Here is a 72089-nt window from a genome sequence, read left to right as displayed (position 1 = left end):
TTTATCCCATTTGTCTGTGTGTCTATTTTTATGCTAGTATTATACTGTTTTGATTACTATAGCTTCATAATACAGTCTGAACTCAGGAGTGTAATGCCTCTGGTTCTGTTATTTCTCAAGATTTTTGTGCCCATTCAGGGTCTTCAGTGTTCCATATGAATTTTAGAATTTTTTTTTCAATTTCTGTGAAATATGTCAGTAGAATTTTGAGAGCAGAGTTCTCATCATGGCTCAGTGGAAATGAATCTGACTAGCATCCATGAGGACACAGGTCCAATCCCTAGCCTCGCTCAGTGGGTTAAGGATCTGGCATTGCTCTGAGCTGTGGTGTAGGTCACAGATGTGGCTCAGATCTGGCATACTATGGCTGTGGCATAGGCTGGTGGCTACAGCTTTGATTTGATCCCTAGCCTGGGAACATCCATATGCTGCTAGTGCGGCCCTAAAAAGACAAAAAAAAAAAAAAAAGATTTTGATAGGGATTTTACTGAATCTATAAATTGTTTTGGTATGGACATTTTAACAGTTTTAATTCTCTGATCCATAGCATGGGATATCTTTCTATTATTTGTGTCCTCTTTGATTTCTTGCATTACTGTCTTACAGTTTTCAGTGTATAGATCTTTCAGGTCCTTGGTTCCATTTATTCCTAAGTATTTTACTGTTTTATTGATGCTTTTATTAATAGGATAATTTTATTTTTTTGAAGAGTGACATTAGTTCTTTTATTTTTTAATAATGATTTTTGCTTTTTTCCATTATAGCTGGTTTACAGCGTTCTGTCAATTTTCTACTGTACAGCATGGTGACCCAGTTACACATACATGTATATATTCTTTTTTCTCACATTATCATGCTCCATCATAAATGACCAGACATAATTCCCAGTGCTACACAGCAGGATCTCATTACTTATCCATTCCAAAGGCAATAGTCTGCATCTATTAACCCCTTCACTCTTATACTGAGTGAAGTCAGTCAGAATTTTTCCATTTATATTCATCAGGGATATGTTCCTGTAGTTTTCATTTTTTCTTTCTTCTTTTTAAAAATTAGAGCAGTAAGCCTTAGAGTAAGCATTCTTCCTAAAGTGTCTTTTTTTTTAATTTGTAAAATTTTTTTGGCTTTTTTTAGGGCCACATCCATGACATATGGAGCTTCCCAGGCTGGGGGTTGAATTGGAGCAGTAGCTGCTGGCCTATGTGTGATCTGAGCTGTGTCTGCGACCTACACCACAGCTCATGGCAACACCGGATTCTTAACACACTGAGTGAGGCCAGGGGTTGAACCCATGTCCACTAGTTGGGTTTGTTAACCACTGCGCAATGATGGGAACTCCTAATTTGTAATTTTTAGTTTTTTATACAATTTTAAAAGCTTTCCTTTAATTTACAGTTATTACAAAATATTGACTACATTCCCTGTGTTGTACAATACTTCTTTGAGGCTATCTTACATCCAATACTTTGTACTTTCACTGTCCCATCCATACATTGCCCCATTGCCTCCACTGGGAACCACTAGTTTGTTTTCTATGAGTCTGCTTTTTTTTTTTTTTCCATTTCTTATAGTGTCCTTGACTGGCTTTAGTATCAGGGTAATGCTACCCTCTTAAAATGAGGTTAACATTAAAATGAGGTTTTCTTTCTTTCTTTTTTTGGAAGAGTTCTAGAAGAACTGACATTATTTATTCCTTAAATATTTGGTAGAATTCATAAGCGAAACAATCTGGTCCTGGAATTTCCTTTGTTGGCAGGTTTTTGATTACTGATTCAAACTCCTTATTCATTATTGGTCTATTAATTTCTGTTTATTCATGATTCAGTCTTGGTAGGTTGTATGTTTCTAGGAACACAACCTCTTTTTTTCTTCCCCTAGGGTATTGAATTTGTTGACATAATTTTTTATAGTACTCTAAACATTTAAAACAGATTTTATTTTTTGGCTGTGCCCATAGCATGTGGAAGTTCCTGGGCCAGGGGCTGAACCCCCTTCATGGAAGCACCCTGAGACACTGCGGTGACAACACTGGATCCTTAACCTGCTGCACCACCAGGGCAAAGCCCCATAGTACTTGTAAATAAATTTTTTTTTTGGTATTTCTGTGGTTATCAGTTGTAATGTCTCAACTTTCATTAGTGATTTTATTTACTTACTCCTCTTTTTTTCTTACTCTTGATAAAAGTTTGTTTTTTTCTTTTTTAAAAACTCAACTCTTAGTTTTATTGATCTTTTCTATTGTTTTTCTGGTCTCTATTTTATTTATTTCTGTTATGGTCTTTGTTATTTCCTTCCTTCTGCTAATTTTGGGCTTTGCTTATTCTTTTACTAATAATTGAGGTGTGAAGTTAAATTGTTTATTTGAAATATTTTTTCTTAATTGAGGTGTTTATCACTCTAAACTTCCCTCTTAGAACTGTTTTTATGGTACCCCATGAGTTTTAGTCTCTTGTGTTTTCACTTTTGTTTGATATTTTCTGTTACCCTTTTAATTTCTTTTGGAAAATGAAGGTTTTTCAGGATTGTGTTTAATTTTCACTTTCTTGTGAGTTTTCCAGTTTTCTTCTTGTTATTGATTTCTAGTTTGATACCATTGTGGTCTGAAATTGAAGATTTCTATCTTCTTAAATTTGCTAAGACATATTTTTTATCTAACATATAGTCTATTCTGGAGAAGGTGTGATAGAGGAAAATGTTTATTTGCTGCTGTTGGATAAAATGTGCTGTACATATCTGGTAGTTTCACTTGGCCTGTAGTGTTTTTCATGTCCACAGTTTCTTAATTGATTTTCTGACTGGATGATTTATCCATTGTTGGAAGTAAGATATTAAAGTTCCTACCATTATTATATTGTTGTCTATTTCTCCCTTCAAACCAGTTATTATTTGCTTAATCTATTTAGATGCTCCAGGGTTGAGAGAATATGTATTTACAATTGTTATATCCTCTTGATAAATTAATCTCTTTATCATAAAATAATGATATTCTTTGTCTCTTGTTACAGTTTATGATTTAAAGTGTATTTTGTCTGATAAAAGTACAGCTATCCCCATTCTCTTTTAGTTCTATTTACACAAAATATCTTTTCCCATCCCCTCAAACCTGGAGTGAGTGTCTTTAAAGCTGAGGTGAGCCTTTTATAGGCAGCATATAGGTAGCTCTTGGTTTTTTATTCATCCATTCATTCTAAGCCTTTTGATTAGAGAATTTAATCCAAATACATTTAAAGTAATTATTTATAGGTCAGGATGTTCTAATGACATCTTAACAGTTGTTTTCTGGCTGTAGATACCTTCTTCCTTTCTTCCTCTCTTATTATCTTCCTTCATGAATTGATAATATTTTATAGCTGTATGCTTTGATCCCCTTCTCTTGGCCTTTTGTGTATATACTGTAGGTGTTTGATATGTGGTTATATCTAAAACATCTTTAGATAATAGCAGTCTGTATTGCACTGATGACATGTTAACATCAATTGCATATGAAAACTCTATCCTTGACTTCTCTCAGACTTACGTTTGATGTCATGCTTTACCTTTTAAAATTTTGCATTGACTAGCATTATTATATAGTATAGTTTTTAAAAATACTTTTGTCTTTTAACCTATATTCTAGGGTCAAGTGGTTAACACACCACCATAACACATTAGTAATCTTAATTTGACTCTATATTTTTACCATTGTGTTTTATATTTTCATGTTACTAATTTGTGTTCTTTCAACTAGAAGAAATCCTTTTTATCATTTCTTATAAGGCATATAAAATGGTGATGAACTCCCTCAGCTTTTGTTTGTTTGGGAAAGTCTTTATCTGTCTTTAATTTCTGAAGGACAGCTTTGCTGGGTGAAATACTCTTTATAGGCAGGTTTCTTTCTTTCTTTCAGCACTTTAAATATATCATCCTACTCTCTCCTGGCCTGAAACTTTCTACTGAGAAATTCACTGATAAGCTTATTATGGTTCTCTTGTATGTGGGGAATTTTTTTTCTCTTGCTGCCTTTAAAGTTCTCTCTTTGCTTTTAATTTTATTATAGTGTGTTGTGGAGATACTTGTTTTATTTGAAAATTTGACCCATTGGCTTCTGAACTTAGAATCTCTCTTCAGAGTTGGGAATTTCTTAGACATTATTTTAAAATAAGCTTTCTGCCCCTTCTCCCTCACTTCTCTCTCTAGGACCTCAATAACATATAGATTATCTTTTTTAATGGTATTCCATAGTTCACACATTATTTCTTCACTCATTTTGATTATTTGTTTTTCTTCTTGGCAGTGGAGGTGGAAAGAGAGTTTTTTCTTTATTGTTGTTTCCCCAAAACAATTTTTTTCCACTGTACAGCATGGGGACCCAGTTACACATACATGTATACATACTTTTTTCTCCCATTATCATGCTCTGTCATAAGTAACTAGATGTAGTTCTTAGTGCTACATAGCAGGATCTCATTGTTAATCCATTCCAAAAGCAATAGTTGGCATCCATTAACCTCAAACTCCCAATCCATCCCACTCCCTCCCTCCCCCAAGGCAACCACAAATCTATTCTCCAAGTCCATGATTTTCTTTTGTGTGGAAAGGTTCATTTGTGCTGTGTATTAGATAGCAGATATAAGTGATATCATATGGTATTTGTCTTTCTCTTTCTGATTTACTTCACTCAGTATGAGAGTCTCTAGTTCCATCCATGTTGCTGCAAATGGCATTATTTTGTTCTTTTTTATGGATTAGTAGTAGTCCATTGTATATATATACCACATCTTCCTAATCCAGTGAGTCTTTAATCCTTATTCTCCTATGAATGAATAATTTCAAAGGATCTGTTTTCTACTTAAAAGGTACTTTCTTCTGCTTGATCTAGGTTGAGATACTAATACTCGCTATTGTATTTTTCATTTAATTCACTGTATTCTTTAGCTTTAGAATTTCTATTTAGTTCTTTTTATGCTTTTTATCTCTCCATTAAATTTTCAATTTGTTTGTGTCATTTGTTTTCTTGATATTTTTTGGAATTGTCTTTCTATGTTTCCTTCTAGCACTTTAAGCTTCCTTAAATCAACTATTGCAATCTTTACTGGGAAAATTGAGGCTACTTGAAAATTATAATGTTTCTTTAGCGGTAATGTTTTCTTGATTTTTCATGTTGTTTGAGTCTTGTTTTGCTGCTTTAACATTTGATGAACTAGTAATCTCCTCCAGTCTTTAATGACTGGCTTCAAGAGGGAAGTATGTTCTATTAGCCCTCTTAGGGGTTCTGAAGCTTTCTCAGACTTTTTCTTTTTTTTTCTTTTTGTCTTAGGGCTGCACCCACAGCATATGGAGGTCCCCAGGCTAGGGGTCCAAACAAAGGTGTAGCTACCAGCCTATGCCACAGCCACAGCAATGCATGATATGAGCCATGTTTGCAACCTACACCACAGCTTATGGCAACACCAAATCCTTAACCCACTGAGTGAGACCAGGGATCGAACCCACATCCTCATGGATGCTATTCGGGTTCATTAACCACTGAGCCACAACAGGAACTCCAGACTTTTTCTATGAATACATCTGCTGGTCATTTTTTTGTTGTTGTTCCATTTTGTGGCAGAATTATTAAGCTTGTATACCATCTCTTGATCTTGAAAAGCTAGGCCAGATGCTGACAGCCTCCCTTTTGCTTTCTCTTGGGTGATCCTATATATTCCAGTTTGTGTGTTTTCTTCCCTGTCTTCAGGGTTGCTGCTTTCTGTGCATGCTAACTAGCTATCTGACAAACCTTACTTTTCCCATTCTTGGAAGAGTGCACAGATCTCTGGTAACAGGAGTAGGGGTTGTGTGGGTTTGGTGCTTGGGGTATTGGGGGCTGCTCATGAGCTAGATGGGAGAATTTGCAGGTAAGGTATCCTCAGTGATTTGTGGGTAAGCTTCCTGATGGTGTCTGTGAAACATTTAGTAGGATCCACCTACTTTTTTTTTTTTTTGTTATTTCTCAAGAATGAGATTATTTATTTATTTATTTATTTTTCTTTTTTATTACTCAAATGAATTTATCACATCTGTAGTTGTATAATGATCATAACAATCTGATTTCACAGGATTTCCATCCCAAAGCCCAAGCACATCCCCCCACCCCACAAACTGTCTCCTCTGGAGACCGTAAGTTTTTCAATGTCTGTGAGTCAGCATCTGTTCTGCAAAGAAGTTCAGTCTGTCCTTTTTTCAGATTCCACATGTCAGTGAAAGCATTTGATGTTGGTGTCTCATTGTACGGCTGACTTCACTTAGCATGATAATTTCTAGGTCCATCCATGTTGCAAAAAATGCTGGTATTTCGTTCTTTTTAATGGCTGAGTGATATTCCATTGTGTATATGTACCACATCTTCTGGACCCACTCCTCTGTCTATGGACATTTAGGTTGTTTCCATGTCTTGGCTGTTGAAAATTGTGCTGCAATGAACATTGGAGTACATGTGTCTTTGCGAGTCATGGTGTTCTCTGGAGAGATGCCCAGGAGTGGGATTGCTAGATCAAATGGTAGTTCTATTTGTAGTTTTCTGAGGCATCTCCATACTGCTTTCCACAGTGGTTGCACCAATTTACAATCCCACCAACAGTGTCATAGGGTTCCTTTTTCTCCATACCCTCTTCAGCGCTTCTTGTTTGTAGATTTTTTGATGATGGGCCATTCTGGCTGGTGTAAGATGGTACCTCAGAGTGGTTTTGATTTGCATTTCTCTAATAATGATTGATGTTGAACATCTTTTCATGTGTTTCTTGGCCATCTGGATGTCTTCTTTGGAGAACTGTCTGTTTATATCTTCTGCCCATTTTTTGATAGGCTTGTTTGTTTTTTTGGTATGGAGTTGCAGAAGGTGTTTATAAATTTTGGAGATTAATCCCTTGTCAGTCAATTCACTTGCAAAGATTTTCTCTCATTCTGTGGGTTATCTTTTTGTGTTGTTTAGGATTTCCTTTGCTGTGCAGAAACATTGAAGTTTAATTAGGTCCCATTTGTTTATTTTTGTTTTTGCTGTCAATACTCTGATAGGTGGATCTGAGAAGATGTTGCAGTCGTTTATGTCAGAGAGTGTTTGGCCTATGTTTTCCTCTAGGAGTTTGATAGTGTCTGGCCTTATATGTAGGTCTTTAATCCATTTTGAGTTTCTTTTTGTGTATGGTGTTAGGGAGTGTTCTAATTTCATTCTTTTCCATGTGGCTGTCCAGTTTTCTCAGCACCACTTATTGAAGGGGCTGTCTTTTCTCCATTGTATATTCTTGCCTCCTTTGTCATAGATGAGTTGGCTGTAGGTGCGTGGGTTTAATTCTGGCTTTCTATCCTGTTCCACTGATATATACTTCTGTCTTTGTCCCAGTACCATGTGGTTTTGATGACTGTTGCTTTGTAATATAGTCTGAAGTCCGGGAGCCTGATTCCTACAGCTCCATTTTTCTTTTTCAGGATGTATTTGACTATTCTGTTCTTTTGTGCTTCCAAACAAACTTTAAAATATTTTGTTTGAGTTCTGTGAAAAATGTCCTTGGTAATTTGATAGGGATTGCATTGAATCATTGAAGATTGCCTTGGGTAGTATAGTCATTTTGATAATATTAACTCTTCCAATCTATGAGCATGGTATATCTTTCCATCTATTTGTGTCCTCTTTGATTTCTTTCATCAGTGTCTTATAGTTTTCAGAGTACAGGTCTTTTGTCTCTTTAGGTAGGTTTACTCCTAAGTATTTTATTCTTTTGGATATGATGGTAAATGGGATTGCTTCCCTAATTTCCTTTTCTGCTCTTTCATTGTTAGTATATAGAAATGCCGTCGATTTCTGTGTACTGATTTTGTATCCTGTGACTTTGCCAAATTCGTGGATGAGCTCTAACAGTTTTCTGGTCAAGTCTTTAGGGTTCTCTAGGTATAGTATCATGTCATCTGCAAATAGTGATAGTTTTACTTCTTCCTTTCCAATCTGGATTCCTTTTATTTCTTTTGCTTCTCTGATTGCTGTGGCTAGGACTTTCAGAACTATGTTGAAGAATAGTGGTGAGGGCAGACATCCTTCTCTTGTTCCTGATCTCAGAGGGAATTCCTTCAGCTTTTAACCATTGAGAATGATGTTTGCTGTGGGTTTGTCGCATATGGCCTTTATCATGCTGAGGTAGGTTCCCTCTATGCCCACGCTATGAAGGGGTTTCATCAAAAATGGGTGTTGGATTTTGTCAAAGGCTTTTCCTGTGTCTATAGAGAAGATAATATGGTTTTTATTCTTCAGTTTGTTAATGTGGTGTATCACACTGATGGATTTGCGGATATTGAAGAACCCTTGCATCCCTGGGATAAATCCCACTTGACCATGATGTACAATCCTTGTAATGTATTATTAGATGCAGTTTGCTAGTATTTTGTTGAGGATTTTTGCATCAATGTTCATCAGTGAAATTGGCCTGTAGTTTTCATTTTTTGTGGTATCTTTGTCTGGTTTTGGTACCAGGGTGATGGTGGCCTCGTAGAATGAGTTTGGGAGTATCCCTTCTTCTGCAATTTTTTGAAATAGTTTCAGAAGGATTGGTGTTAGCTCTTCTCTAAGTGTTTGATAGAATTTTCCTGTGAAGCCATCTGGTCCTGGACTTTTGTTTGTTGGAAGTTTTTAATCACAGTTTCAATTTCAATTCTTGTGATGGGTCCATTCATCTTTTCTATTTCATCTTGGTTTAGTCTTGGAAGATTGTACTTTTCTAAGAATTTGTCCATTTCTTCTAGGTTTTCCATTTTATTGGCATCTAGTAGTCTCTTATGATCCTTTGTGTTTCTGTGATGTCTATTGTTACTTCTCCTTTTTAATTTCTAATTTATTGATTTGAGTCCTCTCTCTTTTTTGCTTGATAAGTCTGTCTAGGAGTTTATCAATTTTGTTGATCTTTTCAAAGCTCCAGCTTTTCATTTCATTGATCTTTTCTATGGTTTTTTTTGTTTCTATTTCATTGATTTCTGCTCTGATCTTTATGATTTCTTTCCTTGTACTAACTTTAGGTCTTATCTGTTCGTCTCTCTCAAGCTACTTTAGATGTAAAGTTAGCTTATTTATTTGAGCTTTTTCTTGTTTCCTGAGTTAGGCTTGTTACGCCATAAACTCTCCTCTTAGATCAGCTTTTGCTGCATCCCATATGTTTTGGAGTGTCGTATCTTCATTGTCACTTGCTGCCAGGTATTTTTTAATTTCTTCTTTGATTTCTTCAGTGATCCATTGGTTGTATAGTAGCTTGTTGTTTAGTCTCCACGTGTTTGTTTTTTTTTTGCAGTTTTTTCCTTGTTGTTGATTTCCAGTCATATAGCATTGTAGTTGGAAAAGATGCTTGATATGATTTCAATTTTCTTAAAGTTACCAAGGTTGGATTTGTAGCCCAGGATGTGATCAATCTTAGAGAATGTTCCATGTGCACTTGAGAAGAATGTGTATTCTGTTTCTTTTGGATGAAATGTCTATAAATATCTATTAAGTCCATCTGGTTTAATGCTTCATTCAGGGCTTGTGTTTCCTTATTGATTTTCTCTCTGGACGATCTGTCCTTTGGTGTAAGTGGGGTGTTAAAGTCCCCCACTATGATTGTGTTATTGTCAATTTCTCCTTTTAAGGTTGTTAGCAGTTGCCTTATATATTGTGGTGAACATGTGTTTGGTGCGTAGATATTTATAATTTTTATATTATCTTCTTGGATTGAGCCTTTGATCATTACATAATGACCTTCCTTGTCTCTTAAAATATTCTTCATTTTAAGGTCTATTTTGTCTGATATGAGTATTGCTACTCCAGCTTTCTTTTGATCCCCGTTTGCATGAAATATTTTCTTCCATCCTCTCAGGTTCAGTTTGTATGTGTCCCTAGAAGTGAAGTGGGTCCCTTGAAGACAGCATATATACGGGTCTTGTTTTTGTATCCATTCAGCCAGTCTATGTCTTTTGGTTGGGGCGTTTAGTCCATTCACATTTAAGGTAATTATTGATATACATGTTCTTATTGCAATTTTATTAGTTGCTTTGGATTTGTTTTTGTTGCTCTTTTTTCTTTCCTTCTTCTCTTATTCTTTTCTGCCTAGAGAAGTTCCTTTAGTATTTGATGTAAGGCTGGTTTAGTGGTGCTGAATTCTCTCAGGTTTGCTTATCTGTGAAGGTTTTGATTTCTCCTTCAAATCTGAACGAGAGCCTTGCTGGGTAAAGTAATCTTGGTTGGAGGTTTTTTCATTTCATCACCTTAAGTATATCATTCCACTCCCTTCTGGCCTGCAGAGTTTCTGCTGAAAAATCTGCTGATATCCTTATTGGGGTTCCCTTGTATGTTATTTATTTCTTTTCCCTAGCTGCTTTCAAGATTTTCTCTTTGTCTTTAATTTTGGTCAGTTTCATTAGTATGTGTCTCAGGGTGTTCCTCCTTGGGTTTATTTTATATGGTACTCGTTGTGCTTCCTGGATTTCAGTGAGTGATTCCTTCCCCATGCTAGGGAAGTTTTCATCTATTATCTCTTGGGATATTTTTTCTGTCTCCTTCCCTCTCTCTTCTCCTTCTGACACCCCTATAATATGGATGTTGGTGCGTATAATGTTGTCCCAGAGTTCTCTGAGACTCTCTGCATTTGTTTTCAATCTTTTTTTCTCTTTTCTGTTCTGCATCCGTAATTTCCACTAATCTGTCCTCCACCTCGCTTATTCATTCTTCTGCCTCCTGTATTCTGCTGTTAGCTGCTTCTAGTGAATTTTTTATTTCAGTTATTGTATTTTATATCTCTTCTTGTTTAAGTTTTATATCTTGTATCTCTTAGCTCAGTGTTTCCTGTAAGTTATCCATCTTTGCCTCCAGTTTATTTCCAATGTCTTGCATCATCTTCAGCATCAACAGTCTAAAATCTTTTTCCTAGAGGCTGAGAATCTCCTGATCACTTAGCTGTTTTTCTGGGGTTTTTCCTTTCTCCCTCATCTGAGTTATAGTTCTCTGTCTTTTCATTTTTATAGGTTTTTGGTGTGGTGACCTTTTTACAGATAATAGAGTTGTAGCCTCTCTTTCTTCTGGTGTCTTCCCCCCCCTGTGGCTGAAGTCAGTATGGGGGATTGCTGTAGGCTTCCTGATTAGAGGGGCTGATGCCTGCCCCCTGGTACATGGAGCATATTCTAATCCCTCTGACGGGTGGGGCTTAGTCTCTGGATGGGATTAGAGGCAGCTGTGTGCCTGGGGGTTCTTTAGGTAGCCTGTTTACTGAGGGGCGGGGCTATGATCCCACTTTGGTTGTTCTTTGCCCTGGGGCTTCTCAGCAGCTGGCTGACTGGTGGGGCCATATTTTCCCAAAATGGCCACCTCCAGAGAAAGTCACTGCTGCTGAATATTCCCGAGAGCTTTGCTTTCAATGTCCTTCCTTCACAACAAGCCATGTTCACCCCTGTTTTCCCAGGATGTCCTCCAATACCTGAAGTCAGGTTTGACCCAGATTCCCTTGGAGTCGTTGCTTTGCCCTGGGACTCAGGGCATGCGAAAGTCTGTGTGTGCCCTTTAAGAATGGGGTCTCCATTTCACCCAGTCCTGTGGAGCTCCTGTGCACAAGCCCCACTGGCCTTCAATGCCAGATGCTCTGGGGCTCTTTCTCCCTGTGCCAGATCCTCACACAGTGAGAGTTTGAATTGTGGCTCAGAATTCTCACTCCTGTAGGTGAGTCTCTGTGAACCAGTTAGTTTCTATTCTGTGGAGCTTCCCACCCAGGAGGTATGGAGTTGTTTATATCGCGAAATCATCTCTCCTACCTCTTGATGTGGCCTCCTCTTTTTCTTCTGGAGTAGTGTATCTTTTTTAAGGTTTCTGGTCCATTTGGGTGAAGAGTGCTCAGTCTTTAGTTGTGAATTTTGTTGTTTTTTAGGAGAGATGTTGAGCTCCAGTCCTTCTATTCTGCCATCTTAATCCCATCTTTGGATCCACCTACTTTTAAGACATTCCATTCCTGGCTGCTGTTCTCCCAGCTACTTTCTGTCCACTAGTCCTGTTGTTCACAACTCAGGGTTCTGGATGGGGTGAGAAAGAAGTTAGTCTCTCTGACAATGTTTTGCAAACTGGGAAAGCTGGGTGCTCACTCAGGCAGTCTCACTTTCTCCCATGGGAGAAATATGGCCAAGAAAGTCTCTCTTTGCCATATTTAGTAGTAGGGGTGATACAGGTCAGGTGAAACTGTTCCTCTTATGCTCTTCAGTACTTCCAATCTTAGATTTTTGTTATCTCCATTGGTGTGCTAGAACTTCTCCATTCAACTCCTGGACTTAAACATAGGCTCTCTTGTCCATGGGTGGTTGTCTAAATTTGTGTTCTTTGGGGGCAAGACAGTAGAACACTCTTATTTTGCCATGATGAGGACATACTTCTTAATTTATTTTCCATCACTCCTTAATTTAAATGCAACTTCTAGCTAACTTTATGCTAAGGAATGAGGAACATTATAATTTTATTAATTAACAAAGCCATTTTTATTCAAATGGAAAGTGAAATGGAGCCTTGACGTTAAACTCCAATTTAGTTTTTGTTCCCATTAATAGAGAGTGATATGAAATTACATGAAGTGAAAGAGTCATGAATTTGTGGGATTCAGATTCAGTTTGGCAAAATTGCATAAGGACTGAGGATATTCCTTTTTAGATTGAAAATTGTTAAAAAATATCTTTGAACTATGGAAGTAGCCCCAACTAACCTTAGCCATAAGAAGTTATCAGCTCTTAAGGAAAAACTCATTATAATGTAAAGGCTGTTCTGGACTAGCAACTTGAGATCTCCACTAGATTCTTGGGGGTTAAGGAGGAGCAATAACATGAAACAAAGAATGTGAAGATTTTTTTCTTACCAATCCATCTTACTGTGAGCATACCCTGAGAAAACTGGCAGTACATACTTTCAATGAAAATTTATAAAGTGCAAGAAAGCAATGGCCTCTTTCTGAAATCTGAGGAAACTTGCTACCTTGACAGAGTTTCGATCATCAGCAGCAGGTAGTAATGACTAGGATAAGAATCTCAGCTCCAGTTGCAAATCTTCATCTCTCTAGGTTTTGTCAAGTGAATATTCTAGAGCAATTGTAATTAGCAGGGAAAAAGGGAGGTAACAGTTTCTGACTACCCACATTTTGGCTGTCTCTAATTTTCTGAGTGGTAGGAACAGCATCTGACAGAATGTTCTATACCTTTAGACATCCAGTGCTCCTCTGGATGTCACTGCACACTGAAGGCCAGTCTTCATTTTGTATGTGAATTTTCTGAGGACCTTGTTAAAGTGTAGGTTTTAATTCACTGGATGTGAGGTGAATCCTGAGATTTTGCATTTATCACAAGTTCCTGGGTGATGTTAATGCTATTGGACTCAAGACCACACTTTGTGTAGCAGAGAGTAATAGAAAGATTTATGGCCTCCAAGAAGATTCTATGTCCCAATCCCCAGGACTATTAGTGAGTTACCTTACATGGCAAAAGAGACTTTGCAGAGGTAGTTAAATTTACTAATCCACTGGCCTTCGAAAGAGGAAGATTATTCTGGATTGTCTTGGTGGGTCCAGTACGATTACATGAGCCCTTAATAGCAGAGAACAGAGGAGAGGAGGATGTCAAAGTGATTCTATGTGTGAGAAGGACTTGGCATATAATTGCTGGCTTGAAGATGGAATGGCCATATGGAAAGTATGAGAAGGAGCTGAATTTTGCCAACATCCTGAGTGTACTTGAGCGTGTTCTTTTCCAGAGCATCCAGAAAAGCATGGAGCCCTGCCAATCCCTTTCTTGTGGTCCTGTGAAACCCTAATAAGAGAGTCAGGTTGGGTTATTCTGTGCCCAGAATTGTGAGCTACTGAAACTATAAGGTAATAAGTGGATATTGGTTTAATTGCTTAATTTGAGATAATTTGTTATGATATCAAGAGAAAACTAATACACAAAGTAATCTAGAACACCTAGAATCTAGGGGAGCATGAAAGTATCCTGCACTAACTGGGTGAATCTGAGTTCCAGATCAAGGAAGGATGTGAGAATAATAATTGGCTTTTGCACTGGCTAGGTGAAACCCCTAGATTTCTCAGAATTATTAAAGAAGGCAGAGCCTGACCAAATATACTCCCACAATAGAGAAGTAGGGCCTTGGAGTCATATTAAAATAGAATAATTAGAGAGATAGGAGGGTCTCCAGGCTGGCAAAATGGGACTTATAAACTATTTGTAGAAAAAAATAATATCTATGTATTGGGAGACATACATAGGGTCTCTTGTATTTCTGCATTCTTGCAAGCAAAATCATGGATATCTTTTCTTGCAGACAATACTTTCAAGGATGATTGTATAGGGAACAGCCCTGGAATATAGAGATATTGATGTCTTCCTTTGGAGCAGGGACAAATTTATTTACTGACCAGCATAACAGAGGCAAAACTTGCTTCTGGAGCAAAGGTAGGGCAAATTTGCTTGATGCCTATTATAAAAGATTGGGTTTCCTTTAGCTTGGTATTCTTTCACTGTGATGAAACCCCACTGTGTGTACAACACCTATGTGAGATGCTCAACATTACCCCGTGGGACTTGGGGAGCAGGGAGAACCAGTGAAAATGTGAAGCTCATGCTTGCTGTGCTCTAATTATGTCCTTTGTCTCTGATGTAGAAGTCTCTGATCTTCTTTCATTGGCCATGAATCAGTGGAAGACTAGTTTGTTAGCCTGAAAATAGGTTAAAACCTCAGAGTGTCACAGTTCTTAACAATGTATGAATAAATATGTGTTTGTGATTGTGTATGTGCGTGTGTGTGTGTGCATATAAATTCCAAATTTCAGTTTTTTAAAAAATCTGTTAAAAAGTAAGTTGAAGATTTACCTATTATGGAATAGTCTGAAGTTTTCCAGTACCATAGGTTTTTGACTCTTAAACCATGCAGTGTATATTGAATCTGTCATCAAAGCAATAGTACATTCAGTCAGTAAGAACTCCACAAGTTTTATTGAAATAAACAGCTGTGTTAACTTTTTTGATATTTGTTTTATTACCGTGGTTAGTTCTGTTAAGTAACATATGTCTTTCCCAAATATTACATTATTTGGAAATTTTGCATTCTTCCTATTAGTTGCTTTTTTTTTGGTTGTTGTTACTGCTGCTGTTGGAAATATCTTTGCTTCATTTAAATAATAATGATATTATAATGATGATGAGCTTGGTTCTTGATTAAGAAGTTTTCTTAAATAGTACCTTCTAAATTTGGGGACTTGAGCCTTGGTAAACATTATAAGAAGTAATTATTATTTTTCATAATCTTCGGGAAGATTTAATTTTGTGGGATGGTCTCAGTATAGTAGTACCTCACTGGAAAAAAAATGAAAATTTAGCATATATTTTTTTTTAGGCTAACTGGGAAATTCTCAGAACTGTAAGAGCCACACTTTCATCTTTTAGGTTTGTCAAGGAGGAATATAAGTTTAAGTGTTTTTAAGAACAATCAATGTGTTTCATTTTCCAAAAATGTATTTGGGGAGTCCAGAAATTTTCAGATGTTCAAAATCTGGCATGTTTGGTATCAGATGCTACATGGTTTTTTTTCTTTGTCAGGGCTGTCATTTTCTTGATTCTTTCTATTGAGTATTCATTGTGTCTACCAAGACAGATTAAATATTTGCATGCAGAATTGTTCCAATTTTATGAAATGACTAGAAACGATTATGTGTATTGTTTTTGTTTTTAACTTCTGCTATTTCTCCATCTGCTCTTTATAGGTTTCTGCCAAGCAGAAAAATGTGACAAAGAATCTAGACCCAGTGCTACTATTTTTTGAAATTTTCTGTTTGTTTATAGAGGAAATGCAATAACAAGGAATTGTATAATAAGGCACTGCTCCTGTTTCCTGAGTGGAAGATGATTGCTGCCAGACCTGGTTGCAATTAGGGCAGGATGGTGAGGGAGATGATGGAAGAGAATAATTCCATCTAAAAAAAAAGCTGTCCTCATTGCATAGACTGGGTGACCTGATTAATTAGCTTTTTAATTTAAAATTTTCGCAGTTAAAAATGAGTTATTTTATTAAATATTGTTTTGAGCGACTTCTATATACAAAGCACTTTCAGCTGAGTGGTGTAATTCTTTTATCTTAAAGACTTAGCAAGTCTTGCCAAGCTCTTGCGCTATTCAACAAAGGAAGAAAGAAATTCCAAGCTTTCTTTGCTGCAGTGGTACAAATTGGTTTTCAGTATGTTGAATCTAGCCCTGGAATAAGATAAATTTTCTTTTCCAACGAATCATCGTCAAAATGCAGTGTGTTTTGGCTCTTACATAATATCTTCCTGGAGAAGTATTCATGCACTATTTCCTGTTTAGTAAAGATCAATTTAGGAGATTCATAAAAGGTTACCAAAATGACCTGAAAGTGGAGAAAAATAATCTCTAAAAAGAAAGATAGTTTCTGTTTTGACAAAATGTTAGAACCATTGACTTTCTTCAATTGTCTATCTCCCTCTTTGATCCTCACTGGGCTAATAAAGTGCTGTGATGTCAAGCTGGACATTTTTTCAACTGGTAATGGGGCTTCATTTTTTTAATTTTATGAATCCTGTTTGCCCTTTTTCTTTGTTGTGATGGTGATGCTTGATTTGCTTTTTCCAAACTATTTCAAAATATTGGGAGTATAAATCTAACTCACATTAATGAAAATAAACTGTGATTTTGCCATTAGTTTGATAGCCACTAGAATTTGACAGGGATACTTGTATTCTGTAAATTATAAAGGTTGTGTAATAGTCATAGAAATGATAAGCCTTAGAAGAGCATGAAAATGAGCCTTCTATAATCAGAGGCATGGAGTTCTGTGCCTTTGATTGGCTCTGGTGTCTCTTATTGGCCCAAACTAATGGAAACCAGGGTGTCTTATTTGTATTGCCTTTTCCACACAAAATATAATTGTCAAACCAGTAAAAGCACTTTTTCATGTTGAGGAGAATGTTCTCTTATGATTGTTTGTAGAAGGATAGTAGGTGGAAAATCCAAAGCACCTGTTTTTTTCAATAATGGAATGAAATGGGAGCTGGTAATGTTAAACTTCCTCTCCTCAAAAGGGAAAATAACATTTCCTTTCCAAGTGTTCCATGATTTGTTTTTCACATATCTTATCCACCCCCAACCCCAGATGTTTTCGTTATTTTTTAGTTTAAGGGAAGTAGTTTCTTTTGCAAATTCTTTGATTAATGTGGGGAATATATAGGTAGATTTCAAAATGCTCTGCAGATTCTCGTCTCTGCACTGGCTCATGTGTATCCTTCCCCTGTAATTCAATCTAACACTTCACCACACCAGATAGTACAGTCAGCTCAAGTGATAGGTCTTCTGGACCCCCTACCTCTTATCTGACTTGGTCCACGTTGAAGTTCCCCTTCCTGTTGTGTTAACTCTCATCTACCTTGAAAGAAGCTATTCACTTAGCTTTTTCTCTTTGCTTAGCTTTTTCTCTTGTTCTTTCATGTTTATGTTTTTTGATTTTCTGACTGCTGCGTAAACTTGGTGGGAGTAGGTAACATGTTTTATAAGTCCAATGCAACCCTGTGATTCTGTGAACACAGTAGCTACTCAGAATATGATCTTTATTGATTGGAAGTGATCACTGGGACCCTAGTATAAGCAGTGGTGTTGGCTCCCATGTACCTTTTGCTTCTGTTTTATTCACCTTGGTGACTGCAAGAAAAATATGACAGATTGAGTGACTTGTAAACAATAGAAATTTGTTTCTAACAATTTTGAAGGCTGAGAAGTCCAAGATCAAGATGCTGGCATATTTTATATGTGGTGAGGACCTGCTTCCTGGTTCATAGATTCATCTTTTTGCCATCTCCTCACATGGTGGAAAGGGTCCTCTGAGGACTCTTTTATAAAGGCACTAATCCCATTCATGAGAGCTCCACCCTTATGACCTAATCACCTCTTAAAGGGCTCACCTTCAAATATCATCACATTGGGGATTAGGTTCCAGCATATGAATTTTAAGGGGATACAAACATTCAGTCTCTGGTACCTTCCTTCCTGAAAATATATTGAATAAATGAATGCGATAATGAATGGGATGTAATTGGTCTTTGTTCACCTGGTTGGTTGTTGAATTAGGTGAAAAAAATCTCTTAAAGCCACAGAAAGGGCATTAAACCTACCTGAAGTGGGGTGAGGCTTACAGATGGGCATGCCTAGTATGGTGGCAACCACTTGCATAGGGCACTGGAAACTGGGAAAAACCTCGAGGTAGTAACAAATTCGTGCTTGAAGGGATGGAATAACTTGCTTGTACCCATGCCTGATGGGAGATAAAAACTGATGAAGAGTCTCAATTTCCTAGTCCTTTACCTGAAGCCTGACCGCTAAATTTTTTTTTTTTAAATAAGAATCTGATCTTTTTGAGAAAAAAGCAAACCTTGATAACTACTTTTGGAGAAAGCAACAGGGAAAAACTAAACAAGTGAACCTAAAGCTGCTGATTGAGCAGCAGATTCCACTAGGTTGGTTGTGAGGGAGAAGAATAGCTATCTTTGAAATACAGACACAAGGAACATGTCTGTGTGAGCTTTCAGAGTGTGTTTCTTGCCAGGTGAGCTGTGTTGCCTGCTTGGAGCATGTTTTTCTTTTTCTTTTTTTTTTCTTTTTTTTTTTTTTTTTGTCTTTTTGCCATTTCTTGGGCCGCTCCTGCAGCATATGGAGGTTCCCAGGCTAGGGGTCCAATTGGAGCTGTAGCTGCCAGCCTACGCCAGAGCCACAGCAACAGGATCCGAGCTGCGTCTGCGAACTACACCACAGCTCACGGCAACGCCGGATAGGTAACCCACTGAGCAAGGGCAGGGATCGAACCCGCAACCTCATGGTTCCTAGTCAGATTCGTTAACCACTGCGTCACTAAGGGAACTCCGAGGAGCATGTTTTTCTATAAGGCCATCTTGCCCTCAAAATCTGTCAGTCTCTGAGGGTTGACTCTACAAGTGGGGTGGCGAGTGCAGGGTCAGGGTCAGGGGTGCACCCTCCCACTGGTGTTCTTTGAGGTGGTATCTCTGTAAAAGTTTCTCAATATTCTTTCATTTCTGCAGCATATTGCTTGTTATCTCAACACCACTAACTTCAGTAGGGATGGCATTTTCTAGTAAACTTGGGTGGATTTTGCTTTGTGAAAAATACATGTAAGGGAAAGTAGCTGAGGCACTATGGCCTAGAGATCAAGATGCAGAGACTCTGGTTTTGACTGGCCTAACAGGGATTTGTTATGGGCTCTGTTAGCAGAACATGAATTCGTTCAAAAAAAAGGAAAAAAAAAACTTGGTATTTTTCTTTTGTGGAAAGAAGTACCTGGGACTATTCAGACCCTTTCCTGACTTGGAAAAAATCTGATCCCCTAAAAAAATTCCCAAGAGCTAGTAGCTATTGTTAAAATTATCCTGAGAAATTTTGGAGAAAGATAACATGGGAGAACTACATAAACATAATGTCTTAAAATAGAGGGTTCCTGTGTGGCTCAGCAGGTTAAGGATCTGGCATTGTCACTGCATGATGGCTCGGGTAGGATTCCTGGTCTTGGAACTTTCAAATGCTGCAGGCACAGCCAAAAAAAAAAAAAGAGAAAAAAATTAAGTCTCTAACCTTGTAAAAGGATACATTTTTCCTTTTTCCATCTGTACATTAATCTTTTAACAAATTAATATCTATGTATTAATTTTATGCATTTTCTTCTTGGAGAAAAAAAAATCTTTCCTCCTTTTCAAAGATAGTCCCTTCATTTTTTGTCAATGAGCTCATTTAGTTGGACTGTTTTCAGGCTAGTAAAATAAATTTCTCTCCCTTTATTCATTTGCACATTTAATCCCTCTGTCTCCAGTGGCTCCTTTGCCATTTATTGACAATAAATTAAGATTTTTTTCATCATTCTAGAATCCCCTTCTTCTAACCTTGCCTTACCTTTGGTATACTGTTCTATTTTTACTCTCACCATCAAAATTGTAGTATTCAATTTGCCTTTACAAATTAGACACCGTGTTAGGCACTGTGGATGCAGGGGTAAATTAACAGTATTTTCAAGTAGCTGATGGTCTTCTAGTGGAAGGTTCTGACAAAGCAGCCAACATGGTAGATTGTGACGGGTACAAAGCTAAGTTCAGGGTAGGAAAGTAGAAGGACAGGGAGCATGGGGCCATGTGAGTCTATCTAAATGACCAGGAATCTTTCTCAAAGCAGATGCACCTTTAGTGGACTCATGAAATGACCAGTGGAGAAGGTAAAAAAACCTCCATGGACAGATGCATAGAAGCATGAAATAATAAATACTTGATTTGGCTGAAGATAGGAACTTTGGAAGATATATCCACAGATAGTGATTCCATTAACTGAGATAGAAAATAAGGAAGGATGTACCAGAAGATTTGAGATGAAAAAAGATTTTACTTCAATTTTAGCTCTGCTGAGTGTGTATGGAGCGGCCTGGTACCAACTGTGGGTAGGGCCCAGTTTGTGAATGGTTTCCCATGCCATACAAAGGAGTGTTCATTTCCTATTATTTTGTAACAAATTACCACAGAATTAGTGGCTTGAAGCAACACAAATTTATTAACCAACAGTCAGATGTCCACAGTGGGTCTTAAGAGACTGAAATGAAGATTTTGGAAGGACTGTGTTCCTTCTGAAGGCAGGGGAGAATTCACACCTGACCTTTTTCAGCTTCTGAGATATGCCTGCATTCCATGGCTCAAGGCTGCATCCCAAGTTCTGCAATTAGGATTAGGACATCTTTAGAGGGTCATTATTTTGTTTACCACATTAATTGAATTGAATTCATCCTGAAGAGGAGGAGAAGCTATTGACACATACTTATTCAAAGAATACAGTGGTGCTTTTGAGATTTATACTCCACAGGATCACTTTATTGGAAATGTAGATATTTGAGGTAAGGTGATAAAGGATATTGCAATTTTCTATGCAAGAACCATGGGATCCTAAAACATGGCAGGTAGCTGTGTGGTTGGAAGGGGAGAGAGAAGACTTAGAAAATGGTTGTGGGCACTGACTGAGGTACTTACATGAGTCATTCTGGATGACTCTAAAGCTCCAGACTTAGGAAGGCTAGGTAGATGGCCATTAGTCAGGATAGACAATACAGAAGGAAGTGCCAGCTTATTTGGGGAGACAAAAGACTTGATTTCAGTTTTAGTTGTGTTGAGTTTGAGCTGAGAGGCATGGTACCCAGGTGAAAAATCTGGAGCCCAGGAGAGAGGACTGTATTTGGAACCATCAGACAAGAATTACATGGGAATGGGAGAGGTGGCTTAAGGATAGTGTATAAAATGAGAAGACTTGAGGCTACTTCTGTGAGTAACTTCCAAGGCTATATTGATGATGGGTTTTACAAAGCTCTTGATATACTTTTACAAGTGCTGTTGGACATTGACCCATGCATGTTCTGAATTTTGTTCACCCATGCATGTTCTGAATTTTGTTCAAACTCATGATAAATAAGAGTGGAGGTTCTTTGAAAATGGGGCTCAACCTTTAGCTATCTGAATCTCCTCTTGGGTTCTCCATTAACTGAATGAATAGCTATCCACACCGAAGCATACATCTAGTTTGGAGTTACATTGTACTGCTTTGTGTTAATGTACAAATCTCCAATCACTAAAATCAATTATTTGTCTTTGATTTATTGACACTTTTTAAAATGTTACTTACAAGAGAATTATTTGGTGTTTCTCCATTAGAGAATTGTTTTTCAAAGTTAAAATAATTATCCCTGTTACAATTAGGTTAAATAGAGATTTCTCCTGGGGCAATATTTGATATGCATGTATTGTCAACGCTGAAAACTTAAATAAAAATGTCTTTTCTTGGGGAATTCCCTGGTGGTCTTGTGGTTAGGATTCAGCACTTTAACCACTGTGGGTTCAATCGCTGGTCTGTGAACTGAGATCCCACATCAAACTGCTGCATGCCGTGGCAAAAAAAAAAAAAAAAAAAAAAAGACAAACTTTATAATATTAAAAAGAAAACACACCAAAGTATCTTTTCTTTACCTTAAATTGATGGATAGAGTTTTTATCACAAAGTTTTATGCCAATTCCACAAACTTTATGATCCTGTTAGTGTTAGAAAAAAAGCTTTGAAAGGCAGTCCAAAAGTTCCTTGAACGGCTACCTTTCCCAGGATTTATTTTTTTAGTTGATAACATCACCACTGTGTCTTTTTTTTTTTTTTTTTTTTCTTTTTTCCTGACTGGAGAACTTTAGGATCATCTTTGGCCTCACTTTCCTTCCCTTTTGTTCAGTTGGCCACCATGATTTGCTAGGTCCCCTTTGGAAATGACTCATCATTTTCTACTCTTATATTTCCTGAAGTCTTAAGTAACTATTAAATGTCTTCCTGTGTTCAGCTTATCTCAAGCTCTAGTTTATTTTGAACATTATCACTAAGCAGTTTTTCTGAAGCAAGTGACCATATCCCATATAAACCCTTCAGTTCTAAATTGCCTGTAAAATAAAGCCCCAAAATTCGGACATCCAAGCCCAGCCTGTCCTCCTCCACACATTTCCCACTAGGGACCTCCCACTCTGTGCTTTGTCATTTTTCTTCTACTGTTCCAATTAGAAAAGCCTTTCTTGATATACCTTCCTGGCCTCTGCATTGGCTTGGTAAATACTGACTCGTTTTCTTTTTTTCTTTTTCGGGCCGCACTTGCAGCATATGGAAGTTCCTAGGCTAGGGGTTGAATCAGAACTATACCTGCCAGCCTATGACACCACCACAGCAACATGGGATCTGAGCCATCATGGATACTAGTTGGGTTCATGGGGAGCTCCTGTTGTGGCTCAGTGGAAACAAATCTGAATAGCACCCATGAGGATGCAGTTTCAATCCCTGGCCTTGCTCAGGGGGTTAAGGATCTGGAGTTGCCATGAGCTATGGTGTAGGTGGCAGACATGGCTTGGATCTTGCATTGCTGTGGCTGTGGTGTAGGCCAGCAGCTACAGCTCCGATTTGACCCCTAGCCTGGGAACTTTTGGCTCTAAAAATACAAAATAAAAAAACAACCCCAAACAAAACCAATCTAGTTGGGTTCATTACCACGACAGGAACTCCCTTTTCTTCTTTTCGTATAAATTGAAGTATAATTGATTTACAATGTTGTGTTAGTTTCAGGTGTATAGCAAAGTGCTTCATTTTCATGTATATATATCCTCATTGTTTATTTTATATATAGCAGTGTATATCGGTTAATCCCAAACTAATTTATCTTTCTCCTCCCCTCTTTAGTAAGCAGAAGTTTGTTTTTTATGTCTGTGAGTCTGTTTCTGCTTTGTAAATAAGTTCATTTGTATCATTTTTTAAGATTCCACATATAAGAGATATTATATGATATTTGTTCTTCTCTGACTCACTTCACTTAATGTGATAATCTCTAGGTCCATGTTACTGCAAATGGCATTATTTCACCCTTTTTATGGTTGAGTAATATTTCATTGCATATATATATATATATCACATCTTATTTATTTTATGATTTTTGCCATATAGTTGATTTACCATGTTCTGTCAATTTCTACTGTACAGCAAATTGACCTAGGCATATATATATTCTTTTTCTGACATTATCCTCCATCATGTTCCATCACAAGTGAGTAGATACAGTTCCCTGTGCTGTATAGCAGGATCTTTTTTTTAATTTTTTTTTATTTTTTAAAATTTTTCCACTGTACAGCAAGGGGATCCAGTTATCCTTACATGTATACATTACAATTACATTTTTCCCCCACCCTTTCTTCTGTTGCAACATGAGTATCTAGACAAAGTTCTCAATGCCACTCAGCAGGATCTCCTTGTAAATCTATTCTAAATTGTGTCTGATAAGCCCAAGCTCCCGATCCCTCCCACTCCCTCCCCCTCCCATCAGGCAGCCACAAGTCTCTTCTCCAAGTCCATGATTTTCTTTTCTGAGGAGATGTTCATTTGTGCTGGATATTAGATTCCAGTTATAAGTGATATCATATGGTATTTGTCATTGTCTTTCTGGCTCATTTCACTCAGTATGAGATTCTCTAGTTCCATCCATGTTGCTGCAAATGGCATGATGTCATTCTTTTTTATGGCTGAGTAGTATTCCATTGTGAATATATACCACCTCTTCCGAATCCAATCATCTGTTGATGGACATTTGGATTGTTTCCATGTCCTGGCTATTGTGAATAGTGCTGCAATGAACATGCCGGGTGCATGTGTCTCTTTTAAGTAGAGTTTTGTCTGGATAGATGCCCAAGAGTGGGATTGCGGGGTCATATGGAAGTTCTATGTATAGATTTCTAAGGTATCTCCAAACTGTTCTCCATAGTGGCTGTACCAGTTTACATTCCCACCAACAGTGCAGGAGGGTTCCCTTTTCTCCACAGCCCCTCCAGCACTTGTTATTTGTGGACTTCTTAATGATGGCCATTCTGACTGGTGTGAGGTGGTATCTCATGGTAGTTTTGATTTGCATTTCTCTAATAATCAGGGATGTTGAGCATTTTTTCACGTGTTTCCTGGCCATCTGTATATCTTCTTCGGAGAACAGTCTATTCAGGTCTTTTGCCCATTTTTCCATTGCTTGATTGGCTTTTTTGCTGTTGGGTTGTATAAGTTGCTTGTATACTCTAGAGCTTAAGCCCTTGTCAGTTGCATCATTTGATAGTATTTTCTCCCATTCTGAAAGTTGTCTTTTTGTTTTCTTTTTGGTTTCCTTTGCTGTGCAAAAGCTTTTCAGTTTGATGAGGTCCCATGGGTTTATTTTTGCTCTAATTTCTATTGCTTTGGGAGACTGACCTGAGAAAATATTCATGATGTTGATGTCAGAGAGTGTTTTGCCTATGTTTTCTTCTAGGAGTTTGATGATGTCCTGTCATATATTTAAGTCTTTCAGCTATTTTGAGTTTATTTTTGCTCGTGGTGTGAAGGTGTGTTCTAGTTTCATTGCTTTGCATGCAGCTGTCCAGGTTTCCCAGCAATGCTTGCTGAATAGACTTTCTTTTTCCCATTTGATGTTCTTGCCTCCCTTGTCAAAGATTAATTGACCATAGGTGTCAGGGTTTATTTCCGGATTCTCTATTCTGTTCCATTGGTCTGTCTGTCTGTTTTGGTACCAGTACCACACTGTTTTGATGACTGTGGCTTTGTAGTATTTCTTGAAGTCTGGGAGAGTGATGCCTCCTGCTTGGTTTTTGTTTCTCAGGATTGGTATAGCAGGATCTTATTGCTTATCCACTTCAAATGCAATAGTTTGCATCTCTTAACCCTAGACTCCCAGTCCATCCCACTCCTTCCCCCTTCCCCTTCCCCTTGGCAACCACGAGTCTGTTCTGCAAGTCCGTGAGTTTCTTTTCTATACCACATCTCCTGCTCAGTTCATCTGTCAATGGACACTTAGGTTGATTCCATGTTTTAGCTATTGTGAATAGTGCATGTATTTTTTCTGAACTATAGTTTTGTCTGAATATATGCCTGGGAGTGGGATTGCTGGATAGTATGGTAGTTCTAATTTTAGTTTTTTAAGGAACCCCCATACTGTTCTCCATAGTGGTTGCACCAGCTTACATTCCCACCAACAGTGTAGGAGGGCTCCTTTTTCTCAACCCTCTCTCCAGTATTTATTATTTGCAGACTTTTTGTTGATGGTCATTCTAACTGGTATGAAGTGATACCTCATTGTGGTTTTGATTTGCATTTCTCTAATAATTGGCGATATTGTTGGCCATCTGCATAACACTGACTTATTTTCAAAAGTCCAGCTCAAAGGGCATCTCCTTTGCTTTGTGTGCTTTTGACTTACCTATTGCTAGTTACCATACTAACTCTACTTTAACTCTTGGGGAGTTCATATCCCTACTCCTTACCCTGCCTCACTGCTCTTTGTATCCTTAGCATATGATTAGTATTTAATAATAATTGAGGGGTTTGGTGGAAGATCTGATGAGCATCTAGTTTCAGTCCCATCCTTGAAGGTCGATACATCTCTGGGCCTCTTTTCTTTGCCTATAAAATGAGAGGAAATTCAAGTACTGGCATAGTAGATCAGTTCATGATATCCTGATATCTCTACTACATGTGTTCTTTATTAACATCATGAGGTTTTAAGATGAAGAATGTGTAGGCTACTCGAGTTTCAGAAGACATTCTTGTTTTTTTTTTTTTTTTCCTTACAATTCTATAGGACTCTCTATATTAACCTTATCCAGGTCTCTGGGTTTCCCAGGAGACTTGCTCTTTTAGGTACCACAAATACTGTCAATCATGGTTAAAGAGCAGTTGGGACTGCAAGTAATCCTTGTTAGTAATGCCTGGCTTCAGTTGAGGAACATGAAAACTGTAAACTGTCCCAAGCTTTGATATGCCATGGTTATCCAGCATTTTTTAAACCATTGATTCTTAAATCCCTTCTAGTTCCTAGACACTCTGGACTTCTGGTTGAGTTATAGGAAGGTACTCAGACAACTGCAGAATAATTTGCTTTTATCTTCTCAAGATTTGAGGAACTGTGCTTACGTTTTATGAAAAGTCAAGAGGTAGATACCATCTCATGGAAAGGTATAATTAGAAGTGGTGTATTAGTTTAGTATGGCTGTCATAACCAAATACCACAGACTCAGTGGCTTAAACAACATGAACTTATTGTCTCAAAATTCTGGAGGCTCAAAGTCTGATCAAGGTTTCAGTGGTGTTGGTTCCTTCTGAGGGCTGTGCCTCCCTCCTATATTCTGGGAATTTCTTGGCAGTCTTTGGAATTCCTTGACCTGTAGATGCATCATATCCATCTCTGCTTTCATCTTCACATGCGTTCTCCCTGTGTATCTGTTTCAATGTCCAAATTTCCTCTTTTTTATGAAGACACCAGTCTTATTGGATTAGGGGCTGCCATTATGACCTCATTGTAACCTGTTTATTTCTGGAAAGACCCTTTTTTCAAATTAGACCACACTTTGAGGTCCTGGGGGTGAGGGCTTCAGCATATCATTTTGGGGGGATCTCAATTCAACCTATAACAAGTGGTGTGGGGTGGTATGCACACTGGCTGCAGCTCTGGAGTTGGGTCCTGGCGGTTCCTGGTTGAGCTTGTGTTAGGTCTGAGCTTTTTGATGCTGGACAGTGCGGGGGGGGGTGGTCTCTGGGTGGGTAGAGCAGTGACTGGGGACATGTGTGAGGCAGAGTCTATTTACTAATTGGTAGGGAAGTATTTTTACTATTTTAATATCTTTTCTAGCTAATTATCATCTTTGAGTTGAGAGGTTGATTTACTCTGTAGTATATTTTAGGGGTGCTGGGAAGATCATTGCCTATTAAAATGCTGTTTGTTGGTTGATAGCTGATATTCTTTTCTTTCTTTCTTTCTTTCTTTCTTTCTTTCTTTCTTTCTTTCTTTCTTTCTTTCTTTCTTTCTTTCTTTCTTTCTTTCTTTCTTTCTTTCTTTCTCCTTTCTTCCTTTCCTTTCCTTTCCTTTCCTTTCCTTTCCTTTGCTTGCTTTTGCTTTTGCTTTTGCTTTTGCTTTTGCTTTTGCTTTTGCTTTTGCTTTTTAGGGCCACACCTGTGGCTCATTGTAGTTCCCAGGCTAGGGGTCTAATTGGAGCTATAGCTGCCAGCCTGTGCCACAGCCATGGCAATGTCAGGTCCGAGCCGCATCTGTAACCTACACCACAGCTCAGGACAATGCCAGATCCTTAGCCCACTGAGCGAGGCCAGGGATCAAACTCGAAAACTCATTGTTCCTAGTTGGATTCCTTTCCGCTGCACCACAAATGGGAACTCCTGAATTTATATTTTCAATCACTCATCACACTAACTTAAAATGTTTGAGCACTGCTAAAATGTGAATTCCTCAGTTGTTTTAATCAGAGTCTAATTATCAAGTCTCTGCTTACTTGTTTGAAAGTCCAATGCTTATTTTCATTCCATTGTTTGCAATTATGTTGCAAAAACCAAAAGTGGCCAGTAGTTTGACTGATTACTGTCCAGTTTTCTTGCATTTCAATTAAAAAGGTTGTCATTTACTAAATGTTCATGTTGTGCAGTATAATATTCCTCTTCATGACAACTCTAGCAGGAAGGTGTTTTACTGTCTCCTAAGAGATGAGAAAACAGAGCCACAGAGCAGTTAAGCAACTTGTTGACAGCCATGACTAGTAAGCCTTCAAGTCTGTGTTGCTAACCAGTGTACTGTTGTGCTTCTGTATAAATAGCCTATGTATTAATAACAAGAAGAAGAGACTATTTTGCTGTACTTGAGAGGGCCTTGTGATGTATTTTAAAATGATTTTGGGGAGTTCTCTGGTGGCTTGGTGGGCTAAGGATCTTGCATTGTCACTACGGTGATGTGGGTTTGATCCCTGCCCCCCCCCAACATCCATGTACTGTGGGTGTGGCAAAAAAATTTAAAAATTAAAAAAAGGACACAATCTATTTTAGATTTGCTTGGTACTGATGTGGAGTATAACAGAAAATAGATATTTCCCTCTTCCCTTTTCCCAGTGGAGGTCTCAATGTTTGGCCCCAGGTGAGGTCTCGTTGATGAGGGAAAGGTGTTGTGTAATCTGATGGATGCCCCTGGCCTCAGCTTTTGATAATATCTGAAAATTTAACCCTGGAGATTCATTGTATTTATCAAAGCTGCCAGGTAAAAAGTTGTTGATTGATGTATCTACCCTGGAATATTGAAATTTGAGTGCATCCCTCTCTTCCCACCTCCCCCCTGATTGTGAGCATTTTAATGGAATCTAAGCTGACTTTCTGGATGTTCTGTGTTTAGATGTGATAAGGGCCATGTTTCATTGGTGTTGTGGAACTTGGTTGATGGTGGCTAAGAAATCCAGGAATATAAACTACCTATTAATCAATATGTTCATGTTACAAATATTTATTGACACCTCTTCTGGGCCTGACATTGTGCTGTGCTGGGATGAAGCCAGTGCCTACTGTGGATAAAATGACAGGCTGAAAGGAGTGTGTAGGGCTCTGAAAAGAAACCCATTACCTTGGGAGTTTTGCCTCAGGCTAGCTTGGTCTTCTCCAATACAATATTTATCACCAGTGGATAAAGTTCAAGACAAGATTTTTCCAGAGAGAGATGACAGGTGGTGATCTGCAGAATCTTGTAGCTTTGCTGCCCTTCTTTTGTCTGACTTTCACTTCTGATACAGCCTCTGAGACTAGAAAGGAAGGAGGCAAGGGAAGATGAGAACTCCCATCTCATCTGGAAAAGATGTTTGTTCATCAGTGTTTAGTTTGCAACCTTGGCTACAATAAAGTCTTAGAATTAGCTCTGATGTGAGTTTTCTGTGTTCTCATGTATTATGTTTCCTATTAACACAATGTGTGACACATGGTAAGCATTAGTTAAATGCGAACTGATTTTAAATATAATTTCTCCTGTAGGGGCAGACAATGATTGCTTTTGCTTTCAAGCATCCCTGAGATTTTCAGTTCCACAGACAAAGAAACTTGAAGACCTGCAATAATTAGAGAAGTTAAAAAAAACAAACACGCAAATGAAAAGAAAGGCACATCCCTATTTTAACAGTCATAGAGTGGGTGGGTTAAGGATAGGCCTAGGAGGGTAACAACTTACTGGTCTAAGGCTGTCATACAAGACTCTTCTAAAAGACTGATTTCAGAATGGGAAAGCAATAGTATCAAAGTTTGGTTCTTTTTTGCTAGTACCTTTATGATTTACCTTCTCAAAGTTTCTTATCATAGTTAACCAATTTTCTCACTTAAAACATTTTAACTAAGAGAACCAGGGAGGCACACTCTGCTTGAACACTTGGGAACAGAGTAGATGTCAAACCTGAATGATGACTTTGACTTCTTCTGCATTGCTGAGTTGATGAATGAGAACTGCTGATAAATCTATACAAATGAGAATTTTCTGGAAGTTGGGGCAGTGGTGTAAAGACAGCTGTCCCCCCCACCCCAAGTGGTTCCAAGTTGTCTTGTTTTACTATTTACTCTTGGCTCTGTTTGGTGTATACACATCTCTTTCTGTGCTATTAATGGTCGATTTTTTGGGGGGAGTGCTGGTTTCTAAAAGGATGTTCCAGGCGGGAATTTGGGCATTAAGAAATTGTTGCTCAGAGCTAGTCCTAATATTTTAGTTCACTTGCTGCTTACTTACCCTTATATGATGCTTTAAAAATAGTCCTCCAATGTACATATTTAGTGAGTAGATGACTATACCAATTTAAAGAGAAACTTTTATCTGCTGTTCTGATTATAGAATAGTTATTGCTTTAACAATTAACTCTATTAATAATATGCATTAATAGAAATTTTGGTTTTTGGCTTTTACTTTTACCAGGAATCTCTGGTTTTCTTACTTTATGAATATTTGAAATGCAATTATAGAAAATGCTTTATTCCTCTTTTTTGAGAGAACTGGTTTTCATTTCTCCTTGTCTCCTATTTTTATGGCATTTTACAGTGCTAAGCTGCCTCTTAGGGCTATCTTATTACCAACCCTTAAGCTCATTAATTATTCAAGCTCCATCTGTGTGGATTGGTAGCTATAATTAGCCATTACTATTTTCAAGAAAAGATAATTTGTGAGTTTTATTTCACAGAACAAACTACTTAAGGAATACCAGCATTTAAAAATAATTTTATTTGAACTGTGTTTTAGTCTTCAGATTGACTCTTTGATATATTTCCATTTTATTTTAGGCTTGAAAACTTATGTATAAAAATTTTTAAAAGAGCATATCTTTGTACTTGAAGTGTTTACAGGATTTTGGGAATACTTTTGCTTTTCCTTTTCCTGATAATGCATTTCCATTGCTGTATCAAATCTGAAGTGTTTAGATTTACATATATCTTTTGATGGACTGTAAATTTATGAGACGTGTAAAGAGATGCTTATGTTTTTTGTCTAATATGTTATAAGCTTTTGTACTTAGTCTAAAGACAATTAAGTATCTTTTAAAGACTTGAAACGATTACTTTCCACCATCGTATTTTGACATTAGTTAACTCTGAGGGTACTAGACTTTGAATCAGGCAAAGTTGGCCAAAGAGACCAAGGCAGCCTATCTATCACTATGGAAGCAGATTTACAGGTACTCTGAGAAGCTTCTGTACATGTTGACTTTATGTGAGAAAGCTGTCCCATTATCCTAAAAGCAATCATAAAAAAATTTTTGAAATGGAGTAACTTTTACTTCAATTTGAACGCTTCAGAATTCATAGCAAATGGGGAAAGCAAGGATGTAGAAGTATCTAATACCACTATCTGCCAAATGTTGGGGCTTTGAACTGTTGGGCCTGGCCGGTATTCCTCTAAGCTAGCGTTTTTTTTTTTTTTTTTTTAAGAGGTGATGAAATGATTTTATGAAGCAAAAGTTCTGCAATTAACCATAGTGCTAAAGAAAACCTTTAGAATGGAGAAATAGAGAAAACTGTGCCATGTTTGAATTGAATTTGTGTGGATGACTCAATTCTTTATTTCATCTGAACAAATGTCTCTAGAAAAACTTGAGAAAACCCAAGGACCCATTCAACAGACATATATTTTTTAAAATGGTTTTTATTTTTTCCATCATAGCTGGTTTATAGTGTTCTATCAGTTTTCTACTGTACAGCAAGGTGACACAGTCACACATACATATGTACATTCTTTTTCTCACATTATCATGCTCCATCATAAGTGATTAGATATAGTTCCCAATATTATACAGTCTAAATGTCCATCGACAGATGAATGGATTAGGAAGATGTATATATACGCAATGGAATACTACTCAGCCATAAAAAGGACAAAATAATGCCATTTGCAGCAACATGGATGGAACTAGAGACTCTCATACTAAGTGAAGTAAGTCAGAAAGAGAAAGACAAATACCATATGATATTGCTTATATCTGGAATCTAATATATGGCACAAATGAACATTTTTACAGAAAAGAAAATCTTGGACTTGGGGAGTAGACTTGTATAGTTTCCAAGGGGGATGGGGAGGGAGTGGGATGTACTAGGAATTTGGGGTTAATAGATGCAAACTATTGCTTTTGGAATGAATAAGCAGTGAGATCCTGATCAACAGATATATTTTTATCTGCTTCTAGAATGACAGTATTTAAGTCAGTCTAGGAAAATATTCCAGCTGAGGCAAATTTTTAGAAATTTAGAGATTTACAAATATTTAATTTCTTGTGAACTATTATTTTTAGGCTGAATACATCTTGGAAAGATGTTTGCAACCTTTTGTGATGTTTACAGCTACTTTATCAAATAATCTCTCTTCTACTTTGATTTTTGCAGTATGTAGAATTCTGTACTTTATCAGTTCTGAGCTGCTTTTTTTGCTCTATTTTGATTGTTTATAATAAAAAATTTCACTATTAAGCAAATAGTTTTATTTTTTTGATTTATTAATCATCTAATTTCAAGTTAGATGTGTCTGGTTTAGCACCATGACATTGTGTGTGGATTAAGGACTGTGTTAAATAGCTTATTTTGTATCCATAAAGTACGTTGACCATACCAGGAAGAGTTATTCCTTTATCTGACTTCATTTCTGCCTCTGCTCTAAATAACCTTTAAGTCATCTGAGATCCTGGTTTGGTTTTGGTTACTTGCTAATTGGCCTTGGAATTATAATTTCATAAATTATAAACAGAGGATTAGTTCTTAGGGTATAAAGCCCATTTTTTTCCCTTATGCAAAAATTAATTTATTTCTGTGAAAAAGGTGATGTTACTTTTCATACCAATTTTTGTTTCTTGGGATAAATAAAACTGGAGGAAGTACTCTTTCCTCATTATGCTGTAATACCCCTGTTCAAAAATTGTGGCCACATTACATTTTACATTCCTTTTGCCGCTTTGCCTTGTTAAGGTTTCTGTGAAATGATTTCAAGAGCTAATTGCATTTCAGAGCATGTTTTAAATGGAACTACGTGTCCTCAAGGGAATTTGTGTTATCTTGGAGGTACTTTAGAAGAGGGGAGAGAAGCAAAGATACAAGTGAGGAGAAAGTGTTAAAGGACTCATATTTTGGTGTGTGTAGGGAAAGCCATATGCATGGATAGAGATTTGTCTTATGGGGAATCCAAATGGTAACTGTCAAACTATCATTTTGCATTTTTACCTTCTATGTCAGTCAGAAATGTTTTGGTTGGAAGTGACAGAAAATCCAACCCCAAAACTGTCTTGGCTTGTTTAAAAGACTGAGTTTATTGGCCCATAGGAGTGAGATGTGATAATGTCATGTGTGCCTTGATTCATGGCTCAAACTATGTTGTCCAGAGCTGAGTTCCTTTTACCCAGGGTTGGCTTTATTTGGGGAGTTCACATAGTTATTAAGTGTCTGTCATTGACTTAGATGTAGATCCAGGGTGATAAAGGAAGGGTCCTTTTCTGAGTGTTCCTGAGAGTCCCACCAGGACTAGGCTGGATTATGTCACCTGCCTCCCCTACACTGGTCACTGTGTGCTGCGGGGGAAAGTCTGACTCAGAGTGAAGGCACTTCATGCCCAGAACCACAGAGGGGGCCTGTCCAGATCACAGTATTTGAGAGTGGGAGAAATGAATCCTCAAACAGAAAGTGAGGCAGTTGCCATCAGGGGAGAAGGAGTTTGGGGGAGGCAAAGAGCAATGTCTGCTTCACATGTTTTACTTCCTCCAGTTTTATTTGCATGTGGATCCCTACTTGGACTGGACTCTTTTTTTGGCCGCTCCCACAGCATGTGGAATTTCCCGGGCCGGGGATCTAACCTGTGCCATAGCAGTGACAATGCTGGTTCTTTAACCTGATGAGCCACCAGGAAACTCTGGGACTGGACTTAATGTAGGCATTATGTTGTATTTTCATTCCCAGGACTCAATAAAACTCCAAAACCTGAATACCATCTGAAGTACAATCATTCAGTAAGAGGAGTGTTTATTACTTACTTTCAAGAGCAAAGATTAATCCTAGTTACAACTTTTAACCTTGAATTTTTTTACTGAATACCAAGTAAAAAAGTGAATATTTCCAACATTCAACTATTTGATATTAACTATGCATATAACACTTGATGCTTTAAGTTTATATAAAACTGTAGTGTATAAATAACCTTTTACAATCTGATAGAAGCGGTCAACTCTCTCTTCAGAAAAAAGCACATGGGCATGTGTGCACAAAATATAACATATAATTTGGAGGTTTAACAGTTCCAACCTAAAACTGGTAAAACCCCACTACTTAACCCAAGTTGGAATACCTTCTGTGATACCCTGGCAAAAATTATCCAGTTTAAACTTGAAATATCCAGGGCCTTGCTTGTCACATATGGGACATAAGTCACAATGTGAAAAGAGTCCTTTTACTTGTTTTCTCCTCACTTGTGTATTTGCTTTTCTCTCTTCCTTCAAAGTACCTCCAAGATAACACAAATTCCCTTGAGGACCCATATTTCTGTAGGTCCTGGCCCAACTCTGGCCTCTGAAAACCTCAGTGAAATGGCTCTCTCAGTCTCAGGCTGCTCGCTACCCCAGGAGCTTCCTCAAGGCTTCTTTTTTCCTTCTTCACTTAAATCTAGGTTTTTGCTTCCTTTTAGCTCTCTGCTGTCTGTTACTGGACATTCCCTGATGGCCGCTAGGGGGAGCCAACACTATCGTTAGGCTGCTTTATTAGGTCCTGCTTATATTGAACCACAGCTGTCCTTTTGTAGCCTCTGCCCTGTTGGGCTGTCCTGCCTCTGTAAGTCACACGGAGTAAGTTCCAGACCACAGACCACATCTTTGCTTATGTTCTTCTGGTAGCTTCACTTCCAGAACTGATCAAGGCCCCACCCAAATCACACCTGAGAGTTCTCCCACCCAGTGTTCATTCTGATGAACATACTCAAGCCTTTGTTATAGGAGAAACATTACCTTTTTAGCTGTTGAATCTGTGGCTCCCTTTTCTGTCTATTCAAACTGATGCTTCTGGAACAGATGCTCCCTTTGAAGGGAGTCTCTGAATTACTAGTAATCTACCTGCAAATTGTATTTGTAGGTGTAGGAATCTGGTCCTATAATCTTATGGGGTCAGTGCTCTGTCTCTGCTTGACATAAAGATGTTGTGTTTTCACTTTATAGGGTGGATCAACTAGAGTCTCCAGCATACATTCGTCTCTTTTAAGCCCTCATTTATTCTTCAATCAGTAGATAAGTGAAGGGCCACAGGTACTTCCAGCATTACTACAGCCTCTTGCTCTTTGTTTCCTAGAAAGATTTTCTCCCTGCCAGTGGAATGGCTTTCTTTTTGAGAATCTAAAATGTGGAGCTGCATAGGCACATGGGTGGTCAGGGAAGCCAGTGGTAGTAGCTTTTCAAATAGTCCTCTAAACTAGCAGGAGAAGAGCGCCCAGAGGCAGCTAATGCTAGAGACTGACTTGGACACCTTTCTGTCAGTGGTAAACACAGGATGTCAGCTTCGAACTGGAACTAACTCGCTGTAGGAATTCTTTGAGCACAGAGGCAGGATTGACATGGTGCAAATGTGGCAGCTCAGAGGCTTGTTGTGCCTAGTAAGCGAGTCCAGTCGGCATTTCTAAAATCCCTGCTGGGAGCTGGGGGTGGGGTGCCAACATCACAGTGGAAGAGGTGTGAGCTTGGGAGCAACTCTAGGGCAGTTGGAGGTGAAGTCAGACGAGGCTGGCTCGAGGCAGACTCCCTGGGAAATCAGGGAAGAGGCAAGGTCATACTGCAGGGAGAAAATCTAAGTCAGGCATGAGACACTGGATAATAATGAGGTGATGGACAAATGCAGAAAAAGTTAATGCTGAACAGATGAATGGGGAAAAGCAACACAACCCTAACATGACCAAGTACTTTGTAGTAACAGCATTTGAACAGACATAATTGTGATCAGTTTTAGGCCAATTGCAAGGCAGGAATGTTTTCTTAGATCCCACCTACTCTGATTTTGCTTCAAGTAAAAGTAGGACAAAGGCTAGAAGAAATCCAGTCAGGGAGATTCTGGCTAACATAGGGCTGCCTCAAAAGTGGCCAGGCAAGTGGGTTCCTGGGGAAGGTAGAGTGGACTTGTTGGCAGCCCTCCTCATAACCAGCTCTTCACCTGCTCTTAGCAAGCACTGGGCTGGCTGAATCTACTCTGGTCCCCAAGTCAATCAATCAAATGAGTTGGCAACACCTTCTTTCCTTCCTGCTGCTGCCTGCCCTTTCTTTATTCATTCCTTCTGTCATCTGCAAGTAATTACTTATCACCACTAGGGGTCCAAAATTGTATTTGGTGTTAGGGATTCAGAGGAGAAAATCAAGATACCGCTGCTGCCCTCATAGAGCGTGCAGCTGAATAAAAGTGAGAGAATCAGATAATCCCATAAGTTCATGTATAATTATAAAACTGGATAAGCACCATGAAGGGAAGGTACAAGATGCTGAATATCTACCAACAGAGCCTTGGTTTTTGGACCTTGGGGGAGGTTTCCATCAGGATGTACCATTGGAGCTGAGAACTGAAGGATGGATAGGAGTTGCTAGTTGGTTGGGCTTGGGAAGGAACACTTGGGGTAGATTCCTTGTGCCTGTAAAGGTCTTATGAAGTGAAGAAGCATGGAATGTTTGGAGAACTGTTGATGAAGACTGTAAGTAGTTGGAACCCACAAATAGAAGGAGGATAATTTGATGCAGGTCTGGAGAGAGATAAGTAGGCAGAGTCAGTCCACATGAGGCCAGGCTATGGTTTTTGTCTCTGTCTTATTAACTAGTGTGTTTTGAGAATCAGAGAAGGGGCCATGGTGCTGGGATGTCATCAGTTTTACATGCCTAAAAGAATACCCTGGCTGCAGTAGACAGAGTGGAAGCAGTTGGGTGAGGCTCTTGTTGATGTAGGGGGAGGAGGTGAGGAGCTGCTGAGATTGTCTGAGGGAGGTGATGGTGCCTGCATTACAGCAGTAGACATGGAGAGAAGTACATTGCTTCCACAGATACTTAGAGGGTAAAATTGTCAGGATTTGATGATAGGGTGCCTATGATATGTAACTCTGTGTGTCTTGGGGGCAGGTGTCATGGAAAGTTCCAGAATGACTTCTACATACGTGGCTGGTAGAAATAGGTGGGTGTTAGTACTCCCCACTGAGAAAAGGAGTTGTTGGGAGTGAAAAGTTGTGAGTTGTTCTTGGCCATGTTGAATTTAAGGAATACTTGCAATATTTTTTCCTCCTTTAAGATGGAATTTGAAATTAATTCACAGCACAGATGAGAATCTTTGACTCAGGCACAGTATTCAGATACCGTTGAATCTCTGCTCTGAGTGTTCAGCCTCTATTCAGATCTGAGAGGTGATATTTCAGGGCTTTGGGGACAACCAGACCTAATTTCCAAGGCTGTCTACGACATGGACAATTTACATTTAAACCTTGGTTTCCTCTCCAGTATAGTGAAAGACTCATCAAAATAAAAGATGTATGAATTCCTACAGATGGAATCCTGCCCCCATCTCTGAAGGCAGGACAGTTTGGATGCTTGGCTTAGAAGTTTTGGGCATGTTTATAAGCCTACTTGCAGGGTTGCTAATGAAAAACCTGACTGTGGACTGTTCGCTATCCTCTTCCAAAGTAACCCAGGATATAGGACTTCACATTGCTCAGGAATGAAATTCTATGCCAGGATGTAGCAGAACCTGTCAACCAGCTCATCCAACACCTTCTCTAAGAGATAAGCATGGAGTCCCAATAGGACTCTTCTCTGCCTTACTTTGCTTCCATTTATTTCTTTTTCCCAAAGCTGCCAAGCAAAAACATACACTTTGGTTCTTCCATTCACTTTACCCTCATTTTATTTTGTCAATTCCAATACTTACCTTTCCTAATAATGACCGACAGTGTAGGAATCACACAGTATAATGCCTGGCTTGTAGAAGCTACTCCACAGTCACCATTTCTTTTGCAGCAGAAGCCCAACATCCTGCATTTACAATGACTTTCTTTAAGTCCCTAAGTGCTCGCATCCAAACAGTAGTTAAGTCACCCAAGGGGAGCAAAACTTTCCTCTCATGTTTGGTTTTATGGTTCCTCTGAGACACTTTATAAATGGTAGAAGATCTTGAACCATGACGAGGTTTTTCTTAGAAGTTGGGGTCCCTCAGCCAGACTCCTGCTTAGCTACAGAGATATTACCGAATTTCAAGGCTTCCAGGGATCCAGCAGGCTCAGAGGGAATTTGAATATATTGCTCCTGGAAGCTGGCTTGGGCCATTCTGTATGGAGGATGGGCTTCAGTCCAGTCTTTTGCTCTAGGAAATTTCTCCTAAGTCCTTATATAGCTTTAATACTGAATGTTGAACTCATCTTTGTTCACTCAGTAAATGCTGCTGATGCCACAGTAAAATCCTATTCTTGTCAAATTTAGTTATGTTCTTTACATATATTCTTAGTCCTGGGAAATCTGACATGGGTGTATCTTATCTTAGCTTATGCTTATTAATGGGAGGGTGCTTGGTTATAAATTTTCATTTAAATATTGATAACTGGTTAGCTTGCACATAGCATTTTCATGGTCTCTCAGGTATTAGGCATGGGACTTTGTTCTTGATTTTGGAGAATGAGGGTCCACAGGGAAATAGAAAAGAGCTAATTCAAACATGTTTGGCCAATGATTCATTGAAGATTTATTCCTTGACACTGCTCGGGCCTTTTTCATGAATGATAGAAGAGATATTATTCCATAGGAGATTCTGAGGTAACACTTGTCACCCAGCCTCTAAGCAAACAGGAAATTTGCTTGTGGATTTGTGTTCCTCATTAAAAATATTTTTTAACTAGACAGCTTTTCTAAAATCAGAGTTTGGCCTTTTTAATCTTGTGTGATTTGTAGGAAGAGACCTTGCTTGGTGTTTCCTGAAATACTTTCCCAGAGGTGTATACTTGCCCACCTCCAATTTGCCAGTATGTTTCTGAGTGAGGCTTTACCAAAAAGGGGCTGCAAAAGTTTTCTTAGTTTCTCCATTTAAACATCAGGTTCTACTAAATGCAAATGGGATGCCCATGATTGGAATGATACCATTTTTATTAAAACTCTTCTCATAACCCGACTCTAAAAGGCCTTCTGTTTCTATTATAGCTGGGTTATTGATGCTAAATAGTTCAGCAAATTGGGTTGTTGAAGCACATCTTCCATGCATTATTCATTAAGCACATCTTTCACAAATCAGCGCTGTCTGTGGCCTAATCCTGGAGTCCCAGTAGCATCCATTTCCTGGGGGTGCTCTTCCTTTGTGAGCCAAGAAATGGAATCACAGGCACAGCCATCAGGCCAATACTTGGTTACACTCTTGTTCTCGAAGTGTGGCACATAAGGAGGAAAAGTTTTAATTAATGTGCTACAGTAATGCGTCTGTTTATAAAGAAATAATGTACTATAAAATTAAGCAACGTATAGTGAATGTACCGCCTAATGGCGAGGCTGGCATTTTAAGTGATCAGTAAATCACTTGAGTATTAAGACTTTCTCGAACAAGGGTAATAAAAGCAGACATTTGGAAATGGTAGATACCGGTACGTACAATTATCCACTAAATAAAACATTTTTATTGTGATCCCAGTTTTAATCACAATGAGGAACAGCCCGATCAGGAAATGTGAGAAATGGTATCTGAAAATGTACCTTCCTGACATGGATTAACCTCTGCCTTTGAATGTCAGTCCCAAATATTTAAACCCCTCTTTCCTCAGAGGATAGGCGTGCTTTAGTTTCTTGAGGCTGGGAGATGATTTGCAAAACTGCTAACGCTGCCGCTTCCCCTAGTTAAACTCTTCTTTATTGGGATCGAGGTACCTAGGTTCATGACTGCTCCCAGCTTCCTCCCTCTGGGCTGGCTGTCTTTCCAGCTCTGGGGTCAGAACTCCATTTTCAGGTCTTTCTCACTCCCCTTTCAGTAAAGAGGACTCTTCCACTTCTGGCATCTGCGGGCATGTTCAGCCTATGTGGTAGGACGATGCCCTTTTGCTTCTAAGGAAGAAGTCTGAGGGCTGCCCCTTAAGGCTTGATGTTGCCCAGCCATCCCCTGGATCTACTGAATACCCACTCCATGACCAGGCTCCTTTGATCATGGAGGTTGCTTCTATCCAAGGAAACCATGTGGACTGGGCAGCTCTACTATTTTCCTCCAGGGGTTCAGGCTTTTTCCACTAAACTCCTCCTTTCTGGCGTAATGCAATCTGATCATCAAAATCTTCTCCTTCAATTCGTACTAAACAACATGCTCCCAAACGGTCATGTGTATTTCCCTCCCTCATTAAATTTTTTTAAAAAATTGAAAAATAAAGAACGTTAACAAATGGTTACATTGAGTAGTTAAAAACAAACAAGAACCTGGACTCTCCAGCCTTTGCATGTTACATACAATTAAGTGTATTCTGCAAAACAAAGTGTCTGTCTGTAAAGTGTTAAACCAATAATAAGATATTCAAAATGCTTTAGAAAAATATCTATTTGTATTTAATCTTTTACTTGGCTCCTATCTGGGAGCTAGATTATCTTGAGAGGGTTTTGTAAAACAAAATGATCAATTCCAAGATGTTGTGCTTAATGGGTTGTGGTGCCTGAATCCCAGATCTCTACTGATGAAAATTTGGCAGGTTGGGGAGTGAGATGAGGGTTTAATGAACACAATCTAATCTGAGAGATGGAAAGGCTGTTCCTCTTAAATACAGAGAAATTAATGGGCTGGAAAAGGCACAAACAATTTCCGCAGCAGCACAGTGATTTCCATAATGGAGAGAATGGAGGCTGGCTGGTTGGGGTGTGTATTAGTTAACCGCTGCTGGTGGCTGAACCTGGCCAGCGGGAATTATGAAGCCTTTGTCATTCTCATGCCAGATCCCTTTCTTGAGTTCACACTGGTGTTCATCCTGGTGTTCCAGGGCTTTGCAAGGAGCTGCTTTTGATTGGTTTAAGGGCCAATGGATGTTTGTTTAGCTCAATACATGTAATCGGGGCTTTCTTACTGTGACTGAGTAATTAGGACATAACCACTGTTAGAAGAAGGGGATTTAGAGGTTTTAATCAATGAGAAAGGTTTTTCTTACTCTAGTTGATTTTCTGCTCTAAATTCTGATCAGATTTCTCTCCTAGTATAAGTTAACAACTCTCTAAGAAATAATTCTGGTTGGGATTTAGTTGTGAGCCAATGCCAGTTGCTAGGGGCAACCAGGGCAGAGGGAGTTAATTAATTAACCTCTATCATTGTGTTCAGATTAAGCCACTGAGTCCCAGCTTGAAACCAGATGGGCTGGGTGGGAGAGCTTTTCTGGGTTTGGGGAGTGGTGAAGAATTGTTTGGCTTCACTTTGGTTTGGCTCTTGTCTACCTCCGCTGCCCAACAGGAAGTTAGTAGCTTTTGTCCACGAGTCAGTAAGGGAAGAGGATGAAGAGGCAGGGCATGACTCAGGGTACTTATGGAGGAAAGATCCCCAAAGGGAATAAAACAAAGACTGCCACAAGCTATTGGTTGGTGCCTAGCAGGAGGCAACAGTGCCCTATTAACTATGTGGGTATAGGGGTAGGGTGGATGAGAGCCATGAAATTTCTCCATAGTTGGGTGTGGTCCAGCTCTGGTAGTAAAGAGCTCATAGTGCTCTGGGGTCCAGGATGGCTGGATTCACGCAGTACCAGAGAATCACAAACACTCTGGAGAGCTAGTGACACAGACACAGGTATCTGCTGCTGTCCTCCTTAAGGTGGCACATTTGGGTGGAGAGTGGTAGGTGGTGGGTGGCCCAGTGCCTGCAGTGCTAATTGTCTCCAGAACATCAGAGGATGGCAGGTGAATTTGCTCCTGAGAGGAACAAAGTAGAAACATTGGGGCTTTGAAGTATCAACCTAAACCAAGGAATAAGCCAGAGCAGAGAGTAATGGCTTGCTTCCAAGTCGAAATTTGGAATGAATTAATAAGAATTTTAAATAAGATGATGACCAGCAGTCCTGGGAGCTGTTGGAAATCATCTGTATCAGATTTACTTTTTAAAATGTTACTCCAGAGAAAAGTTATTTTTATATTTGAAGAATTTTTAAAATTTTTCATAACTTTTTTTACTTTTAAAAATTGAAGTATGGTCAATTTACAATATTGTGTTAAAGTGTACCGCAAAGTGATTCAGTTATACACACACACATTTATCAATCTCTATCTATCTATCCCTATCTATTCTTTTTTTTTTCTTTTCTTTTTATGGTTATATCTGCAGCATATGGAAGATATCAAGCTAGGAGTCAAATTGGAGCTGCAGTTGCCAGCTTATGCCATAGCCACAGCAACACCAGATCTGAGCTATATTTGAGAACTATGCCACAGCTTGTGGCAATGCCGGATCCTTAACCCACTGAGAAAGGCCAGAGATTGAACTTGCATCCTCACAGACACCATGTTGGGTTCTTAACCTTCTAAGCCACAATGGGAATGCCTATCTCTTCCTTTTCAGATTCTTTTCCATTATAGGTTATAACAAGATATTGACTACAGTCCCCTGTGCTATACAGTAGTTCCTTGTTTATTTTATATACAGTAGTTTGTATCTGTTAATCCCAAACTAAAGTTTGTTTTAATCTTGCTGATGGTTTCTTATTTAAACACAAATAGAAATTCTTGATATTAAAATGTGTTTTGCTGTCATTACTGGCAAAATGCAGCTGATTGCAAGCGTTTCATTGGTTCCCCATGAGCTATGAGATTCTGGGTCAGCTAAGCTTGGGGCAAATGGGGGGGACGAACCATTGTGTTTCTCATAGAATCTGGTTTTGCTTCCTTTACTGACTGAGGAATGATTATAAAGTTGCTGGAGAATTAGGAAAGGGTGAGGAAGGGAAGTGGACTCTGTGTGTGTCCACAAGAAGTAAACTCTGTCTACCAAGGACCTTAGCTGTCTTGTTTGCTACCATGTCCTTAGTACCTGGCTTACAGCAGACACTTGATGAATAGTTCTTTACAGCCAGCTTGCTGGGTCCTACGTGATCTGCCCCAGCCTTCTCTTAACACTTCTTTGTTCTCATTTCCTACTTTTTTTTCCTCCTGCTCATTCAATACAAGCCACATTTTCTTCCATGCAATTCTGTATACACCCCACGTCTACTCTCACCGCAGGGTCTTTGCACTTGACGTTATTTTAGCCTAGAATGTCCCTCCTAGATTTAGGAATGGCTCTCTTTTTTGCCCTTCAGCTTTCTGCTCAAATGTCATGTCATCAGTGAAGCTTCCCTGATCCTCTATTTAAAATGGCTACCCCACTCACATGGCTTTCCCTGTTTCTCATCTTAGGTTTATTTTTCTCCTTAGCATTTATTGCCTCTGGCATAAACATACATATGTCTGGCTTGTTGATCAGTCTGTTTTTAGTCACTAGAACGTAAATTCCAAAGGGTGAAGGATTTTTGTCTGTTTTGTTTGCTGTTGCTTTTCAGGACCTAGGAGAATGCCTGGTACAGTATAGGCCCCCCATAAAATTTGTTGCATGACTGATGGATTGAATGAATCTTATATATTGTTTTGACTATACCCACACATGTTAATAATACAGAAGTTGTAGATTAATATTTTTTCTACCGTATTCCCATATAAAATAACTCCTGGAAATGGTCATTAGCAGTGGAGAAGGGGCACCCCCCTTTGAGGGCAGGGTGAGAGCTCACAGGCACTCAATGGACAGGCATCAGGATGCTTTCAGCTCTAAGCAGGGATTTTGAAGTAAACTCTGCATCTCATCTGATATTCACCTCTCGGCAGCATTAGCTGAGCTCAAGTAGTGAGTGACTCCCCTGAAGCTGACAAAGGAACATTTCAGAGAGGGGAAGCTAATTTATTCTGACCGCTTGTCAAGCATCAGCCTAACTAGCCTCATCTTTTTGCCCTAAAAGGTGCAAGATTCTAACCTTTGCTTTTGCAGCATCCACATTAAATAGCAAAATGGCCAAGCAGCTCCTATCAGGAGGCTTATGCATTAGGACAGCACCATTAATAGCAGGGAGCACTTAAAAGCAGGGATGTTTTGAAATCAAGGGCCAGATGGTCAGATATATCAACCTCCATTTTTCTCTTATTAGCAGAAGACATCTCTTCTTTTTAATTCAAAATGCTTATCTGGAAAGTGATAGAATTCTCTAAACTGTGATGTCCAGGATGCAGAAGTCTTGAGCTCATGGCTCCTTGAGGCTTCCTTGGGAGTAATGACATGTCAGTTCTTCCCATGACTTTCTTCACAAAGGGCCGGATGAAGGCATTGTTGATGTGGAGGGTTTGGGATTAGAGATTTAGGAATTTCTCAGTTAGCCAGAGGAACATTCTTGAATCACTGTCTTTTTATTTTATTTTTTTCCTGAAATTCATTTGCACTTCATATGCTCTCTAACTTGGCCATCTCAGGGGGCTGGTTATAGGTGCTGCAGTGTAGCCATGAAGATCTAACAGCAGCCAGAATGACTTTTAAAACACGTGGATTGAGGAATTCCTATTATGGCTCAGTGGGTTAAGGACCCAGTGTTGTCTCTGTGAAGATGTGGGTTTGATCGCTGTTCTTTGATCACGGGGTTAAGGATCAGGTGTTGCTGTGGCTGTGGTGTAGGCCGGCAGCTATAGCTCTGTTTCGACCCCTATCCTGGGAACTTCCATGTGCTGCAGGTGTGGCTATAAAACAAAAACAAAACCCAAAACAACAAAAACAACAAAACATGTGGATTGGATCATCTCTGTGGCTCAGCTCTCAGGCAGTTTCCCATGTGTGGAGTTGAAATCCAGAAAAATCCTTCCCATCCTTCCAAAGGGCTCTGGGTCCAGCTCCTTCTCCCTTCTCTGCGCTCATCTGCTCCAGCTGCTCTGGCTTGGAATGTCCTTCAAGCCTTCTGAGCTCCATCCAGCCCCAAGATCTTCCCTATGTTCTGTTGCAACCCCATTCCAGTCTCAAATAAGCTATCACCTCAACTCAGCACCCCCACCTCCGACTGCTTAGTCTTCCCTAAACACCCAATGTAACACTGTCCCTTCTTCCCTCAGTCTCTTTTACATACATTTTCTTGTCACATTGATCACTATCCGAAGTGACCCTGGACATGGCTTTGAGTGTAAGTCATTTTTTTGGGAGGCAGTTCTGGGAGGTACATGTGAGGGATTGTGGAGGTAAGGATGGGAAGTGACAGAAGCTGATGCAGGGTACTGGCCATGGGCACCTCGGGTTCATGGCATTGGGAAAGCTGAGAGAGAGCGTAGGAGAGCGTGCTTCAAAGCTATCCCCCCTGAAAGGGAGGAAATTGGGCTATTTACTCACCAACTTGAAAATCTGTTCTTGGTCCAGGACTGTTGCTGAGGCTATTAAATTTCAGCTCTTTGAGCTGGTTCTGCAGGAGGGCCGGGCACAGCTGAGAACACCTTGGGTGCAAAGTCACAGATTCTTACAGGAGGGTGCTGTTGGGCTGGCATGCAAGAGAACAGTGGGTGCAGAGCCCTCCTTCTCATTTAAGTGTGTTCTAGTTTATGGTTGTTCTCCTCTTGTAGAATTTAGCTCTGGGAGAGCAGTCATGTCAACTATTTTGAGTTCTCTAGACAGTGTGCCTGGGACAGAACATGCACTCAGAAAATATGAGTTGAGCGAATGAAGAGACCCAGAGTTTCCCTGGAAAACACATTGTCTCTTAAATTTATTTCATTCTAACCTAGGTAACCCTGATGTGGCAGATGCAGAAAGAAAGAGACAGCACATGAGTTGTAGAAATGGCCAAATAAATTGAGGATGTTTGGGGATGGAGGGATTCAGAAGGATTTGCATGGTACAGTGAAAGTCAGGTACCGACTAAGATTTAGACTGTGTAGGAACACCCTTTGGAAAGTGGTCATGGTCAAATCCTCTTTGGGATGCTGTTCCTTCAACTACTTTACCTGCTTCCCAGAAATGTTAGGATAATAAAAGGAGATAATAGATTTGAAAGCACTTAAAAAAAAAAAAAGGTACTCTTATGGAGAAAGCTGCTATTTAACTGTTGAAAATATGTTATATTCAAGTTCAAATTGTTCCTAAATTCTTAGTCCCTTTTAAAATTGATTGCTGCTGGCAATGGCCATTTTGATGGACAGTTATTGCCTCCCAGCTGAAGTGAGTAGAATAATCAATTTCCTTGGTGTGTCTGATGACCTGTGGCTTAAGAGAGTGCCTCAGGGGTGATGCGGTGGCTCTTATCTCATAGAATGCTGGCAGCATGAGAACCGGGGACAAGGGAGACATGCTCTCGGGTAAGAGTGGGAATTCATATCTTTGCCTGATCTGGAAATCCATTTCGGTAAAGTGAATCACCCAAGGGACAGGGAAAGCAGAATTGCAGGGGAAACAGCTTCTTGTTGCAGTTAGAACCAGGTGGAGAGGAGCGTGTTCACCCTGACTTGTGGCAGAATAGTTTGAGTATTCTGTTCCTTTTTTTTCCTTTTATGGCTGCAGGTGCAGCATATGGAGGTTCCCAGGCTAGGGGTCCAATTGGAGCTGCAGCTGCCAGCCAATGCCACAGCCACAGCAACACGGGATCTGAGCCATGTCTGCAAACTACGCCACAGCCTATGGCAACGCCGGATCCTTAACCCACAGAGTGAGGCCAGGGTATTCTTATGGATACTAGTCAGGTTCTTAACCTGCTAAGCCACGATAGGAACTCCGGTTTGAATATTCTGGTTGATGATTAGAAAGATTTTGACACTTAATCTACCCACCACACACTTGAAGGTCTGGGGCTGGAGTGTGAATGGCCCAGTCTACTACCTCTGGCTCTATCTACACCTCAGGGGCTTCCAGTCAATGCACATGGTCCCCTTGCCCCAGCCTTGAAGACCAAGTTCTATCCCCCTGCAAGCAGCTGACCCTGGCCATCCTTGACCTGTTGGTTTGCACATGGGGGTAAGATTAGGGAAGATGGCCTAGGGAAGGTGAACCAGGAGAGAAGAGGGCTGCGCAGGCCCTGGGGATGAGAATCTCCCATTTGGATAGAAGATTACCAGGCATGGGCATGTGGTCTAAAAGGAGGGTGTCAGATCTGAGTGAGGAAGCCCTTTGACCTCTTGGATTCCTTGCCCAGGGGCAGAGATGCAGCCGGGAAAGGGCTAGAACAGGGCTGGATCTCTGAAAAATGGGACTCTGGACCAGGGCCCAGATCTAAGGGAAGTACAACTGATAGCAAACTGACTTCGCCCTTGATAGTTAAAGCTATATTAGAGAACAAAAACAAAAACAAAAACAAAAAACATGGGCTGGCAGGGTAACTGCAAAAGCATAAGTTTCCAGTGAAGGGTAGGGTAGCCACTTTGGAAAGCTGTTTATTGAAAAAGACAAGGTCAAGTCAAGCTCACCAATGGGCTGCCACGTGACTCAGGAAAATCCTAGTCTGCCACGCCTTTGTTCCATGACCTCCCTGACCTTATCTACTCCACCCCCTCCCTGGTCTGCAACTGTGCTCCATCCACACTCATTGCCTCACTGCCTTTCAAGGGCACTGGCCTTGTTTGGAGCAGCTTTTCCCTCTGTGTAAAATACTCCCTGACAACTGCCTGTACATTCTGTTCAAATGTCTCCCTTGTAGTCACTTAACCTGATCAGCCTATTTAAAATTAAACCAGGACTTCCCATTGTGGCTCACTGGTAACAAACCTGACTAGTATCTACAAGGACATGGGTTCAATCCCTGGCCTTGCTCAGTGGGTTAAGGATCCGGCTGTGAGCTATGGTGTAGGTCACAGACACGGCTTGGATCCTGTGTTGCTGTAGCTGTGGTGTAGGCCGGCAGCTGTAATACTGATTAAACCCATAGCCTGGGACCTTCCATATGCCATGGGTGCAGCCCTAATAAATCAATAAAATACAATAAAATTAAACCAAGTACTCTGATTCCTCCATCCCTTCTGTCTCCTCCCTGTGCCCCACTCCTGGCCCCATCTTATCACGTCATAATTTACTTACTGATATTTTTGGTCTGTCTCTGCCCTTGGGAATGTAAGCTTCATAAAGGCAAGCTCAGGTCCTCTGAAGAATGCCTGGCATAAAGTAGGTGCTCGGTCAATCTTTGTTGAATGAATGAAGTAACCTGGATTAAGGTAAGGAACAAAGAATGAAGTAACCTGGGTTAAGGTAAGGAGAGGAATTCGTGAAAAAAGATCACCAGAGTTTCTTAAAATGCATAGGATTTACAGTTTCTTAAAATCCTATCATCAGCAGAGGGATAATATATAAATATTTAAATGCAGGCCTTTTTTTCTCACCAATTTTCTTGTGGCTTTGTGGGTCTTGCTTGTTGAGCCAGCAGCATTCATTGTCTCTAAGAATGAAAATTTAGACTAGGGTGGAATCAAAGAATTCCAGGGGAGGTTTTTGAAATCAAGAAAACACCTGAGAATAGAACCTAGATGTATTTAATGGAGGTTGGATGGTGCACATTCTGCCTCTTTTCTCTATATTCCTTCAAACTTTCTCTTTTCCCCTTTCCTGTGCTCTTTTCTCTTTCCCTACCTCCTCTTTCAAATTTGGAGCAAGGAACAATGTTAGGACTGCGTGACTCAGAGATGGATGGGGGTTGGTTCTCAGGAGGTGACAGCTGGGTAGGGGAGATTTCTGTGGGAAGAAATAATTTTGGCATCATGTGGAAAGTGCTGTCATGGAAATATGCCTGGACAGTGGAGGAACCAAGATCTTGAAAGATAAACTAGACTGGTCAATGGCACCATAAGAGGCTGCTGGGGGAGCACTGGGGTACATGGGTGGAATTCTATACATGGGAGACTTGGAGTATACAGTTATTGTTTAGAGATTCAGAAATCATTTTGGGTCTAGAAGTCTCTGGTTATTTTTAAAATTCGCTATCTTTCAGCCCCCATTCCTACCCATTCTACACAAATTCTCTCTGTCTCTGATTGTCTCTGTCTGTCTCTCCATATAATTGATATGCATATGGCACACATATACATATCAGTTATACTCTGGGTAAAGATTTTATCAGTTTATCAATAGCACCTATAGTAGTAATTTTAGTAAACACTATTAGGCCCGGTGTCAAGCCTTGACATGGATGATCTCATTCACTCTTTATAACATGCTAAAGCAGAGGATACCAACACCATCCTCATTTTAAAGGTGAGGAAACCAAAACATCATGAGTAAATACCACACAGTGATAACATTATCTGAGCCTTTATGATTTTGATGGTCCATGTGTTCTTCCCACATCAGCAATATAAGTCAAAAATACATTTATATTCTAAGATGTAAGAGAAACAGATGTGAAAATATGCTGCTGAAAAAGTGGCAAAAGCGACAAGCAGCAAATGTATACATTCTGTAGAAGTGAGGGCTTTAAAAAACCCCCGAGACTGAAGAGGACACAGTGATTGATGCTTGTTTCTTAAATGCCTTCCTTTTAAGAACAGAAACATCTGCTTTTTAATAATGCTCACTTTCCTTATAGGAAAATATTGAAATGAAGTTATCAAAATTTTAGTTGATGATTATAGAGAATTTTAGTGCTCAGAGAATTAAAGAAATGGTGGTGGGAGTCTGCTGGCTTGGTGTGGTGGGGGTTTATTGAGGTCCTTTGTTAAAGAGATTTAATCCTGTTATCTAGGTACATCAACTTGTCTGTTCTTGTGTCTTATTCTTACTGACTTGTTGTAATGGGTAGTGGTTTCAGATACTTTCCAGTTGTTTCCATGGTACTTTGTGTGAGCCAGGAAGCTCTAAGGACACATGCTCTTTTCAATGAATATTTCCCAAAGCTTTGTAGGTCACATGACTCTGATAACCAGGTAGCGATTCCCAATTATGGCGTTTAACATATTTTGGGAGATCTCCACCTATCTGCAGGGATGCAAGGCATTTAACATTTTCTAATGAAATTATTAGAATTTGTTTATTATGATTTTAAACATAGGATGAATTATCTGTATATGGCTGAAAAACTCAATGAGGGACCAGTAACTCTCTTAGCTTTAATTACGAGTAACTTTGGCCACTATTCAAAGTGCCCATTGCCACTTGCACTACAGTGTAATGTTTGCAGCTATGTAATGTTTCAAATGAGAACCTGAAATTGTACAGAACCTGAAATACAGGACTGTTTTCAGTGGGTTTTATTTTACGTCTTCTTGTATTTGGAGATTACTATTATATGTACTGTTGTTGACTAAATAAATAGCAATTTTATAACCCATTGATGGAAATCAAGATATGTACATTAGCCCATTATAGAATTTTCTTCAGTTTCATACCATTCAATCCTCTGCTTTGACCCACATATGTGGGTGTGTTTAACTGGGATAACTAAAGATTCCTATTCCCACTTTGTTTAATCTATAACAATAATATGCTCATCAAAAGTATATCATAAAGAGGTTCTATAATGACAATACTCTGGATGAGCATATTATTGTTATTAGGCATATTCACTGGGCATTATCCTGGAGGAAAAAAAAGAGGTTTTACAGTTAAAACTGAATATCATAAGAGCAGATATAGAAATAAAATGTAATGGCCTTTAAGAATAAGGGCCATTTCTTTCTTACTCAGTTGGATCCCAGTATGTAACATGTATTAGGTGCTTAAAATGTTTGAATGAATGATTAACTTACATAAGTGGTATTTAGCATGATGCCATACATAGGAAAGATTTTCAGCAATCATTTATTGATCTAGATGCACCCTCACACAGGGAAACTGGCACAGCTTCCTAGGGCTTGAATGTGGACATGGACATGGCTGCCAGTGGGGAACCCAGTTAGGTTATGCATAAATTTTCACATTCTCTCTTCTTTCTCTCTTTCCATTTCCTCCATTTATTATCATCCAGTTGGCTAATCCAAAATCCTTTGTGATTCAGTACCATAGGTGAATGTATTTCAAAGTTGCTCTTTACAGTAAAACCTTGAACTTCCTCTCATAGTATTTTTTAAATTTACATCTCAAAGCTCACTGTGAAGTGACCGCTTCAATTCTGGATTCTGCCCAGTGCCTAAAACAGTGTGTGCTAAAAATATATGCACTCTGCTCCAAAGAGTTTACTGCATTTTCAGTAGAAGCTCTAAACTCTCCCTTAAAGGTTAGAGAAAGTTGGCTCAATGGCAAAAGCAAATTTATTTAAATACCATTTTTACACGCGTTCCATAATAGTAACATTTTATCTTTTTTACAGTGATTTATAGGCACTGGAGTAGAACAGGGGAGTCGTGGAAAAAAGCAATTAACAAGTAAAGAAGAAAGTTCCAATAGTGAAGAGGGGGAGAAAATCTTCTGAGAGCTAGAGAAGAGAGAATAATTGATGGTTCCATTTTAGCTTAATGTTATTTCTGGATCTCTTTTATAATGTGTTATTTACTGCATAGTTTATAGTTGACAGAAAATAAACAGCATTTGCAATATAATGTCTTTAGCTGTGCCATGCACTTGCTCATCCCACTTGCCTGTCAAACTAGAACTTCAGCCACCATCCGTCAACGTCTCCTGTGATGGAATCTGTTTTTAATAAGCCCAGCACTATAATTACCTTATTGCAAAGTTAAAGCCAAATGACACTTATGATGAAGGTTTCATGGCTAAACAGTAAAGTCAGTGAAGCATATGCATACCACCTGTCAGACAGGAAATAGCTGCTCCAGGATTTGTTTCTTTATTGCTTGACGAGGGTCACTTCATTTGTTCTTGGAAACTTTGTCACAGCTACAACAGGTAGGAGAAAAGGAAAAAGAACCAGCATCAAGGAAAATAACTTAGAGACCCTTTGCATAGATATGGGGGCAGATTAATTACTGGGCTTCTGTGCTCAGGAACATCTGTGCCAGGTGTTGCCACGAATGTTTTCTAGCTTAAAATTCCCTAACGATCCGAAGAGTTAAAGCATGAATTCCTTAAGTGAGGAATCTGAGGCTCTGAGAGTTTTTAAACTATGGGCTTGAGGCTCCCCAGCTGGTAAGTGATAAAACAAAGCCATAAACCCAGTCTAGTTTATTCAAAGTTCGATGTGTTTGGCCCTTATGTTATAGCTGCTGTAAGGTGAAGTATCTGCTTTAACGTAGTCCAGATTGTGGTCTGGATGGAAATGGGATGTAGTTTAGGCATGTCCAAGTACCGAGTTAGATACTAAGATGGCAAGACACGCTCAAATGAATGATCACCCTCTTTTTTTAATGGCGAAGATCCATCTCTATTTTCTATTGTTTGAAGTTTTACGTTTCTGTGACAATCACAACCCATGGTGAAGTGATATGTCAGTGAACATCACATCACATGTTGCATCATTCACCAAAGCAGCTCTGGAAATAAATTGAGACTTGCCCTCATCTTAGCAGGTATAGATGACATTGACAGAATGTGTGTCTGGAAGCTTAAGAGCATCATTTTTATTTAATGGCTAATATAAAATGGATCATCGAATCCTTTGGCTCATTCATAGCCATTGGGCTACTAAATCTGGGATTCTTTTTCTCTACCCAGTGTCTCAAAAGCAGAAACACGAGGCTTCATTTTTAACCCTCCCTTGAATTACTTCTGGGAAATAGTAAAAGTATCAGATTTTTTCTCCAGTTCACTTGAGGGTTAACATTGAATCAGCCTCAAGAATCTCTTTGCTGGCACCTCTGGGAAGAGGAGGGCCCTGGGGTGGCTTTGCTTCTCAGTAGAGTGTTTACATTGGTGGCAGCAGACCTTTAATTAATTTACTAAGCAAGTAGGGTATTTTGATTCTCAGGATGAACCCCCTACAAAGATGGGTTTTAAAGCATGAGTCAATGAAAAGCAAAAATAACTTTCAGTATTTGACTCAAAGTCACATTTAAAAAAATCGGTGTAGGATTTCCTGCTGTGGCATGGTGGGTTAGATCTGACGTTGCTGGAGTTCTGTCTGGGGTCAATGGATTAAGAACCTGACTAGTATCTATGAGGATGCGGGTTCAATCCCTGGTTTCACTCAGTGGGTTAAGTATCTGGCGCTGCCACAAGCTGCAGTGTAGGTAGTGGATTCTGTTCAGATCCCGCACTGCTGTGGCTGTGGTGTAGGCTGGCAGCTGCAGCTCCAATTTGACCTCTAGCCTGGGAACTTCCATATGCTGCAGGTGCGGTCCTTAAAAAAAAGGATCTGGCATTTTCATAGCTGTGGCTTAGGTTGCAGCTGCAGCTTGGATTTAATCCCTGGCCCTGGGAACTTTCATATGCCTTGGATGTGGCTGAAAAAGAAAAAAAAAAAAAAAAACTGTGTAAAAGATATATTTCAGGCTGTGGGAATTAACACTCAGTCATTGCCATGCTATGCTGGCAAAGATGGAAACTGCTGACTTTGAACTATTGGCTCTCGGGCGGCATCTTTGTACAATACCTGGAAATGCCCTCCGCTTAGCCATGCAGCATACAGAGGGCAATAGGAAAGCCAGCTACCACGTGGGTTGTTTGAAAGCTGGAGCCCTTCCTCACGATGCAGACACCTACTGTTCTCCACCTCCCCTCCAATTTTTAGTGGGTCACCTCTTAGGATGGGTCGGGGAGAGAAGGTTTGGGAATGGGAGCGATTTCAAGGGAGAGGCTTCAGGACAGTTATGTCGAGTACTTAGTAGCCATGAAAGGGGGTCTGGCCCTCAGTTTTCAGCAGATTTCTCTAAAAGGTAGAGTATTTAATGTCTCTGTCATCAGCTCTGTCTTCAACCACTTCTGAGGCAACAAAGTTCATCCTTAATATTTTACTACATTCCCATGTTCTGCCCAGAAACCCTGAGGGTTCCCATTATTTCTACTGCGCATACCATGTACTGCAGCTGCAGTTTCCAGCCCTGGTAGCGTTTCATGTTCCACTCCTTCCTCTGGTCACATTTCATCCATTTTGTGGTGTTAAACTTGCTCATGTCTGGACCAAACCCATAACTGAGGGGAACAGGATTGAATTAGTTTAGGAGGAGGAACACTGATGACGAGTTTGTGGGGAAGCAGATCAGAAGGAGAGTGGTTCTGCTTCTGCTTGTGCCCTTCACTTGGATTTAAAAAGCATCAAAGAATGTTGTGTGTTAAATTTCCATCTGGAACATCCAGGCCACTTATAAGAGTAAAACAATAAAAAACAACATTTATGACACCATTTGTTATGAGGAATAATTTACATAACTACACCAAGGGCCAGAGATGGGCAAGATTATTTAGGAGAGGCTTCTCAAAAGAGTTAAGAGTTAAGAGGCAGAGTGGCAGAGAAGGTGGGGGACAGGGGCAGAGAATGCTGGGGCAAATGCTTGGGGCTAACCAAGCCCTGTCCTGCAATGTCTAAGTTGAATCTGAAAAGTGTAATAGCAGTGAGTCTTAATTGCTATTAAAAATAAGATTATGAAGCTCATCTCATACCTTTTTTTGATCTTGTATATATATATATATATTTTCCTACTGTACAGCATGATGACCCAGTTACATATACATGTGTACATTCTTTTTTCTCACATTACATGTTCAATCATAATTGACTAGACAGAGTTCCCAGTGCTACACAGCAGGATCCCATTGCTAATCCATCCCGAAGGCAACTTTCTGCATTTATTTACCACAAGCTCCTAGTCCCTCCCACTCCCTCCCCTTCCCCCTTGGCAACCACAAGTCTATTCTCCAAGTCCATGATTTTCTTTTCTGCGGAAAGTTTCCTTCGTGCCGTATATTAGATTCCAATGCATGTGCCTTAAATTTATGGACACCATTTTTAGTGTTAAAATGAAGAATGTTTCTTAAAGTCACATCGGAATCATCTGGAATGTTAGATGGAGTTTCTGTTGGGCTCAGTGGTAATGAACCCTACCAGAATCCATGAGGACACAAGTTTGACCCCTGACTTTGCTTAGTGGGTTTAGATTTGGTGTTGCTGTGAGCTGTTAGAGGTTGCAGATGTGTCTCGGATCTCACATGGCTGTGGCTGTGGCTGGTAGTTGCAGCTCCTGTTAGATCACTAGCCTGGGAACTTCCATATGTCATGGGTTTGGCCCTTAAAAAAAAAAAAATCATCTGGAGTGTTTGAAAAAAAGAAATTGGATCTAAATCTAAGGTGGGGCCAGGGTTCTGCATTTAAAATAATCACCAGAGGTAATTCCTATAGTCACTAAAATTGGAGAATTACTGGTAAAGAATAAGCTGGAGGTCCACATGCATTTATAATGCAAGTGTTACTGTGTAATAGAAATCTTGTCATGTGATGGCTATGTATTGCTGATAAATGGTTTTTCTTGCATCTAAGAGTTGTCAAGAAGATATCATGTGGCTGCTTCAGACATAGCTTCATGGGATGTAGTCTTCATGAGTTTGGGGCCTGGACCTCCACTTTGCAGATGGAGAAATTAAATTGGGTAGATTTGCCTACAGGGAGGCTGACTTGTGCTAATACATTCACAAGGGACTTACTAATTAATCAGAATACTGCTTTATTAATTTGTGGTAGAAATTATGTCTCACTCAAGAACTAATATCATGTTGCTAGGCCCTCAGGAGAGACAAAATACATCAAGTGACTGAGGGAACAAAGAGTTATCAAAGTGCTATGTAATTATCTGCACGCTGATCTCCTTCTCTATCTAGACTGGACTTTCCTTGAGCATCTTACTCCAGGTACCTTCGTCATATACTCCGTGGCCTGCCGCAAACTTAGCACTTAACAGAGAGCTGTTGAATGAACAAACAATTCTAAACCAAAAGAATCAGATAATCTTAAGGCACAGCTACATTGATCTAGGCCAGGAGGATGGGTTGCTCCTCTGTGTACCAGGGATGTTTATGCCTATTAAAAGAGTAACCTTGGGAGTTCCCATTATGGCTCAGCAGTAACAAACTCCATTAGTATCCATGAGGATGCAGGTTTGATCCCTGGCCTTGAGCAGTGGGTTAAGGATCCAGTGTTGCCATGAGCTGTGGTGTAGCTCACAGATGCAACTCCGATCCCGCATTACTGTGGCTGTGGCACAGGCCAGCAGCTGACATAACACTACACTGAAAGTGGCGTAGTCTGGCAGCTCCGATTCAATCCCTAGCCTGGGAACTTTCATATGCCATGGGTGTGGCCCTAAAAAGACAAAAATAAATAAATAAATAAAAAGAAAAAAAGAGTATCCTCTTTTCCTGGGTGTCTGTGGAAACTGACAAATTCTTACTTCACTCTTTGCCGACACCTGCTCTATATTTTATAGGTCTAGCTTTATCCCATATTGTCAAGGTAAATTCTGAGTAGATAATCCTTTATTGATTTGTTTAATAAGCTCTATGTTAGTTGCTGGCCGAATGTCAACTCTGACTGCCTTATTAAATGAGAACTACTTTAATCTAATTTAAATAAACATTCTTTTTAGGGAGGCTTTTTAAATTCTCACTTCAGAGAACAGAACATTTCTGGCCATGCTTTCATATTCTGGAACATTTGTAATCTACAGTTTTTATATTCACTTGTAACATTATTCTAGTGTTTTTGATGAACACTTATTTGTGCAGAGGTTTTTTTTTTTTTTAAATAAGATTTACCCATGGTTGATGCAAAGGGACAGTATTATACAAATTTTAAGGCAGTGAAAGAGCTGAATTGTTCAAAAGGACAATACATGTTTTATATCAAATTCACACTTGTGTATTGAAATATAGAATGATTTCTCCCTAGTCTGAAATCTAGACAGTGAAACTGTCTTAAAGTGATGTAAACCTTGCTATTTTAATTCTTATAGATATGAGGCTTTTCTCATAACCTTCATGCACTTGAAAATATTTAATCAGGCCTGACCCCAGGGTCTGTGTTCTCATCCTCTTCATTGTCTCAACTCAACTAGAAGACTTGGAAGAAAGAAAATAATCTGAAGAGAAACTTGTCTGAGAAAAGAAAATTTTCATTGCTGAGGAACTGATAAGATATTTAAAACATATCATCTACAGAAAAAGACCTAACATCTGCCTGGTTGGTCAGTCGGTCTGTCTGTCTGTCTGTCTGTCTATCTATCTATCTATCTATCTATCTATCTATCTATCTATCTATCCATCTATCCATCCATCCATCCATCCATCCATCCATCCATCCATCCATCCATCTCTATCTCTATAGTAGAGTGTCTTTTCTCATTTGAAAACAGCAAGATTTCACCAGCTCACAATTTCTAGCTGTTTGGATTAGAGAACAGGATGTGTGTGTGTTATTTTAAAACATTAAAGCACTGAAGCTTATTGTGGCTTTTTCAAATAATGTAGGAAACCATCTTGTCAGAGTAGAAAAAGAGCAAGATTAAGTCAATTTTCTTTACCTGTTGGTGAATAGGTAGGTGAATTTTAGTAAAGAATACAGGCAGCTTTTTATCAAAAATAAGGTATAAAAATGAACAGCTTCTCAGTTTTTAAATTTGCCTATTTCATAATAAAAGGAAAATAAGATAATTTTTGTCCTAATTTCTTTAGGGGATAATTCCTTTACTTCTGATTCTTTTTTTTGACTGTGACTCAGCCGATCAAAAACATAAAAGTGCAAGTTCAGAAAGTGATGATGTGCATATATAGTGATGGGTGAACCAAAAAAAAAAAAGATTTTCTTCTATGATGTAATGGAATTAATTGTGTTTTCTTTCCCTTTGGTAGTTTTGTGAGTTACTGGATTTCCTTACTAGATGCTATACAGTAAAGTGTTAGGTGCACTTGTCATTACATGACTTAGGTATATTTATCACTGAAAAATAATAGCAAATAACATGTTGGAAAACATTTATTAAAAAAGCATCTAGATCTATTAGTGCTGTTTTTTTTTAAAGAAGAAAAGAATCCAAAGATGTTTTCATGGTTTGCCTTTGTTTGCAAGTCTATTAAGTATTTCAGCTGCCCACATCTTGGTAGATGATTGCAATTAATGGGGTCATTGAAATACTGTAATTTCATAAACACCTCAATTGACTAGGCAAGGGGAATTTACTGAGCTCTTATTAGATGAATAGTGTAGTAAAGTTTTAAGCATGTGGAGGAGGAAGGGGATTTTCAAAAAGAGCTGAGTGAATTGAAAGCAAACTACACATCCAGAGGTATCCTTATAGTTTGGGAAGTGAGAATGTTAGTTTCAGAACTCTCCCCCAGTCCTTGCTAAGAGGCAAATTCTTGGACCATTTTTTTTTCAATTTAATTTGACTTTTATTTTAAATTGGAGTGTAGTTGCTTTACAATGTTGTTAGTTTTAGGTGTATAGCCAAGTGATTCAGTTATATATATATTTATATAAATATATATTTTAAAAATGTAAAAAATATATTCATCCTTTTTCACATTCTTTTCTCATATAGGTTATTATAGAATATTGAGTAGAGTTTCCAGTGCTATACAATAGGTCCTTGCTGTTTATCTACTTTATATATAGTAGAGTGTATGTGTTAATCCCAAACTTCTTATTGATCCCTCTCCCTGCCTTTCCCCCTTGGTAACCATAAATTTTTTTCTTTATGAGTCTGTTTCTGTTTTGTAAGTAAGTTCATTTGTATCCTTGTCTTCAATTTCAGATTTAAGCAATATCATATGATATTTGTCTTTTTCTATCTGGCTTACTTCACTTAGTATGATCACCTCTAGGTCCATCCATGTTGCTGCAAATGGCAATATTTCATTCTTTTTATGACTGAGTAATATTCCATTGTATATGTGTACCACACCTTCTTTACCTGGAAGAAACTCTCTGAAGCTCTGAGGAAGTACATTCTCTTTTGTGAAACTATTAAAAAGAGAAGTCAAGAAGGATCCCTGGTAAGGAGGATCTGGAGTTGGAATTGAGATATATCCAGATTGGAAATGTCCCATAGTTTTAAACACAGTTCAGTTATGAAGCCCAGGGTTCTCACTCACTTGGTAAAATACAATGATGAATTCCAAGCCTAGATGGGCACTTCTCCCTAAATAAAGTTGATTCTCTCGGTGACTACTTTTTGATCCATATTTCTGATTAGATAATAAATTCTTTGCCATTGTTTTAAAAGTTAACAGGACTCAAGAGACTTGTGGTTGCCTGATGGAAGGGGGAGGGAGTGGGAGGGATCGGGAGCTTGGGCTTATCAAACACAACTTAGAATAGATTTACAAGGAGATCCTGCTGAATAGCATTGAGAACTATGTCTAGATACTCATGTTGCAACAGAAGAAAGGGTGGGGGAAAAACTGTAATTGTAATGTATGCATGTAAGGATAACCTGACCCCCTTGCTGTACAGTGGGAAAATAAAAAAAAAAAAAAAAAAAAAAAGATTCTTTAAGATGAAAAAAAAAATCTGAAAAAAAAAAAAAAGTTAACAGGACTTATACAGCTGGATTTCTGATTATGTGACCAATAAGTGAAAGATTATGACACTTTTTTTTTTTTTTGTCTTTTTAGTGCCGCACCTGAACCATATGGAAGTTCCTAGGCTAGGGGTCTAGTTGGAGCCGTTGCTGCCAACCTACTCCAGATCTGAGCCCAATCTGTGACCTACACCACAGCTAACAGCAACACTGGGTCTTTAACCCACTGAGCGAGACCAGGGATCCAACCCACAACCTCATGGTTCCTAGTCAGATTCATTTCCGCTGTGCCATAATGGGAACTCCATATGACCTCTTGACTATGGAAGTTCATAGACAAGAACATTCATTTTGTGCTTTGGGAAATCACAGAGGCTTGCTGAAATAGATTGTCAGCAAGGCTCTGAAATGTAAGCATGGTTTTGGATACGCTGAGGTGGGGCAGACATACTTGGGGAGAGAGTAGCAGAGGTGAAAGCATAGAGCTGGGAATTTAAATTGTGTGTGTGTGTGAATGGACTTGTTTGGAAGAGACAGTTTCCAGCAAATGTAGACTGTACATGTTAACACTCAATGGTAGAGGTCTTTCAGGACAAGATTGTATTCAGGCCTATAGGCCAAAAAAAAAAAAAAAAAAAATCCATTGTCAATTATTGAAGGAGAGAGCACGAGAGAGGTCATGAAGAAAGAATGCTCTGGCTTAATAATTGGAACAGATGGGAAGAGACTAAAGTCAATTTTATTTTATGGATAGATACCCAATTTGTGGGCCTGCCCCAATATTTGCATAGCTTTAATTCTATTTTCTCTTTCACTTATTTAATACAAATAGAGCTCCCAGCCAGCTACCTAACCCCACTATCTTCCCACCCTGGCCCAGTGCTGTCCTGAGAGGACCTCTGGTATATGGCTGTGGACACCTCAGTATGCAAATCCAGGCTTTGTCTGCCACCTCCACTCTACCCTAAAACAATCACCCCATAAGCTCTGTGTAGGACCTGCGGATATGTCATCTGAGGTGCTGTCTGCCCTCAGGAGAATGAACCCAGGAAGAAGCATAGGTATGTTCCAGCTCAGGGATGTTTGGGAAGCTGGCTGCTATCTAGAAGGGGAAGCACAGCTCCAGGTGGTCTCATCCCCTTGACCCGAAGCCCTCTTCATTCTGTGGGGAGAGGCTTGGCTGATGGAGGGCCAGAACAGGGTCCAAGTGACACACCCAAGTCAAAAGCCAGCTGACTTGAACTAGGTGCAAAATTTCTGGTTAGTGCACTTATTTTTTATTTAATTTTTTATTTGTTAAAAAAATTGTTGGAGGGAGTTCCTGTCGTGGTGCAGCAGAAATGAATCCGACTAGGAATCAAAAGGTTGAGGGTTTGATCTCTCGCCTTGCTCAGTGGGTTAAAGATCTGGCATTGCCGTGAGCTGTGGTGTAGGTCACTGGCAAGGCCCGGATATGGCATTACTGCGGCTCTGGCGTTGGCTGGCGGCTATAGCTCTGATTGGACCCCTAGCCTGGGAACCTACATATGCCACAGGTGTGGCCCTAAAAAGACAAAAAGACAAAAAAACAGATTGTTGGAGTATAGTTGCTTTGCAATGTTTGTGTTTCAGGGGTACAGAAAAGTGATATATATATATATATATATATATATATATATATATCCATTCTTTTTCAGATTCTTTTCCCAAAATAGGTTATTACAGAATGTTGAGTAGAGTTTCCTATGCTCCTAGGTCCTTGTTGGTTATCCATTTTATTCATATATATATATATATAGTAGTGGTTAGTTCACTCAGACCTGGAGGCATTATGAGTTAGATGTGGACATCTTGACCCACCATTTTGTTTTTTTAATAAGCTGTCTCAAACATTTGGTACATTTCTATAAAAAACACCTTTTTGGACTAACTAAGGTAGCAGCTCCTTATTTTTACGATCTCTTCATATCATTTCTTATGATTTTGTTAAAAGGAGAGGGGCAGAGAGGCAGGGTCAAGCCCTGCCAACTTCTGATGCATGGATTTAATATTGTTCTTTCATTTATTCAGGAATTGTTGAACACCTTTCTCTTAGAGCAGCTTTCAGTCACTAGACTGAGTAAATCCTGCAACTAGAAACAAAATAGACACAGCTCCTTTTTTTAAGGAACTTACAGTTTAGTAAGAAGGCAGACTTTAAATAATCAAAAGATCCCACTAATTAATATAATCAATAATCATTTAATTACAAGGGACACAACTAAATAAAATGACCCTCATTGAGAGGTCAGAGAAGGCTTCCCTGAAGGAGTGATTATTATTGAATAAATTGAGAGGTGAGAATTTTTAAACAGGGGACACAACTGTTGCTAAGACCATGGAGGAATACTGACTGTTCAGTAAGTCCAGGAATGCAAAGATGAAGGATAGAGAACAGTGCAGCCTGACAGAGGTTAGCAGGCAGAATATGCAGGTATTTAAAGAACATGGGAATCATTTAAAGGCCTTGTCTTTATCCTAAAAATGATCTTAAGCCATGAAAAGCCTTGCTGAAAGGGAATAGGATGACATGGTCAGATTGTGTATTTAAAACCACCCTCTGGCCTCAGGAAGGAGAACACATGAGAGGAGATTCAGGGGCACATGAAGAGACCCCTTAGGAGGTTGCAGTAGTAAGGAAAAGATAATTATGACTGAATGAGAGGTGATAACAGAGAGGGGAGAAGTAGATGGATTTGAAAACCATTCAAGAGGCAAAATCAATCAGACTTGAATAGGGAGAGTCTAAAGATGATTCTGAAGGCTCAGCCCTAGGACTTGACTTCTCTTTGAGAACATTTGGTGGCCGGTAGACCAGAAGGAGCCTGCAGATAATGACGAACAAAGACCTCTAGCTAGGTCTTAGCTATAGGGGTAGAGAAAAAATCAGGGAGGGTGATTCAGAGGCCAAAGGAATATAGCTTTCAAGAAGAATTTTTCTGGAGTTCTGTTGTGTCTCAGTGGTAAGGAACCCATCTAGTATCCATGAGGGTGCGGGTTAGATCTCTGGCCTTGGTCAGTGGGTTAAGGATTCGGTTGCCCTGAACTGTGTGTGGGTTGCAGACATGGCTTGGATCTATGTTGCTGTGGCTGTGGTGTAGGCCGGTGGCTGTAGCTCTGATTTGACCCCTAGTCTGGGAACTTCCATATGCCTTGAGTGTGGCCCTAAAAACACCAAAAAAAAAAAAAAAAAAAAAAAGCAAATAAAGTGAAGAGTGAGAAACATCCTTTGGATTTAACATTGTGGAGATCGGTAGTAACCCCAAGTATTGTTTCAATAAACACTGGAGGCAGGAACCGAAATTAATGGGTCCAAAGTAAATGGATAATAATGAGTTCCCTGGTGGCTCAAGGATACAGCATTGTCTCTGCCATGGCGTGGGTTCAATCCCAGGCCCAGGAACTTCCGTGTGCCATGGGCACACCAAAAACAAACAAATAAAAATAAAAAAAGAAACGGATAAAGTAAATACAGATAACTCCAGAAATTTGGCTGAGAAATGAATATGAGATAAAGGTCTATAGGACTGTAAAGGCAAAATTTTTTTTTAATAATAGCAACTTGAGGATATTTAAATTTTCATGGAGAAAAACAAAAGATAGAGAAAGAAGTTGAATATTCTGTAGAGAGAGGCCTCTCCTCATCTCTGTGTCAACCAGTAGGCATTGTTTCACAAGAATTTTCTATTCTCTGGAAAAATTCAGAGGGTAAGATTTTTGGAACTTTGAAGCAATAACAGTAGGACTAGGGATTTTGCTGGAGCAGAAAAAAAAATCAAAGAGAAAAGTGACAGTTCTGATAATTGAAGGACTGATTTAGAATTCTAACATGCCATTGTTTTGCAACTGTAGCAGAACTGGTGATTATGCTGAGTAGGGATGTGACTTATATAGACCTTTTTCATAGAGTCTTTTATTCCTTGGTGTCCCCAGAACAGTGTGACTCTAAGTATCTGAGCTAGTTCCTGAAGCTTGACTTAGTCCATTGAAATCACAGGAAGAACGTTATTTGATTTATGAAAGGAGTTAGCCAGCCATTCACCTAATTTTGAAACAGTGACAGGAATAGGAGGAAAGAAAAAGGATATTGAACCAGAACTGTACAACTTGTGAGTTAGTGAGATGCCTAAGGAAGATAAAGGTTTTTAATATTTAGAGTCATAATTCACTCCAACGAAGTTAAGAAATCAGTTTTCAAGACAATACAAACTCACTAATGCAGACAAACTTTAAGAAGTGGCCATCTTTTAAAAAGTTTCAGCTACAGAATACAAGGGAAAGATTTAAAGTTATTTAAATCCTTTCTGAAATGAGAAAGGGTACGAAAGAGACAAAGGGTATATTTTCAGTCCAGGAAGTTACTCTCTAACTATTAAATGCAGAACTTTAGTATTTCTGCATAAGCTGGTGTGACACATTTGTTCAGTAATTGTAAACCAGCCACTTATTATCTCAGGGTATCTGTTGGGTATGAGTTAGCTGGCTCTGTTGCTCAGGGTCTCACAAAGCTGAAATTAAGGTGTTGGTCAGGGTTATGATCTTATCTGGAGCTTGAGATCTTCCTCCAAGCTTCTTCCAGTTGTTATTGTAGGACTGATGTTCTGTTTTGTTGCTGGTTGTCAGCTGGGAGACTCTCAGCTTCTCAAGGGTGACTGCCATTCTGGCATATGGCTTTTTCCATAATAGGACAGTTTGCTCCCTCAGGGTCTTCAGAGGTATATCTGCTGCAGCTTTGAATCTCTCTGACTTCTTTGTCTCTGACCTCAGACCCTCTTTTTAAAGGACTCATCCGATGAGGCCAGACTCACCCACACTTAAGAGGAGAGAGATTATATAAGGTGTGCATATGAGGCTGCAGGAAGAATTTTGGGAACCATTTTAGAATTCTATCTCCTCCAAATGGTTCAGATGAGTAGATATTAATAAAGAGACCATGTCACAATTCTGCTGTGGCACAGTGGGTTAAGGATCTGGTGTTGCTACAGCTGTGGTGTAGGTCAAAGCTCCAGCTTGGATTTAATTCCTGGCTGGGGAACTGCCATATGCAGCGAGTGTGGTGGAAAAAGGAAAAAAAAAAAATAGAGACCACATTGGAGAGAAATCAGCAAAGAAAAGGGAGCCAAGGAGAAATGATGAAAGCAGCCAGAAACTCACCACAGCAGGACGTCCTTATCAGAACCTGGTGAGAGTTTGGACTGGGTGGGGGGTTGTGGCCCTGAGAGAGGGCAGCCAGTGCCAGAGTCTTGCACTGAAGCAGGGAGGAAGGCGAGAAGCAATTTCCTATTACACTCAGGTATATGGAGTGATTGGCCAACAGGGACCTGCTGTATGGCACAGATAACTCTACTCAGTAATCTGTAATAATCTATGTGGGAAAAGAATCTGAGAGAGAAGGGCTATGTGTATATGTATGATTGGGTCATTTTGTTTTACAGCAGAAATAATCACAACCTTGTAAACTAGCTATACTTCAATAAAACTTAAAAAATAAAAGAAAAGAAATCCTCTACCTCTTCCTGCCTTGGCTCCCATGGGCCAAACTGAACTTGAAACGAAGGACTCCAAGCCTGGGTGAAGCTGTCCATAGAGGTCAACCTTTTATGGCCCAGAGGAGCAGAGAAAGTCAGTTCACTTACCATCACAGTGTTCAAGAAATGGTAGTTGTTATTATTAATGGATCTCTGCTTTACGAATATATTTATAAGTATAGGAGTATGAAGGACTGGCCTCCCCTGTCATCATTTTAAGTGGTTCTGATAGGTGGATGATGGCATAAATGTGGGAGAAAGGAATTGGCCAAATTATTGCGAGTGAAACAGTGACAATGAGCTATCTCTACTACATTCCCTGTCATGGAATAGATAAATGACTGTATTTGTAGCAACTGGCAATGTAATGATTTAAATGATAAAAGTTCTCAGTGACATATAATTGTTCATAGTATGTTTTTTTGTGTGTGTTTTCAGCAGTATCCATTGCGATTTCTCTTTTTCATTTCTTATTTTGTTTATTTGTGTTCTTTCTCTCCTCTTCTGGGTGAGTCTAGCCAGAGGTTTGTCAATTTTGTTTACCTTTTCAAAGAAATAGCTCTTGGTTTTATTGATTTTTTTCTATTGTTTTTTGAATCTCTATTTTATTGATTTCCTCTCTGATCATTATGATTTCCTTCTTTCTGCCGACTTCAGGTTTTTTTTTTTGTTCTTCTTTTTCTAATTCATTTAGGTGTTGAGTTGTCAGTTTGAGATCTTTCTTCTTTTTTGAGGAAGGACTGTATTGCTATGAACTTTCCTCTGAGCACTGCTTTTGTGGCATCCCATAGATTTTGAGTGGTTGTGTCTTCATTATCATTTGTGTCGAGGTATTTTTTAATTTCCTTCTTGATTTCCTCATTGACCCATTGGTTTTTTAGTAGCATGTTGTTTACTCTCCACGTACTAAGTTTTTTTCTCATTTCTTTTCCTGTGGTTGATTTCTAGTTTCATGCCACTGTGGTCAGAGAAGATACTTGAAATAATTTCTATACTCTTATGCCAACAAATTTGACAATCTAGAGGAAATGGAAAACTTTTTAGAGTCTTACAGCCTGCCAAAACTGAATCAAGAAGAAATAGATCAACTGAATAGACTGATCACTAGAAATGAAATTGAATATGTCATAAAAACATTCCCTACAAATAAAAGTCCAGGACCAGATGGCTTCACAGGCGAATTCTACCAAACATACAAAGAGGAACTGATGCCCATCCTCCTTAAACTTTTTCAAAGGTTGAAGAAGAAGGAATACTCCCAAAGACATTCTATGAGGCCACCATCACCCTAATTCCAAAACCAGACAAAGATACCACCAAAAAATAAAACTACTGGTCAATATCTTTGATGAATATGAAGCAAAAATTCTCAACAAAATTTTATCCAACCACATCCAACAACATATCAAAAAGATCATACACCATGACCAGGTGGGATTCATCCTAGGTTCAACATACACAAATCAATCAATGTCATATACCGCATTAACAAAAGAAAAGTAAAAAACCACATGGTCATCTCAATAAATACAGAAGAAGCATTTGACTAAGTCCAACATTCATTTATGATAAAAACTTTCACCAAAGTGGATATAGAGGGAACATTCTTTAACATAATCAAAGCCATCTATGACAAACCCACAGCAAATATAATACTCAATGGAGAAAAACTGAAGGACTTCCCACTAAAATCTTGAACAAGACAGGGATGTCCACTCTCACCACTGCTATTCAACATAGTATTGGAAGGCCTAGCTACAGCAATCAGACAAACAAAAGAAATAAAAGGCATCCAAATAGGAAGAGAAGAGATAAAACTGTCACTGTATGCAGATGACATGATACTGTATATAGAAAACCCTAAGGACTCAACCCAAAAACTACTTGAACTGATCAAAAAATTCAGCAAAGTAGCAGGATACAAGATTAACATTCAGAAATCAGTCACATTTCTGTATACTAACAATGAAATGTTAGAAAAGGAATACAAAATACAATACCTTTTAAACTTGCACTCCAAAAAATCAAACACCTGGGAATATATCTGACCAAGGAAGCAAAGGCCCTATATGCTGAGAACTATAAAACATTAATCAAGGAAATTAAAGAAGATGTAAAGAAATGGAAAGTTATCCCATGCTCCTGGGTTGGAAAAATTAATATTGTAAAAATGGCGATGCTCCCAAAAGCAATCTACATATTCAGTGCAATCCCTATCAAATTGCTCATGTCGTTTTTCACAGAACTAGAACAAACACTCCAAAAATTTATATGGAACCACAAAAGACCCAGAATTGCCAAATCAATCCTGAGAAACAAAAACCAAGCAGGAGGCATAACTCTCCCAGACTTCAAGAAATACTACAAAGCCACAGTCATCAAAACAGTGTGGTACTGGTACCAAAACAGACAGACAGACCAATGGAACAGAATAGAGAATCCAGAAATAAACCCAGACACTTATGGTCAGTTAATCTTTCACAAAGGAGGCAAGAACATAAAATGGGAAAAAGTCTATTCAGCAAGCATTGCTGGGAAACCTGGACAGCTGCCTGCAAATCAATGAAACTAGAACACACCCTCACACCATGCACAAAAATAAAATGGCTGAAAGACTTAAATAGAAGACAAGACACCATCAAACTCCTGGAAGAGAACATAGGCAAAACATTCTCTGACATCAACCTTACAAATATTTTCTCAGGTCAGTCTGCCAAAGCAATAGAAATAAGAGCAAAAATAAACCACTGGGACCTAATCAAACTGGAAAGTTTTTGCACAGCAAAGGAAACCAAGTAGACAACTTACAGAATGGGAGAAAATAGTATCAAATGATGCAACCGACAAGGGCTTAAGCTCTAGAATATACAAGCAACTTTACAACTCAACAGCAAAAAAGCCAACAACCCAGTTGAGAAAGGACCTGAATAGACATTTGTCCACAGAAGACCTACAGATGGACAACAAGCACTTGAACAAATGCTCAGCATCCCCGATTATAAGAGAAATGCAAATCTGTTGCAAGACATGTTTCCTTGAAAACTCCATCTTGTCCTTCTTTACTTTATCCCATCTTCTTGTCTTACTTTATCCCATCTTCCTTCTTGGAAAAACAGTCACAGTGATGGTAAATGACTTAAGCTTAAGAGCAAAGACCTAAAGGCATAAATGACTTAAGCTTAAGAACTGATATGTGCCTAGAGGTCAGAGTAAGAGCTTAACCCTTTACCACCTAAGTGGCTTTCTAAATAGTAAGAGAACTTATATAATAGTAAACAAACCCTGTATCATCCACCCATAGCCACTCCTCACTTGATCTCACAATAAAAGCAGTGTGGTTTCTTGAGGCAGGGCTCTTGGTCCCTGAGATCTGGAGTTCCCCGGTGCTCTTGGTCCCTGAGACCTTGAGTCCTGCGCTCTTGGTCCTTGAGACCTTGAGTCCCTGGCTCCCACCTTTACTTAAGATAAATGTCTCTGTGTCTTGTTTTATGTTAACTATTTTTCCTTAAGTTCCACAGCACCCGTTCTTCAGCCCCATCCTGCTGAGCTGGCCCCGGCACAAATCAAAACTACCATGAGATACCACCTCACACCAGTCAGAATGGCCATCATTAATAAGTCCACAAATAACAAGTGCTGGAGGGGGTGTGGAGAAAAGGGAACCCTCCTGCACTGTTGGTGGGAATGTAAGCTGGTACAACCACTACGGAGAACAGTATGGAGGTACCTTAGAAAACTATACATGTAACTGCCATATGACCCAGCAATCCCACTCTTGGGCATATATCCTGAGAAAACTTTCCTTGAAAAAGACACATGCACCCACATGTTCATTGCAGCACTATTCACAATAGCCAGGACATGGAAACAACCCAAATGTCCATCACAGATGATTGGATTCGGAAGAGGTGGTATATATACACAATGGAATACTACTCAGCCATAAAAAAAGAACAAAATAATGCCATTTGCAGCAACATGGATGGAACTAGGGACTCTCATACTGAGTGAAATAAGTCAGAAAGAGAAAGACAAATATCATATAATATCACTTATATCTGTAATCTAATATATAGCACAAATGAAACTTTCCACAGAAAATAAATTCATGGACTTGGAGAATAGACTTTTGGTTCTCTGGGGCGGGGGATGGATTGGGAGGTTGGGGTTAATGGATGCCAACTATTGCTTTTGGAATGGATTAACAATGAGATCCTGTTGTGTAGCACTGAGGACAATGTCTAGATATTTAATGGAGCATGACAATGGGATGTGTAACTGGGTCCCCATGCTGTACAATGGAAAAAACAATTGTGTTGGGGGAAATAACAATAAAAAAAAGTTCTCAATGATTAGGAACTTATTTCATCAATATGTGCCAGAGGAGAACAGAATGCTAACTAACATTAGTACTTTAAAAACAGTACATCGATTTTAAAAATTTTTATTGGAATATGATTGACCTACACACTGATATTAAAAAAAAAGAATTCAGTGGGTTCCATTGAAGAATTTTGTGCCTCAGTAGGGTATGAACTTGTTCAAAGGAGGGAAACAAGAGAAGATGTTTCCTTTTTAATTTTAATTGGCTGAAATAGATGATTGTATTTACTCTATCCTTAAACAACGACTTATTGAAACTTTTAATTATATTTTGGCATAAAAATTATACCTCCTACAATCACATTGAACCCACGGCTTTAGTCTTGGGGTTAAGAATAAAGTCTCTTTTAGGAATTCCTTCAGTTGCAATAATGAAAGAAGTAACATCTATAATAAACTTTTTGGCAACAGGATTTTAAAATTTATGCTAATCCTTTCTCTGGCAGAATTTATTTTTTTGTCCTAATGTATAAAGAACAAAGCATTTCTGCTTTCTTTTGAAAGTCTAATTTTTAAACTCCACTGTGGCTGTATGTCGGGAGAAGGCAGGAGGGGCAGGTCTTGTCAGTTTCCACCACAGTGACTTTTGAACTTGGAAATTTAATCAATTACTTTGGCCAGGATAGAGGGAGACTCAGATTCTGATTGTCATATAGCATCTCTTACTATTACATATTAAAAATTGAAAATAGAAATTATAAACTACTATGTTGTTTAGTATTTCCAATGATTTATTCTCTTTTTTCATTGGTGATCAGTAGATTTAGATTTCTAGCCAAATTAATAATGCCCTAAGTGTTGTTAGAAATAAAGAAATAATACATATTTCATGTTTCTCTCCCAATTTATAAAGTCTGATTTAAGAACATTCAATGTTCCACCTCCAGTAAAGTTTATTTTTGTGTTCATTTTGTATTGAAAAAATTGCCTTAATGTTCTAATTAGCATTTCCGTCATATTTGCTAATACACTTTCACACTTACCTTATGCAGTGAAAAACTACAGTTAAACATTCCCCTAGGAAAATTAAAAGATTCTTTATATGGATACACTTTTCTGATAAATATTGTAGCAGGGACCTTGGAGGGAATACTTGTTAGGTATTCTGAGGATAGAACAGAAAGTCTGAAGTACAGAGGCAGTTTAATATTATGTTAATTTCATTTTTTAATATTGGACCTGGGCATTTTTCTGATCTACTTTCTGCTTTGACTACCTGTATCCATTCATATTATTTAAATTCACCCAGTAAATGTAAAAATTTCTCTCTGAAGTGTATGTAGAAGATAGGATTGTAGACTGTCTGATATTGTTTGAGTGCCAGTGGAAGAGTTGCTCCATTTTTATTAACAAGACATTTTACTTCCTTAAATTTTATGAGTTGTTCAAACCAATCTAAACCTTTTCTTTTCTTTGCAGAGTTTCATTATTCTTGGATATCTAGCCTGGATAGCAAGAATGTAATTTTATTTCATGATTACTGCTACTCTATTTCAAAATTTCTCTCAATATAACTCTAGTTATTTTAGAAACAATGATCATCCTTAAGTAGTTAGAGCAATCCAACATTATGGTAAGGTAACCTATTCCATTATAATTTTAAAACTATATTTTAATATGTTTTTAAGGATGAAAAACTTTAAAAATGATGCATGTGACACCTTGGCTAGCAACTTGAAAATCATCTAGTACTTCTACATTTTTATATGTTTTTTAAATTTTTATTTTATTTTTTAAATTTTTTGTCTTTTTGCCTTTTCTAGGGCCACTTCTGCGGCATATGGAGGTTCCCAGAGTACGGGTCGAATTGGAGCTGTAGCCAGCGGCCTACACCAGAGCCACAGCAGTGTGGGATCTGAGCCGCATCTGCGACCTAAACCACAGCTCACGGCAATGCCAGATCCTTAACCCACTGAGCAAGGGCAGGGATGGAACTCACAACCTCATGGTTCCTAGTCGGATTCGTTAGCCACTGCGCCATGATGGAAACTCCTTTATTTTATTTTTTTAGGGCCACACTGAGGCATGAGGAAGTTCCTGGGCTAGGGGTCGAATTGGAGCTGCAGCTGACAGCCTATACTACAGCCACAGAAATGCAAGATCCAAGTTGCATCTGTAATCTTCACCATAGTTCACAGCAACACCAGATCCTTAACCCACTGAGTGAGGCCAGGGATCGAACACACATCTATGTGGATGCTAGTGGAATTCTTAACCTGCCAAGCCACAGTGGGAACACCCTTGGAACATTTTTGATTTTTTTTCTATTTCCTTCATCCAAATTCTCTCTGGAAAAAATTCACCAAAATAGGAATAATTTCAGAAGGAAATACCACGTTAATATAATGGGAAAGTTCTTCTCTTTGTGAATGAGAAGGAAGGGCAGCAGAAAGTAACATTATTTTGTGTCCTTGGAAATTCTGTTCAAAAAGCTGCTACTGGGGGAGCTTTCTGACCTACTTTGTGCAGTTTTGCAGCCACATAGCTGGTGGAGACCTTGCTCTACATCCTACTTATGTCATGGATAGTGAGGGTTCATGACCCTACTGGATGGGGGAATTTATGACCCTCCTGACCTGGAATCCCACCCTTATTATACACAGTGTGATTTATCTTTAGCCCTCTGGTGGAAAAAAATGTCCTGTCATAAAGTGGAAGTTGTAATCTTTTGAGAATTGAAGGGAAACTGGGTGGCCAGATTATAGAAAATGCATTTTTTTTCCCAGGTTGTTTGACTTCAACAGACGTAATATGTCTGTGGGTATTAATAAATTGTAGTCAGCCAGGGTTTAAAACTGTTATGTATTGTGCAGATTTAGATTTCCTTAGTGTTTGCTAAACTTGCTCTTTGCACCAGAGTTTCAGCATTCTGGAGGTGACAGGAATGTTAATATTTCCACAAAGTACAAATGTA

The 72089-nt window shown here is 39.0% G+C and overlaps 1 long non-coding RNA gene across 1 annotated transcript; it reads left to right on the top strand.

The window, feature by feature from the left end:
* Positions 13518 to 51213, top strand: LOC102164199. Its single transcript, XR_300380.2, has 2 exons — positions 13518 to 14436; positions 51158 to 51213. It is a non-coding gene; the product is annotated as an uncharacterized LOC102164199 (long non-coding RNA).

The sequence above is a fragment of the Sus scrofa genome, chromosome 1, assembly GCF_000003025.6.
Source record: "Sus scrofa isolate TJ Tabasco breed Duroc chromosome 1, Sscrofa11.1, whole genome shotgun sequence".
NCBI classification, from domain to species: Eukaryota; Metazoa; Chordata; class Mammalia; order Artiodactyla; family Suidae; genus Sus; species Sus scrofa.
Note: the sequence above shows the minus strand (reverse complement) of the source record. Positions and strands in the feature narration are given on the sequence as shown.